Source organism: Schistocerca americana, chromosome 2 (genome assembly GCF_021461395.2).
Source record: "Schistocerca americana isolate TAMUIC-IGC-003095 chromosome 2, iqSchAmer2.1, whole genome shotgun sequence".
NCBI classification, from domain to species: domain Eukaryota; kingdom Metazoa; phylum Arthropoda; class Insecta; order Orthoptera; family Acrididae; genus Schistocerca; species Schistocerca americana.
Window position 1 is genome coordinate 703,723,132 of NC_060120.1, and position 63,548 is coordinate 703,786,679.

The window sequence follows — 63,548 nt, forward strand, 5'->3', positions numbered from 1 at the left end:
TCACATTTTACTTTCTTAGTCAAAATAGCCCATTTCGTTTCCTGTCAATTCCACTTATTTCATTAGAGGAGCACATCTTTGAACTCTGTTAGTTAACATATAAAATTTCTTACAGTTCAGTTATCTAACTAATCTTCTTTTAATTTCCCATGACGCACAGAAATATGATAACATTGATAACACAATTTATCTGCAGATTACGTCAAAGAAGCTCTCTGAAGCACATGAGTGTCCGATTTATTTTTCACGTGATATAATCTGTATAAATATCAAGTAATATCCCTTATTGTCGTTACAAATTGTGACCTAGATATAGGTTGTTCTCCTTTATTTTTTTCCTGGTAACAGGTCATTAGTGACAGTACTATATATCTGCGAGAACTGAGACAAAGATACTCACTTCGGTCACCAGCAGCTGTCGTTGAAGTAAAGGAGCTCTCTATGACGATGGCGACACTTTGCTTATTCGTTCTTTTACACCTCTTTTTAATACCAGTCGCTATATCAGTGAGTATTCATTTCCTCAGCACACTTAATTACTTTTCGCTCTAGGCATTCTATTCTCAGTGATATAATATATGAATGTGTCAAAACAACGAAATCACACATCACCAGTGACTAATATTAGTGACGATTTGTTCTACAGTATTAGCTTCAGATTCAGAAAAAAGTCTAGAATTTTAATTCGCCGTGATAGCTGTCTCCAACATTAGATATTTAGACGTTCTAAAATGTAGAAATGATTCCTTGGACGCCAAAGAGAAACATAAAATTCTCAACAGAATCAGTTCATTTTTGTTTTTTGTAAGCCATCGGGACTTCCTTCACAGCCCACTAAAAGTTTACCTGCAGACAGGAAGTTTCGTTGCGTGACAGTACTCCTGTGACAGTCAAATAACCTTTGCACCTCTTGTATTTTTTTAATGTCAACTCATCTTCCATAACGTCTGATGATCGTGTATACACACACTGTCCTCTCTTATGTCTTGCAGACAGTTCGCTATTGGTTTTTCCGTGTACTGCACAGGTAACATGTTACAAGTTTTAGAGCAGCTTTTTGAGACGTGAAATGGGTCCCCAGTTCTTAATCTGGTATGTAAACATTTCTTATTATTATATCATTTTAAATGTTTTACTTCAATCTTCCGCAGGCTGTTGAGTATCTTACAGTCGACACAGAAGAAGGTACACTGCGAGGTCAGATGGGTGAAACGTATACAGGGAAACCCATGTACAGGTTTGAAGGAATTCCCTATGCGGAGCCACCAGTTGGAGACCTCCGATTCCAGGTAAGCAGCTATCACCATCCACTTAATGTTCCTGGGCCAGGTAAAACTAATATAGAAATCACTACCAATGTATCTTTTTCTCAGGCGATTTAAAAAGTATAGAAATAGCAGATTCAAATTTTATGATCATAGCTCCAGACAGGCTATTTATTGAAATGCTAAACATTTTAATATCACAAGCACCACTAGGCAGTACGAAGAGTGAAGAACTATCCGACACAAAAACTTTTACTTGCTCCGACTATACTGATTATAAATGTCTACACGTTACTAAAGGCCGGAACACAGTACAACGCAAGTACAGCCACACACATATAGAGTTCCTCTGTCAGTCATCGTACATAACGACCACAGCAGAATAATTGTATAACAATCAGCCGTGTGAAAATCACAAAAAACTGTCTAAACTAGTCGAAATTTTATGAACGTTTGGTAGTTTCAAATGTTACAATTAACAACAAAGTGTACTGTAAATGTCATCTACCGTATTTGCTCTGAAATTAACGAATAACGGCTCTAGGTTCTTAAGAGCAAAATTATTCGTTGAGTTTGGTAAATAGGCAGGTTATGTAATTGAATGGCTTCAGAGTATACTGTCAGGTGGAATCATATTTATCTGACGCAGCGCCGGTGTTGGGTTGGCGCCCAACTAACAGTGATGATCCCGTACAAGGCAAACTTAAAACTTCATCATCTTGTTTTCTTGTTTCTTAGTCCATCACTCAGTGAAACCCATGCAAGTGTTCACCTAGTTCCCAGCAAGCCTAAACCACTAAAACCACTTCAAGTTAATCACTTTCTTAAGGCCATCTTTTTACGTCAATGTTTAGGAAAACTATTGCCACCGGAACTCATCACTCACTGTAAAGTGAGATGAGTTATGTTTATAGATTAGAACAGATGACATCACACAGTATTTATTTCCGTTGTATTGAACAAATTTGTAATGGGTCTCAGCTACTTGTCACTCCATCTCCTACATATCTCTATGTTTCCAGATCGTTAAAAAAAGCTCGTTCCATGTTTTAAAAGTTAAGGTACATCTATTTCAAGCAGGAATTTTTAAATTTCACCTTCAGTATCTCTGGAATACAGAAATAAATTTAAGTAAATTAAGACACCATGGTAAATTTTTAATGGACTCTGTGAGTATTCAAATCGCCAATCCTAGCACGTGAAATCGAAAATTCGGTCTACATATTCAGTTTTTCAGCTAAGATCGATGATGTCCTTTTTCCCCACGCTAAGACAGCTATCTTAATAAAAGTTCATCTCAGAACCTGGAGTCGTGGGACATACATTTGAAATGAAATTACAAATCGGAAACAGTACTGAGGTAAGGTTATAAAATGTTAATGAAAAATCTTTCGTATAGTTCCTTCATAATTTAAAACGCTATAAACGCTTGTTACCAGTTTTATCAGGCAATAATACTTAGGATGAGCGAAATTACATTAGCATATATTGACACTGCCAGTATGGTAATGCATCACTTTAGAATACACATAGAATGAGATTTACCCTTCACATCAGAACGAATATTGAATGAGATACAGACTTTACTCTAATTACTAAGAATATGAGGCCGCTCAACTAATTCAATAATTAGCCACTCGCATGTGTGCACGCCCCGCACAGCTGCTGAACTATCCCTAGTTTAATCCAGTACCAGTGTGTCGATTACACGACGGCAGCGACAAAACACGCCAGTGAGAATGCAATGGGCTTTCTGGATCAGTACACCGAGTTCAGGTGCCCTCTTCTTGGGGCCGCTACTGTGTGTCGCTACCACAGCGAGTTGAGGCGGCCTCCGCTTGGTGACACTGCAGTCGGTATCAGTTTTGTTCTCCTATATCGCTCTCTGTACCCAGCAGCCGTTACCTTCGACTTGTACTTCGATCTCTGCAGCCCTGATCTGCATCTCCCTGTCATAGTTCGATCTCTGACAATCCCCCCCCCCCCACACCCCCACCGCCGTCCGATCTCGACTGTCTTACGCTGCTGGCTCGATTGCTGATTCATGGTCTGCCATCTTTGTTCTCTTAGTTAGCACGCCCTGCTCTGTAATCTCGCTCTGCACAGTTTGATATGTGATCCCTCTCCCAAAGGTGTTACAATTGTAGTTCAATCACTCACCCTCTTTTTCCCTATCTTTGTTTTCATAAATCAATCTAGGTTTTTCAGATCCACTGACTTGCTCTCAAAGTTAAATACATGAATCTAGCGAATTTACACTGCATAAACTTTCGAACGGATGTCGTCCAGGTATCGAGGCTCATGCAGGCTCTCAACCTCACGTTGCACTGCTCACTTTATCATCGAGTGTGAAAGGTTAGTTTACATTGCTTCATAATGGAAACTGTATGTTACTTGGGTCGAATTACCCACTGAATAGTTGATTTATCAACATTATTTCGTTCTTAGACTAAGAGCTAAATGGCACAACGACCTTCTCAGACTTCTTATCAAGCTAGCTCCTAACTTATAGACCTTTTTTTTTCGGCTAAACATCCATCAGGAGAAACTCGTATTTACTACGAATGGAAATATACAGGAAAGTTATCGCTCAACGTTCCAATGATGTGAACTCCACTGGCGGCAGAATTTCAGTTCAGAGAACGGGGATGGGGAAGGAATATGCTTATAGTCATACGGATATAACTGTTCCTGTATTTGTTTTGCAATGGTTTTCCATAAGCGTCTAACATAGTAAAAGGAGACGAAAATTTAGAATCTTTATTTCCAAAAAGAGAATATATCAACATCCATAATTTTACTGTACAGTTAACATTTAAGTGCCTAGGAGAGGGTTCATCACAACACTTGTAGACTATAGCTGTAACCTTCCACTCCAGAATATCACACACAAAAAGCCAACACTCAGATCTTGGTGGTCGTGCTGTAATTTCTCTTATATTACTACAATAATCAATTCTCCCTATGTAGGTTGGTGTCAGTAAAATATTTTGGTATACAGAGGAGATAATTTGTGATCGAAATTTCGTGAAGAGATTGCGTTGAAATGACTGTGACACCAAATTGTTTATCAAATCTGCGACACTGTCTCCTCTAGCTCGTGGTAACACTAGACGAGCTGACCTTCTTTGAACTTTTTCGATGCGCTCCTTCAATCGTACTTCGTAGGATACAACACCGTGCAACAGTGTTCCAGAAGAGGACGGACAAACATAGTATAGATACTCTCTTTAGTAGACCTATTATATTTCCAAAGCGTTCTGCCAATAAAACGCAGTCTTTGGATCATCATCCCCACAACGCTTCCTGTGTGAGCGTTTTAGTTTAAGTTCTTTGTGATTGTAATAACTAGTTATTAATTTGAATTGTGTGGTTTACCGTGCTACCAAAATTTAACGGATTCCTTTTAGTAGTCATGTGGATGACCTCACATTTTTGGCTATTCAGAGTTCGTTTTTACTTTTCGCACCGGACATATATCTTACCTAAAACATTCTCCAACACGTTTTGGTCTTCTGGTGACTTTACTAGAGGTAAATTACAGTGTCGTTCGCAAAATATCCAAGAAGGCCGTTCATATTGTCCACTAAATCGTTTATATTGCTTATGAACAGCAGATGGCCTATAACACTTCCTTGGAGAACACCAGATATCACATTTGTTTGATTTGATGAATTTCCGTCGATTACTATGAAAATGTGACCTTACTGAGAGGAAAACAGAAATCCAGTCGCACAACTGAAACGATAATCTACTGGCATACAATTCGTTTAGAAGTCACTTCTGAGGAACGGTGTCAAAAGTCTTCTGGAAATCTAGGAATATGGAATCAATCAGAGATCTCCTGTCGACAGCACTTATTACTGCCTGTGTGTAAACAGCTTTCTGTTTACAGGAACTCTATGGAAACGGTTAATGGGGAACGAGATTAATACACTATACGGAATTGTGTACTGTAGACAATAGGGAAACAATTCGGAGAAGATGACTGAATGAACATGACAATGCATCTGTGAGACCTTGTGGAAGAGTGGTCTGCCACTGAAACTACCTGGCAGATTAAAACTGTGTGCCGGACCGAGACACAAACTCGGACCTTTGCCTTTCGCGGGCAAGTGCTCTACCAACTGAGCTACCTAAGCACGACCCACAACCCGTCCTCATACCTTCAATTCTGCCAGTACCTCGTCTCCTACCTTCCAAACATTACAGAAGCTCTTCTGCGTGGTTCTCAGAAGAGCTTCTGTGAAGTTTTAAATGAAGGAGACGAGGCTGTGAGGACGGGTCGTGGGTCGTGCTTGGGTAGATCAGTTGGTAGAGCACTTGTCAGCGAAAGGCAAAGGTCCCGAGTTCGAGTCTCGGTTCGGCACACAGTTTTAATCTGCCAGGAAGTTTCATATCAACGCACACTCCTCGGCAGAGTGAAAAATCTCATTCTGGGCTGCCACACATTCACAAACAGTCAAGCATCTCATTGGAAGTCTCCCCAGCAGAGTCGAGCCGTCATGAAGGCGAAGTCTGGACACGCATCATATTAATCTTCAATAATAGTGGCTACTTTTGATCAGATAGTACAGCTGGAGAGAAATTTGTCTAAAATCACAGCCACCGTAATTCAGACTTGAAGTCTTGGTATCTGAGCTATTCCTGTCATTAGAGGCAGGTAACTGTCGACATACAGTGACTATTATTACACTGCTGTTTGTAATTAATCTCAAATTCGCAAATTTACTCTTGTGCTGAAGTCTGCGTTGCTTTTAACAGCAGCCTGTACGCTAAAAATCGAGAAATAAATTGTTTTACTGTCATTTAATAATTTAATCCTTTCTGATTATATGTGTAATTCATCCAAAAACTAGTTATAGAAACCCGTTTTATCAGATTTTTATGTAAAGAGTTCACAGCTAAATGCTGATCAGTTCTTTTACGCATTAACTAAGATTTAATGTAATTTCGAAACGAAATGATTTAAAAGACTTTAGCTTGTAGCTACCTGTGAAGGAAGTGTTCTTCTTTGCCGTGCTAGCACCTCCGTTGCAATTCAGGCTTTTGTTTGAGCTGTGGTGTTAATGCGATCACTTTTTTGGAATTGGAATTGTTTTCGACGTCGATGCCTGGCCATCTAAAGATAATGTGTATTTTACTGAGTTACAAAGCCACACGTTTCGCCGTCGAGAAGCGCTGGTCCCCAAACACAAAAGGAAACGCTTCTGGCCAGCCGGAGTGGCCAAGCGGTTCTAGGCGCTAGAGTTTGGAACCGCGCGACCGCTACGGTCGTAGGTTTGAATCCTCCCTAGGGCATGGATGTGTGTGATGTTCTTAGGTTAGTTGGGTTTAAGTAGTTCTAAGTTCTAGGGTACTGATGACCTCAGAAGTTACATCCCATAGTGCTCAGTGCCATTTGAACCACTTGAAACGCTACTGCGTTTACTGGTGGGGCCCAGCTTCTCCGGGCCTGGGAGGCGGACAGTACAGACGAAACGCCAAGAATCTTAAAGCCCGCTTGTCTTTGTTTTCAATGACTCACAGCTGGCACAAGAAACTCGCTCACCATCGTCTCTTTGGCACGAGAAAAGCAGACAGGGTCGCTGGACCCGCTGCCCACAGGAAACAAGCGTAACGGAAGCACCGTCCTCTGCTGTTTCGAGACCAGTCCGAAATTTCTCCGAAAAAGTGAAGTTGTTAATAAACACTTCTTGCGGGAGCGTGAGAGTTTCCTAGGTGTGCGCACAGCGTCGGAAATTTATCTTCCTGGAACTCGGAATCGAGAGGAGAAGGGCAACCAAGTAAGCATTTTCTATTGGCCGCCACTAATATTTCGCCAATCAGTGACAAGAAGTGACACATAATTTCAGCTCTTTCATCTTCTGTTGGCTAACACTAACTTGGAACTAGGCGTCTTGAAGCCTGGAGACATTATACCCGTTTTATCATCTTCATCTACTGCTTCTTGAGATGTTATCGGCTTGTTATTAGTTCTTGGCTTCTGAAATTGGTGCTCTTAGATTCTGACTGATTTCCTGACTTCGCTAATGGCCCTGATGACACTTAACTGCTTGTCTCTGTGACTACACGCATACATCCTGACTACCCTCAGATTCCTTGTTAGTTCCCACGTGCCCATTACAATTAGAATCCCCTTCAAAGCGATAGTTCGATTTCGCTTACAGCCCAATGCTTACGTTACTAGCATTTGGCTTTTATATTTTGTGCATTTTCGGAAGTCGATATTCATTTTTTAGTCTGGCGCTACTGTTGCAGTTTAATTCCCAAAGCCAACTCGAGTGTTACTCATATTCATGAAACGCCGCCTGTATTATGCGGCCGCACATATCTCGGTCAGAGAATGAATCCCTCGCAGTAAATTACCTGTTGTGCACATGTAGACTAGTGGCGACCTCCAGAAGACAGCCGCTCTTATCCTTCCAGTGGTATGCGAAGGAGCGAGGCCCATTCACCACAGACCACTGTGAACACCACACGCAACAACAGGGTGACGTACATTTGTCCGTGGCGCAACTCAGCCATTTCGAGAGTTGCAAGGCCAAGATGCCGCCTCAGCCACGCGCATCTAAAGATCAACGTCCATTACCTAGAACCTGCCTAGCTTCAAAGCCAGTCGCCGCCGTCGTGTAAAGCTGATATAAAACGTCGATAAATTTGCCGACTCATACATACCCTGAGACCATTTATTAACGACGTTCTTGTTTTCCTTAATTTTTTTTAGCAAATTACTATATATGACAACTTCTGTTTTCTCCTCTCAGTCAATTCGAAGGTCAGTGTATTTACCCTTCAGAGCTAACTTGGGGTTTAATCGGCAATGATCAGACCTGGCGCCGCAGCTACAAGAACTTCATTAAATTTTATCAGTTTTGCATATTTCATTTTTCGCACCAGCGTGAGACGTATTTGTATGTTACCATATTTTTGACGCCTAACGTGGGGCTCAAAGTCACGAGAGTTACCTCAGCATTAGGTAAACCTTTGACATCGCTTGTTAGTGCATTTCTCTTAAGAAGAAGTGGATTTCAAGGATTGTCTCACAAAGTCACAGTCTTAATGTGAATCTTCGATTTGTGATTGTAATGGATGTGGAAATACTTTTGTTTCTTGTTAGTGTGAAACATTCCAGACAGAAACCCATTAATGCCTCAATAAGGAAGGTAAACCACTTTGATGGAGTTAGAAATACAGAGACAATTTCTGACTCTGGATATACACTTGAAACGTCCCCTTCGAAAAATTAATGAATTACTGTGATGATAAACCTCTTACATTATTTGCTTTTCAGAGAGCTGAGCAAAACTGAACGTACTCAGACATTTCGCTCTATACCTATTCTGGTCAACACTAAACTAACACACAATATTTTTTAGCGCAACGCAATCTGACTTTCAATAATCCCTACAAGAGAATGGCCCTGACTAAATTAACCTATACGTTTCACAAATCACTTACCTAACAAAAATCTTCGTTACTCAAACTACTGCAATACGGCGTGCGCCAATACTGCTAGCTAAATAAAAGATTCAACTACTCAAGGCACTAACTACTGACAGGCAGAGTTAGCAATTGAAAGATTTTGATAGAGAACAAACAATGTATTTACCTTAAAAGTGTTCAAAAGTCATAATATATATAGCAGTTCATGACATCCATTCTTACAAATGTACTGTTTCTGATAGACACACGTCCAGATCATGTTGCAAATGTAACATAATTCGAAAACAATTACGTTCACATTCAACGTACTGCAGCACAACATACGGGTTACACATACAAATTCTGGCCATGTGTGATGACCTCCAGATCAGCTGAAAGCGAAAGAAATTTCATGTAAGCAATAAAGAACTACAATATGATGCTTTTGTTAATAAAGCAAGATACAGCAGAAATGGTCACATGGTTCCCTTCTTCCGGAAATTAATTTTTACATTCATAAGTTCATTTGTTTCATAGAATAGTGAAAACAGTTTGCTAGGCTACTACGTGTCTATGAAGAGTTATGTAGAAAATTAAATACGGCATAGTACTTCCGTATATTTAGGAAAACTTAAATAGATGTGATGCTGTTCACCTATGGCTAATACTGGCAATTGGAATGAGGATATGTTGCAATCCGTGTATGTGGTTGTAACTGCTCTCAAATAAAATATCCTGTTGTTGTTTGTCTCATTGACCGCACACCTACAGTATCTCACATCTTGGAAGAACTTCCTTTTTACTCTGAATGAGAGTTTATTTGCAATTTTGCTGTTATTTTGTATTTACATTCCGTTCAAATCTCTCTAAAGATCTTGTATAGAGTAACCTTAAGAAATATTAAGTATCATACAAATAGAAACTGTCTTTCTCCAGCCGCCAGTACAGAAGTCAGCGTGGACTGGCGTGAAAGACGTCCTGAAGAAAGGCAACAGTTGTCTGCAGTATAGCAACGGGAAAGCGTCCGGTAGCGAGGACTGCTTGTATCTCAGCGTTTTTGGTCCTGGGGTACGTATTGTATTGTAGAAAACGGCGTAGATTAATATTTGAATGAACGTGCTTTTAATGTTTTGGACTAGGATGTAAACAGCCACAAAGTGAAAAAAGATTGTACATTTTTGTTTGTAAATTTGTAAATCACATTGTGATTGTGCTGTGTGTTACTACAGACCCCGTCGCGTAATGGAACACTGAAAAATGTTATGGTTTTCATCCACGGAGGATGTTTCACATCTGGATCTGGCAACGCGAGGCCGCAGTACTTTGTGGACCTGGATGTCATCGTCATTCACCTAAATTACCGACTGGGCCTTCTGGGTAACTATCTGTAATATGCTCACTATTACCTGATGAGTTACATGAATTGCTAAAACATTACAAAATTAGGTCGTTGTAACATTTAAATTGGTGATGAATATATCTATTAACAGAATAAATCAAATTTCTCTCAGAAATGACTGAAGGTTACTCTGTCTTTCTATAGTAAGTATGGCAGCTGATAAGTGAGCTGTAATCTGACATGTACTAGAAGCAGATGGAGAACGTTTTCTAGAACATGTGAAGATAAAAACGAAGATGATGTTAGTACGTAGATCAGAAAGACAATGATGATTAAGAAACTCTGTTCCTTCGTCATTCACACTTCTACTTCTTACGAGTTAATTTAACACCAATCATTCATTAAGTACATAACTAGCTTCGAACAAGTCGCTGTAGTAACGACATGTTGGTGCACGAGCTTGAGTATTTCGGAGCACTAGGGTATTTCGGAGCACTACTGTGCTTCAGTATGGTGGAGCATCGCTGCGGTGTCTGGTGCAGCTAGAAGATATGAGCGTTGCCGACGTGAACACCTCTGTCCCATAGAAAGTTTAGGCTCAATGCTTCCGGTAAACCCAAGATCTGTAATATCGAATGGGTTGAAAGTATTAACAGTAGAAATAAAATATCAAAACACAGTTACAATTGCAGAATTATATGCTCAGGATTTAAATGTTAGAAATGTTTCAGTTTCATGCAGAATAAGTACTTGCTATACAGAGAGTACCTTGAGCAGGAGAGCACCTCTTAGTACACCTAAGGCAGATAATCCTGTAAATGATGCCGAGAGCTCCATTACCTAGAATTCACAGTGGACATAAATATCTCTAAAACATCCTTCTATTCGAATGTACTTATAGGGCAGTTCTTAAATATGTGTACTCTGGTGCTGCCCTTTCATATGTTTTGCGTACATACACACAATACAGTTCAAGGTCAAATACAAAATCAAATAAAGATAACATTGGTTCGAAGTTCCGCGACATACAGTATGTGCATCTACCTGTTTAGTATTTCCCTACTGTGTCTGAAAGACCCTTGTGATAGGATCACTTCAAAATCGTTCAGTCCATCTCTTTAAGGGATGTCGAGAGTTCTTCTTGCAAGTCGAGTTGTATTGTGTTGTAGCTTTAGTTGTTCTATAATTAGACATACGTTGCACTTGGTCTTTCCACCCAGTCAGTATTTTTCAGTTATATTTGTAACTGATTCAACATTTAGATCTTATCTAATACTGGTATTTCTTTTATGGTCGAACAATGAATATCTCGTTACAAAGCGGAGGAACTTCATCTCTGATGATTCTATTCGTCGTAGTTTATCGTATGTTAGGGTCCAACATTCACCACCATACAGGAGCAAAGATAATTTGTAAGAATTTAATTAATGTTTCTGTCCGCACGCTACGCTTTAATGAAAGTAGTATAGTTTGACAAAAATGTCTGAATCTGACCAGATTTAACTCTACATCATCTGACTTGGGAAATTTAAAATTGCATCATAATATTTAAACTCTCTAACTTATTCAATTATTTGTCCATCGATAATCCATCTATAGCGTTTTGGATCTTGTAGGTATAAGGTGACGTAAAGTGCGAATTACAATTGTCATATAGACACTGCTGAGAGATATCCCTGTTGCTCTTGTATTAAGTAACAAGACTTTGCTCTGCCCTTTTACTTTCTTCCTCGGAAAAAAAAGGTTCTACAGCGATATGCTCATGTCTGCAGAGGTTTTGAAAAAGATAGTACTATTCACCACAATTCCGTAGACATAGTCGACAGTAGATACCAATGAGGTACCATGATGTAGCCTAATCGGATTAGGTGCAAGGTGAAGTGGTCGTTGCCATGTTGCGATCAAAGCTTCCGACTCGCACAATCGATTGCGCTGTACTACACAAAACTTCACCTGGTTAGGTCTCATTTGTTCCAGTTTGGGCACTTCTCTGCCTACAGAGTTGCGTGTGCGTAGTGGTATCGAATGGGTTCTCCAGTATCAGACCAAACGTGAAGTCAGGAGGGCCTATCCAGCAGAGATATTCTTCTCCACTTGTTGCCTCCCCTACCGTACGTTGATTTCAGCAACTAAATCTAACAGCAGAGAGTAAAGTACCCAGCGGAATGCTGCGGCCGCGCAATTGCAGCTGGCTGCGTCGCGCCCTTACTGACCCCATCTTGCGTCAGCTGTCGCACCGCAACGAGGCTAGGTGCCTGGCCGTACATCGCCCTCAAACCCGTGCCCGCTGGCACAAAGCAAACAGGCCCCACGTCGAGCCCAGGACATTCTCGAGTCAGGCTGGAGTGTCAGACAATGGCACTCACTAGGCAGTCTCTGCTCGGCGGATCGAACTCGGAAGCCCAGAATCATCAGGGCTAGCTGATGGCCCATACAACAGCGGGTTCTCTGAGTTGTTGATGCAGTTTGGTGATTCAGGAGTAGCTTAACGTACATTCGATAGATGCCTGCCGCGGAGACTATGTAGGTCAAATGTACAACCCTGAAGGAATAGTGCAATGGGCTGAGCTAGGGGCCGGGTGTGTTATGACGGGATCTAGGCTCCCGTCCCGTAGGCAGCTTTGGAGATGCTGCTTTGTGCTACACCGTGCAGCAGTCCAGTCGCCCACTGCTGGCAGAACGCCACATTTGCAGGATGCTGCAACTGCACTATTACGGAACTCAGCTGTAGAACTTCGGCCATGGTTGCCCACAAATTCCTTGGGTAGTTGCGAAGGATTGCCAGAAGCGGAAACTAGAACACGTTGGGAAATAGCGAGCCCCTAGCAATCGTTGTTGTTTGGAATTCGTGGACTGATTTCTGCTCTCAGTTACTTAGGCCTATTAAAGACTATTAAATAAGCGTATAGCTGCGATCGCGATCAATCATCACTGATTCAAAACTGTGGCGTTGAAACACACGTGCATCATGCAGAAAATATACTGCTTGTGGTTGTTACTTCACTCGCTCTTCCCAAGACTCCTTAGACTCCACTTCAAGCACCTCTGACCTGTGGTTACCTGTATTCTTCTTTCTGTTGATTACTTTAAATCATCCGTTTCCCAAGAGCTTCATCCTGTGCCGCAGGATGTACTCGCTAATGCAGCGTGTTCGACCACTTCGTCGTTGGAAGGCAGTGGACCGGCTTGTTCAGTAAGTGGATCACTCAGTTGGCCGATTTCAGCAACATGTCATACAAAACCAGCTCGCTGTAGATCTGAATCGACCCTGTAGCATGGCGACCTGAGCGACTTCCTCATGTTCCCGAGCCAGCAACAGAGGAGGCTGCCGGCCGTTGTGGCCGAGCGGTTCTAGGCGCTTCAGTCTGGAACCGCGCGACCGCTACGGTCGCAGGTTCGAATCCTCCCTCGGGCATGGATGTGTGTGATGTCCTTAGGTTAATTAAGTTTAAGTAGTTCTAAGTTATAGGGACTGATGACCTCAGATGTTGAGTCCCATAGTGATCAGAGCCATTTGAACAGAGAAGGCGCATACATCGTGTGATGGGGACGAAGTTGGACCTCTCCAGCCTGGCTCCTCTCCACGGCTTCTTTGGGTTAAGCTTCACTTTTTCATACTCCGTGGATAAATTCTCGCCAACTGGCTATGATGTCAACTGTATCGGTAGGATTACAAGTGGCTACAGCTCCAACATTTATCTAGCACCATTTTTTTTCTCTTTTTTACAATCACAATCTACAACTCATACATACTATCTATTCAGAATTTTCTTGTAGCTAGTAGAAGAATCTATCAGGCAGACGTCATTCCATTTTCTATTCAAAACTTTCAGTTTACAAGGCACGAGGTAAAAAGTTTTTTTTTTTTTTTTGTTGCTACTTCCTTCCTTTCAGGGCAAGAATAAAGCTAAATTGTTGATTGTGCATGCTGTTTTTGTTCCTAGTACAAAATTTATGGAGGCTACTATTATTTTAAAATTGTGTCTCATTCTTCGGAACAAAAGCAGATGTATTGTGAGGCTGTCGTTGGTTTGCGAAAGATTTTGAACAGTTGACGAGTCGTTCCAGAATAGACACCTGATGTCATGTTTGCTGAAGGTTTAATTCATCGTGTAAATACAAGAAAGGGCGTTTCGGTTTCTTCATCTAAAATAACATCAGTGGTGTGCAATGGAACATATGTACAATCTGATTATGTTTCCAGACCTAAAAGTAGTTCGTTACAAAGGATGTTCATTTTATTTAAGGTAAATTTACATCCGATTTTCGCTCACGTCATTAGGTGTCGAACGCCTGCACATTTCTGAGATATTGTCTCGTTAGTAACGTCTATGGGTTTTGCTTAATCCTGCGTTGCTTAGCAGCACTACACATTTCTTGATGTAAAACATGTATCAATGCACTAACACTATTGTTTGTTCTGCGTACCTTTGGGTAAAGGTGTGTCTGTGTCTTTTTGTGTGAGAAATGTTGCCACCTTAAGAACTACTTTTGGTTTTCACTTGATCTAGAAATGTTCTCCCCGTGGCAATGCTACTCACACAAAAAAGGCAGAGACACGCTTACGCAGAATTACGTTGAAATCCGTAGTGGTGCTACATTGTCTCGTGTTTCACCTCAAGAAATGGGTAGTGCTGCAAATCAGTGCGGTATTATGCAAAAACAACACCAATGCCAAAGGGAAGACTACATCAAAAATGGGCAAGCAGACGACAATTCCTAATGAGAGTGAAAATCAATTTACCGAAACTAAAAACAATTTATTTTGTAACGAAGGTATAGAAAACAAGACAATCACAATTATGTTTCATTACAGACTACTAATGATGTTTTATATCAATAACACGAAACGCGTTCACCATAAGAACACATACTTTGTTGTCGTTGCACAGACGGATTTAAAATACATTAGTAGTTACAAAGAATCTTGGACACTGTGACCACACGAATGAAGAATTCATATCATTCTCATTCTGTACAATGAACACTTGCGTCTATATGAGAAACTGTCCCAGAAAATTATTCAGTTCCAAATCAGTGTATAATGTTTGCAAAGGAGCCACAGATTTCATCACCGCAATCAGCAATGATATCCTGAGGAAATGCTGCTGTACTCAAGCGTTTGAAAAGACCTATAACATGAGGCCTGCAATTCAACTTCTGTGTAATATGCAATCGGCGGCTTATTCGAGCAGCGGACAATGTAATGCCAAATACATCGCGACGCTGTTCTTTGACTGCAGTGTCCCGGTAGATTCTGCGGGTTCGCCCCAGCGCCCTACCACCGGAACTGTTCCATTCACAACAGTGCAAAATCTTTTAGCTCCAGCACTTAAAGAAAGCCAGCTAGTCACTGCGTTATCAATCTCTGTCGCGAGCTGCCTTTCCTGCGCTCGGAAACAGCCTTCAACTACCGTCGAGTATCATACGTTACATACAGGGCGTGGACATAAATGTGGAAACACCATGAGCATAACACACTACCAGACCTAACATGGTGTAGCAATCCCACTGGCACTCAAAGCCTCCAGTCGACCTGGAATAGATAAACACAGGTTCTGTGTTGTTTTCGATGGAATCTTGTACCATTGTTCATGCAAAATAATGGCAAGTTCATGTAAAGATGATGGACGTGGATAGTTATCATGCACCCTTGTTTCCAATGTTGGCGACGGAGGCTTTATAATATTGGGATCTGGTGACTATGTAGGTCAGAGGATAGGCGACAGTGCTTCCTCGTGCTCACGAAACCAGTCCTAGGCGAGGCGAGCTGTGTGAGCAAGGACCTTTTCTCCTAGGCAAACTGCATCACCGTTGGGGAAAAGTCATTGTGCCATGGGACGGACCTCATCAGTCAAAATGGCCACATAATCATTGTGCCTTGTAGAGTAACCAAGGGGCCCATGTAATACCACGACAAGGCTGCCCAAATCAGCAACAAATCTCAGCCATGTTCCACCCTTGACGGCAAGGAGCCTGCATCGTAGACTTGGGACGGCGTATGCCAGTCGTAAACTTGGCCAGTAGATTGGTATGGTTCGAAACAAAACTCACGCGACAAAAAACTTTCTTGAAAAACATTGTGGTAACTTCCTATGGGAACAAACTGCTGAGGTCATCGATCCCTTGGCGCACACACTACTTAATCCAACTTAAACTAACTTACGCTAAGGACAACACACACATACCCGTGCCCCAGGGAGTAATCGAGCCTCCGACGGGGGCAGCCACGCGAACCGTAACAAAGTGCCTCAGATCGCGCTGCTACCCCGTGCAGCAAATAAGTTTCTTCCTTTGTTCCGTACTCCAGGTTTTATGGCTTCGGCAGCATGCTTTATTGTTACATATCGCATGCGTGTGGTTTAGAAATTCAAGCTCGCCCTACAATTTTGTGGTGTTTTGGTGTTGCCAGAGTTGGTGAGGGAAATATTCAGTTCTGCAGCAACTATTTCAGCTATTGTCCTCATATTTTTCGTCCTAATCCTCTTCAGTGATCGTCTATCGCCATCACTCATCACCCAGCTTTGTGACACAGTGGGTGATGTCCTTCCACTCTCCCAGTGTGCGGTATAGAGCTTCGATACGGCACCTCTTGAAACACGAAACACTTCGACTACCTTGGTTACGGAAGCACCCACAATACGAGCACCAACTACGTTCCGACGGCATTTTACAAGCCCCGCTCGTTGTCAGATACAACAGTGCCATTTGTAGGATGGGCTAGAGTCTGCGTTTATTAGTTTCTCCGTATCTGGAAGATGCTGATCCCACAAGTTTGCGCAATTAAGCAAAACCCGCTCCAATTTATCAATTCGAAATTTATGACGTCCACAGACGATCAGTTTCGCGCTTTATATCATGCCATTATCAAGTGTATCTGAAAGTTATGCTTCTGAACAGATTTACTTTCAGATAACTTGATAATTGTCTACTATATAGGCAGAAATCGGTTGATTGTGTACTTAATAAAGTTCCAATTAAGCAACTGGAGCGGCTCTTCATTAATCCACATTTATGTTCAAGCATGCATTTCCCGCGCTGTCCCAACACTTTTGTGCAACACCTGTGCAAGATATCGGATCACAACAGCTGATGAACATTTTTTGCAGATATAAGGCTTGCCTCAGTTTCCCGACTGTCTCAAGGCTCTTGCCGTAATAGCCTTCACGTCATTATGCCTTTCCATAATGTGTACATGGATTTATGCGGTGCATCGTTGAGGAGGCTTCGAGTGAAATGCTCATTGTAGGCATGCTAATTTTCAGTTTCAGTTTCACTTTCATTTCTACACACAGGACAGATTATCCTGAGCTGCTATAAACCTCAGTGAAATTTTTCCACATTATTGTCGCAAAACATGACATTAAAAGTTGACTCCTGGTACAAACATACGTTGTCTTTTTCTTGTCAGCAATACTTTTCATATGGAACAGGAAAAACAGATTTAAATGTAACAAAAAGAAAAAAATTATTAAAGGTAAAGCTAAATTAATATAATACGGAGTCACAAATTCAATGGAAAATTACAATGTAGTTGCTAAGCTCGTGTGTATGTATTGAGTGTTGTGGAGAAACAGATGTCAATTTTTACCACTCCATTTCAGAATCTTAATAGTTTGTTTCTGTATCTATTGCATAAGTGCTGTCGGCTAGTTAAAATGGAATTATGTCTCCAGCTTCAGAAGAATTTTAATGTTTGTAGAGTGAAAAAAAAATGTAACTTCCTTTGTATATTGTAAACATGTGGCCGGCCGAAGTGGCCGCGCGGTTCTGGCGCTGCAGTCTGGAACCGCGAGACCGCTACGGTCGCAGGTTCGAATCCTGCCTCGGGCATGGATGTGTGTGATGTCCTTAGGTTAGTTAGGTTTAACTAGTTCTAAGTTCTAGGGGACTAATGACCTCAGCAGTTGAGTCCCATAGTGCTCAGAGCCATTTGTAAACATGTAGCTTAATTTTATTTCGATGCATCGCTATATGAAAACATAACACACTTTAAATTCCAAAATGTGATTTTCACTCTGCAGCGGGGTGTGCACTGATATGAAACTTCCTGACAGATTAAAACCATGTGCCGGACCGAGACTCGAACTCGGGACCTTTGAGTTTCGCAAACAAGTGGTCTAAAATTTTTTTTTCTTTTTGGATTTTGTTCGTTATTGTTCCTTGTATTTGGTAGTAGCGTCCGTCACATGACATCCAGTGAAGTTCGTTGTTGACGTCTTCACTCAATTTTTTGAGCTGCCCAAGCACGACTCACGCCCCGTCCTCACAGCAGAGCGAAAATCTCATTCTGGAAATATCCTCCAGGCTGTGGCTAAGCCATGTCTCCGCAATATCCTTTCTTTCAGGAATGCTAGTTGTGCAAGGTCACAGGAGAGCTTCTGTGAAATTTGGCAGGTAGGAGACGTGATACTGGTAGAAGTAAAGCTGTGAGAACGGGGCGTGAGTCGTGCTTACGTAGATCAGTTGGTAGATCACCTGCCGGAAAAAGGCAAAGATCCCGATTTTGAGTCTCGGTCTGAAACACAGTTTAAATCTGCCAGAAAGTTTCACGCTTTAAATTCCCTGTAAATCGGCTAGCAGAAATGCATTTATTACAGAATTCGAACTGTTGTTACAAATCTTTACGTTATTTTTGTTAATGTGTGTTCAAGTGTGCTGTTTATCTCACAAGAATAAATTATCGTAGGTTTCCTAAGCACCGGCGATGAGGTGGTCCCTGGGAACATGGGCCTTAAAGACCAGGCAGAGGCACTTCGATGGGTGCAGAGGAACATAGAGGCGTTTGGAGGTGATCCACAAAAGGTAACCATCTACGGGCAAAGCGCTGGAAGTGCATCCGTTCATTATCACGTTCTGTCTCCACTAAGCAAAGGTAACTGGTCTATATTTTTGAAACTAAATGTATCGTTCATCTTCATGTCTTCTTTATAATAAACTTCAGTTTATATTTTGTGCATGTTCGTGTGTGTGTGTGTGTGTGTGTGTGTGTGTGTGTGTGTGTGTGTGTGTGTATGTGTGCGTGTGTGTGTGTCACAGAGAGTGAGGCGGACAGGCGCCACCGTTTTAGTACTTGGTTATCGTGCTACCTTGGAGAGAAAGTTCTCAGCACAAAGTAAATTTCAGAAGAATATAAGAAACGAGATTGATGAAGAATGTATTCAACATTAACAGAAATAAACAATATTTCAGGAATGTGGATGCATAAATTTGGCACAAAACAGTCGAAGCAAATGATGTAGGATGTTCTCGTGGGGATCTTTCTGACAATCTGTTACCTCGTCTCGGTTTATGTGATTACATTCGAACAACGCCAGTGAAAAAAGATTAAGGATATTGCTGGTGTCGTATACATGCAGTGAGCTATGTCAGGTTAAGGAAGTATTTAACACACGTTAACAGCAACAAACGAAAAATAGGGTTGAAAAATTACTCTTATTACAGAGGCAATATGGGCCACACATCTTAATATGCGAAGTCATCTATTGTTCATTTCTCTTTGCTGACGGAATTACGGTATCCCAGGTAGGAATTGCTACTAAATGAGAGTTTCTTCTTCTTATTCTTCTGCGGCTCTACAACTCATGACGACTCTTATCCTCTTCAAGTATCTTCTTCCATTTATCCAATCTCATGCTAGAATATTCCAATACCTGTAATTCCTCTTCCGAAGGTGTTCTACGACTCCCCCCTGCAGTCTAGTTTCCGGTCGACCATATCCGCTCTGTCCATCTGGGTTTCCTTGTGAAATGGTTTTTGGTACTTCTGTGTCATTCATCCGTGGCACGTGTCCAGCCCATCTCTGTCTAAATGACTTCACAATTCTTCCAACGCCGCGAGGAATGGTCACGCGGTTTAAGGCGCCATGCACGGATTGCGCGGCAGCTCCCGCCAGAGGTTCGGGTCCTCCCTCGGGAATGGGTGTGCGTGTTGTTCTTAGCACGAGGTAGTTTAAGTAGTGTGTAAGTCTAAGGACAGCAATTTGGTCCCTTAGGAATTCACATACATTTGAACAATTCTTCCAACAGGCTGATCTTTGTAGACGGCGTAAACTAACCCTTATATTACCGCCTCTATCTTGACCTTTCAGAAACTGGGCCATGATTCTCCCGAGTATTCTTCTCTCGAATGCATCCAGTGATTCAGCATCCTTTGCTATCAGAGCCCAGGTTTCAGAGGCGTATGTAAGCACTGTTCAGATCAGTGTTTTATAGACGGTTAGTTTTGTAGTTCTAGTCAGCAACCTTGAAGACAGAAGCTTTCTTTCTATGAAATAAGCTTTAATGGCTGCAATTAGTCTCTGGTTTATTTCATAGGAGCTATACTTAGGCTGCTTATAATCAATCTCAGGTACTTTAAATGATAGACTCTTCCAAAGGTATAACTAGCCATTGTTACTTCAGGTGGGACCTTCTCCCTGTGCGCTTTCCCAGTTCGTTGATACTTAGTCCAATATTCCTGCCGGCCTGTTCAAGTACGGTGAATGTCTCTTCCATTGCCATCAGAGTTCTTGCTACTATATCAATATCATGCGCATAGAGCAGTATCTACACAGATTTATGAAAAATCGTTCCCCTATTCAAGACATTTCCTTCTCTCATCACATCCTCCAAGGCGGCGTTTAATAGAAGGCATGCCAGCACGTCACCTTGGCGTACTCCATTTTTAATTCCCCAAGCGCTGGACAAATTTCCACCGGTTTCTATGCTATCCTGCGTTCCTCTCATTGCCATTCTTACTATCCCTATCAGATCTTTTGGAGTACCCAATTCACCTAAAGCTTGAGATAGTTGCTCTCTGTTTATACTATCGTGCTGTGCTTCAAAATTAATAAGATACGTTACGACCCCATATTCCTTTGCTTTTTCCAGAATTAGCCTTAGGGGAAATATCTGGTCAATAGTTGACTTACCGAGGATAAAAACACATTGGTACAGCCCCTTTTCCCTCTGTATTATTGGAAGGAGTCGTTCATACAGTATGTTAGAGGGGATTTTATGTCCCAGATTAAGCAGTGTGATCTCTCTATAGTTACCGCATTCCATCTGGTGTCTTTTCTTATATATACGGCACATAATTTCCTCTTTCTACATTTGAGGTACGTCCCCTTTTCCCGTATTAGATTGACCAGTTTCATGGTGTTCTACTAAACGTGCACTAAATGAGATTTTAGCACAATAAATCTTACTTGAAAGGGACAGAACTCGATTTCACTTCATACGGCGACGAAATAGCTTCTTATGCTTTGTTTTCAAGCATTTAGGATAGCCGGAGCTTTCATACTTGGAAACAAGTCGCAGCTACTCGCCATTTACACTGGTGTCGCTGCGGAGGAAAATTCTGTTTTCGTCTGCTTTTATATTTTACTGCTGGTACATTTTCCTCCCTGTTTTAATGGCAAGTTTTCCCTGTCAGCAGTAAAATGACTTACGCCCTTCGGAAGAGAAATTTAACATGACTAAACGTTGGTGTAATACATATGACCACATGAAAAACATTACACATATCACCGCTTCACATATTAAAAGTCGAGTGGTGTCTGCTAATTCGTTGCAATTTTGTAGCTCTGCGCTTGAGGGAATTTGACACTAATTTTAATAATCAACAATGAGAAAACGCTAGTCGAACTGGTAATATCCGCAAATCCTTTCTCATGGCAAAGAAATCTGGTAAGTTTGTCGCTGGAAGATAGGGGGCTAATATTATTCAACGTGGTGCTAGATGTCAAACGTACCAATTCATTGCCTGGATTATGATTTTTGCAATATTCCCGGTTAAAAGCACGTAAGGAAACAACGTTAGTAGTCGAAGACTTAACGTCGGATGCAAGTGTTATTTTTTATATGAAACGTGGAGAGTATATATTGTTATAAGATATGCTCTAATTGTAAGTGTGATGCGTGCATTAGCTTCCAGGCCGACAACCACCCTTTAGCCCAGCACTGTAATTACTCTCGCTTAACTGCTATATAGATTAGACTAATAAATGATACATGGGTTCACCTAGTTTTTTAATTCTCACAGCCTTAATTTTATTTGTGTTATCTGGTACATACTTCACGTGAAAGTGATGTGCAACCAACAAAGCGGGCCCTCCGAAATATTATCCATTGTTTTGCTCGATCTAATGTCAATATCTACATAATGCAACAGACGTAATCGAATACACTGAAGGAAAAAAAATTGCAACACCAAAAAGGAATTAGAGTCGACAGTTCAATTTCGGGAATACAAAAAAAATGTTAAAATATATGTGAAATCTTATGAAACTTAACTGCTAAAGTCATCAGTCCCTAAGCTTACACACTACTTTAACCTAAATCATTCTAAGGACAAACACACACACCCAGGCCCGAGGGAGGACTCGAACCTTCTCCGGGACCAGTCCATGACTGCAGCGCCCTAGACCTCTTGGCTAATACCGCGCGGCCTCGGGAATACATTTGTCTGGGTAACAAAGTGATCAGCATTGCAAGATCACAGGTTAAAGTAAGCTCGAGATAAACCATTGCAAGTGTTATATGCTGGTGCGTTAATAACAGGTGTAACCGTCAAACTGTTAAATACAAGAAAGCAAAAGTACATGCACCGTGTTATACAAGTACCGGACGTCAGTTTGTGGGATAGAGTTCCATGCCCGTTGCACTTGACCGATGGATAAAGAAACAGTTAATGCTGTTTCTTGAAGAGGCTGGAGCTCTCGTTCGGTGACATTCCATATGTACGCGACTGGAGATACCAGATTGGTCACAGATCTGGTGATCGAGCAAGCCAAGGCAACATGTCGACACTCCGTAGAGCATGTTGAGTTACGACAGCAGTATGTGGGCAATCGTTGTTGTGATGTTAGACTCCCCCTGAAATGCTGTTCATGAATGGCTGTACAACAGGTCGAACCACCAAAGCACAACAGGTCGAATCACCAGACTGACGTACAAATCTGCAGTCGCGGGGCGTGGGATAATCACGAGAGTGCTCCTGCTGTTATTGGAAGTCGCACCCCAGACCATAGCTCTAGGCGTACGGCCAGTTTGTTTAGCACGCAGACAAGGTGGTTGCAGGCCCTCAACAGGCCTTCTACTAACCAACACACGGGCACCACTGGCACCGAGGCAAAACCAGCTTTCATCAGAAAACACAACAGACCTCTACCCTGCCCTCCAATGAGCTGTGAGCTGTCGTTTGACACCACTAAAATCGCATATGGAGGTGGTTTGCGGTCAGTGCAACGGACGCTACAGGGCGTCTAGCTTGGAGCTGTCTGAAGTACGTGACTTGGAACAGTTCTTTGTGTCACTGTGGAGCCAACTGTTGCTCAGACTGCTGCTGTAGATGCAGTGGGATGCGCAAAAGCCGTACGCCAACATGATGGTCATCCCTCTCAGTAGTGCCACGTCACCGTCCAGAGGCTGGTCTTCTTTCGACCGCACATTCTGGTAACCCCCCGCTGCCAGCAATTATTTACATTCCTGCCAAGTTTTTCTGCAGTATCGTAGAAGAAACATTCAGATTCTCGCAACCCTATTACACGACTTCCTTCAAGTCCAGATAATGGCGTCCTTGTCGCCTTATAGGCATTCTTAACTAACATCAAGTCACCACTAACAATCGTAAGGGTAACTAACGCTCACGACCGTTACAGCTTCTATTTAAAGCAAACATCATTCGCATGGTCTCAGTGCGCTACTGGCATCACTGTTATTCGACTGCGGTGAAATTCGAACAGATACCAACTCTCAAATGTAAACACATGCTTACCAATGTTTATTATGTCGCACAACTCCTTGTTGGTGCTGCGATTACTTTCTTTCCGTCAATGTCTATTGAACGTCACATATTTAGATCATGTTAGTCTCTAGAATGACAGTTAATTATCACACATAATGTCTGTATGAGTACTAAATTAAGGATGCCAAGGTCTCCCGTTTCTTAAACTATTGTCTTTATGTCGTCAAGTGTAACACAGATGTGTGGAGGAACATATTGGTTTTGAAGGAGAGTATTACAACATCATAATTTGCAGAAAGAGTTGCCTCCTGCCGCTCATACGGAGGCAGACCTCGTGCTTTCGGGTATGTCTTTTCTGAATTAGTCACACGTGCGCAACCATTGTTTTGTTTTGTCGAACTCTGACAGAAAGAAATCTAACGGCATCTAGTTTAACGATCTAGATAGCTATGGCGTACGTCCAACACTCCCTATTCACCCATGAGGGATGGTCCAATATAGAAACGAAAGGATATACTTTGGAGATGTATCATCCAATTAAAGAATGCTTCGCTGTAGCAACTGTGAAACAGTGGAAAATTTCCGGATTATCTTGATCAACTAAAATACACAAATAATCATTATCATACACTTTTATTCAGCTTTCAGCTATGCATTTCTGAGGATTTAACACCATCTAAATTAGGAAAACTCATACACACATGCATATACGATTTTCCTGTGTTACCATATAATGTCAGTATTTGCCGAGGAATTAAGTTATTGTGTATTTCAGTTTATGTTTATGACACCGTTTGCATTTAAAGTATGTAGCTGTGTTTAAATGACATAGTGATTGCCAAAGACAGGCGAGCCAATGATGCCAATCTTTATTAAGTACCACGACATAGCGACCTTCGGACTACGTTGATTGTACTTATTAATATGAGAGTTTTCGTTCCCGGAATCATAAATCCTTGATTTTTAAATATGGTGATCAGAAGCAGTCTGAAAGCTTGTAATGGTGTTGCATGGTTGGTTGTGCTGAGAAAGAACTGTTAAAAAGAAAATTCGATGCTTTGCCCCGTTTCGGATTTAATTAGCACTGAAGTTAGCCAATCAAGTCGTTGAGAGCAATAATTTAAGCAGCCTGTCAGAGACAGTGTGCCCAAACCTGTTCTTTGTTTGGTTTCCTCAAACCGAACAAACGTAGCTTTTGCTCGCATAGCTTAAATCTGCCAGCGCCAAAAAAGGTATATTTTAACTGGTAATGAGCATTTGAATAAGTAGTTACTCACAGAACCACAGACGTTTGTGCATTATCAAATTTTTATCGCGTGCAAGTGCTTTAATTTGCGCACGCAACGATCCGATTTGTTAATGTCCATGCTAGTTAAGTCGTAACGACGCGACGTATCGAACGTTTCTTCTGAACATTTATTTCTCAGTGGAACCTACCTTGCAACACCCTTACAAGCGTTTCAGACTGTTTCTGAACATCCTGCATATAGCACTGACATGAATTTTGATATCGTCAGGAAAGACGTGGAGGCAAAATGATTAAACTGTACTCGCATTCAGAATGACTGTGTTTGTATGTAATTCCAGTTCGACTATCCAAATTCAGTTACTCTGTAATCTCACTAAATCGGCTGCGGAATACGCAGAAGGGGTTCCTTTTTTACTCCCTACCAGGTTGAAGTGTGCAGATGGATTTCTTCGGTCCTTTTACTGAAGACTGTACATGACTAATTACGTTTACTTTTTTGTGAACGAGCAATTTCATTCTGCGAAGTCATTAGCTCTAATGCAGGAGATATAGATCTTGATGAATCTAGAAATGATACAAAAAATGCACACCGTATCTCTCTTCTAAGAACCGGAGGACAACCTTTGCTTCTCTTGAACTGAAAACTTTATCTTTCCTCCTTGTCCCCTCTCAACTTAAGAGAACGGTTTAAAGCCTGAGTGGTTTAGCATTAAAGTGCTACAGCATCTGTATATATGCATTGTCTGGTTACTGTTATTAATTGAAATTTTCATTCCTTATTAGGTCTTTTCAAGAGCGCCATAGCGATGAGTGGATCAGCTTCAAACGCTTGGGCGTTCACAAAGAATGCTACAGACAGGGCATTACGGTTTGCCAAATATCTGGGATATACTGGTAAAACTTCCACTGATCTCCTGAATTTCTTAAAAACCGTAAACGCGAGTACATTAGTGAAGAACATTACTGTTGCCCTATCGGAAGAGGTATGTACTGTCTTTTAAATACCGTCTTCAATCTATCAGCCGTTCGGAGTAGCCGAGCGGTCTGTGGCGCCTTGTCACGGTCCGCGCGGCTCCCACCGTCGGAGGTTCGAGTCCTCCCTCGGGCATGTGTGTGTGTGTGTGTGTGTGTGTGTGTGTGTGTGTGTGTGTGTGTTGTCCTTGACGAAAGTTAATTTAAGTTAGATTAAGTAGTGTTTAAGCTTAGGGACCGAAGACCTCAGCAGCCGGCCAGTGTGGCCGAGCGGTTGTAGGCGCTTCAGTTTGGAACCGCGCGACCGCTTCGGCCGCAGGCTAGAATCCTGCCTCGGGCATGGATGTGTGTGATGTCCTTAGGTTAGTTAGGTTTAAGTAGTTCTAAGTTCTAGGGGACTGATGACCTCAGATGTTAAGTCCCATAGTGCTCAGAGCCATTTTGAAGACCTCAGCAGTTTGGTCCCACAAGACCTCACCACAAATTTCCAAAATTTAATTTATCAAAAGTTGTTGTACCTTAAGAGCTAAAAGGAAATTACGTCCTCGGCATTTACGAATTTCTACTGAAAAATGTGTTGATGAAATTAATTTCCGTAAACAATATACAAGAGGAAGTGTGGTAATTGCGGTTGAAACTTTTTATGTCTGTATTCATAGTGGTTGCTGGATCAGAAAGATGTCCCTTCTTTCGGACATGTCCGAAAGAACAGAAATGACATACATAGAAATAAATTTTATCTATAGTTTCCGACTTACTCCTTCAAATTCACGTCATCAGGATGTCTCATTGCTGTTCCTGATCACTGTCAGGCGCATTTTATCGGGAACAGACGGTAACTTTTTTGCAGCTAGCAATGTGTCTTTATCAATTTCGCTATGAAGACAGGTAAATATGTAAGAAATTTTGAATATTTAGAATACTACAATAAACAGACTTAAGTGTGAGTCAATTCTAGTGGTGAAGTAAGGTAACATTTTTATGCTTCTACTATATTTTATTCTGTAACTATCATTTCATTCAGTAATCTCGGCCTATTTGGAATGAATTTTTACTAAGCCGACTATGTTTGTTTTCGTAATGTTGAAATTATCGCACATCTCTAAAATTAATAATTTATTCAACACTATTTATCGAAAATTAACTGAAAGACGGGAGAGATAGGTTTAAACCCTGAACATTATATCGAGGTAGTATTCAGCGTTACCTAGTAATTGACAGATCCAACTTTTTGATTGGGATGTCGCAGGAGAATGTCAACAAAGGCTGTTATAACAATAATGGTTGCAACTATTAACCAAAAAGAATGTTAAGAAAGTTAGGAAAATATTTCTGCTTAGTAGGGGTGGCAGAAATAGCCTGCAGAGTATCTCAGTTGTTAGCATTAAACATTAATCTCTGAGATCGATGAGGTGGAACGCAAAGAGAGCCCACTGACAAGTCTTCACGAACTTTCAGATGTTTCCGTTATTTATTTCATACCGGATTAATAATGGAGCTCACATGAAATACCATATCCACCAGTGTACACATTCGCCTTACGCCCAAAGATCGTGAACGCACCACTATCCGCCATACAGCCTCGAGTACAAACCAACTAGCCACACCATGTGCATCAAAATGTGCAACACTCAGGCGATTCCACAGGCACTAGATGTGCTACAGCCCTCACTCCAAGTGCTGCATCTCTCCCCAGCCCAGGCTATTAGACTAAGTACTGACTGTGTCCAATTACGCTGCAGGTGGCGAAAAGCTGCACTAGAAAAATAATGAAATATGAACGACGGAAATAAGAAAATATAATCATGCTCCCCTGTCCTTCAGATGGTAATAATACTAATTTAATAAATTACTCGGTAATCGTTGGCATTTCCACATCGAGAGGTTTTGCTGAGAAGCATGGTAATGAGTCAGATTAAATGAATTTCTGTATGCCAATTAAGTGGCAAAATCAGCTATTTTCAATCTGATAACTCTAATAACAAACTGATGCCGAGAGCCTTGACTGACCATTCTGTGTATCACATTACTCTCGAAAGTTCTCAAGTTATGAACACGTAGTGATGCCGTCACCACAGAGCATACGAGCCAGTCACGAGCACCTACGCGATTGCAAACGACGTGATAGTACGGTTCATGATCCGCTCGCCTCATTAGTTCATACGACACCTTCACCAAGCTTGCCCAACCGAACCAGTTCTTAGTCTCTGAAACGATATCTGTCGACTATTTTGTTTCTCCTCTGGAGGCAACTGCAGGTCTGATTTTGGGAAGAATCCGTACATACTATATAAATATATCTATGTATGTAAGTATGTTTCACATCTCTTCCTAAACCGATCGACCGATTTCAGGGAACTTGATACACATATCACTTACAGTCTGGAAAGAATCGCTATGGCGGTACGAACCATCTACCTATCGAAGGTGAAACAGAAGTGTAGCCCGTGACGCACGAACACCCAGACTTCATTCATCCGGTTTTTGAGAATAAGAGCACTACGTGACTTGTAACAAGTTTTACGTTTAATTTCAAACAATTACGAAACTTTTTCTCGCTGACGACCCCCACACCCGTACCGCCAAAAAAAGAAATAATGGAAGGAAAGAAGTTCATCGTTTATTACATTTTGGCTGTTCATGCTGTAAAACTGACGCTTCTCCATCAGGCATGACATTTTAATTGATTACTTCTTTGCGATTGACTATATTCACAAACATTTTCCACATAGTATTTACACATACCACTGAATCTACCTGCAAAATTATATCAGTGTACGACACAAAGATCCGTCACAAACAGCCAGATCATAAGTGACGCTTAAAATTATTAATTCGTTGTTATTAACTTATTTAGCCACACATTCCATAGGCAGTATTCACATATTACGCTGACTAAATCTAAAAAATATTATCATTGTATCCCGCGTAGACCAGGAGATATGACGTCATAAACACTGAGCTGTGTGAAAATGAAACTTGGGCGGAATTTGCCAAGGATAAAGGTGAACTAAGTGCACAGATATGTGTGAAATATATTAAATGTATGTGAATTATTCACTGAGGTGACGAAAGTTACGGGATAGCGACATTCATATGCACAGAAAGCGTTAGTATCACATACACATAGTATAACAGGGCAGTGCATTGGCGGAGCTGTCATTTGTACTCGAGTGATTTATGTAAAAATATTTACGACCGGATTGTGGCCGAACAACGGGAATTAACACAGTGATCGCCGAATTAACACTAAATGGCTGGGACATTCCATTTCGGAAATAATTAACGAATATAGTATTACGACGTGCGCAGTGTGAAGAATGTGCCGAGAATGCCATACTTCAGTGATTACCTCTCACCCAGGACAACTCAGTGGCCGATGGTCTTCACTTAACGACCGACATCAGCGAGGTTTGCGTAGATTTGTCAGAGGTAACAGACAAGCAACACTGCGTGAAATAACCACATAAATTATTTTGGGACGTACCACGAACTTATCCGTTAAGACAGTGAGGCGAAATATGTCATTAATGGGTTATGCCAGCAGATGACCGACACTAGTGCCTTTGTTAACAGCACAACATTCTCTCTCCTGGCCTCGTGACCGTTTCTGTTGGACCCTAGACTTCTGAAAAACCTCGGCTGTTCGTATGGCTGCCGATCGCAGTTGGTAAAATCTGTCGGGCAGACCATACGAAGGCACGGACGAAAGTTGTCAACATGGCACTGTGCAAGCCGATGGTGGCGCCATAATATACCTCATTCGCGTGGAATGGACTGGGTTCTCTGGCCCAACTGAACGGATCATGGACTGGAAATTGTTATGTTTTGCTACTTGGAGACCATTTGCAGCCGGTCAAGGACTTTATGTTCCCAAGAAACTGTGAAATTTTTGTAGATGATAATGCGCCATGTCACCGGGCCATAATTGTTCGCATTTGATTTGAAGAACATTGTGAACAATTCGAGCGAATGATTTTGACTTCTAGATCGCCCAGCATCAATGCCAAACAACATTTATGGGATATAATCGAGTGGTCGGTTTGTGTACAACATCCTGCACCGCGAACACTTTCGCACTTATGGATGGTTATAGAGGCAGCATGGCTCAATATTTATGCAGTGGACTTCCAACGGCTTGTTGAGTCCATGTCACGACGACCTGCTATACTGCGCCGGGCAAAATCAGTCCGACAAAATATTAGGATGTGTCCCATGACTTTCTGTCATCTCGGTGTATGTGGTATGTGTGTACACGGGTGAAATCACGCGTACAAACTCCTCCTAAAACCCTGGATCGAAGTCAGTCGATCTCGGTGCACATACTACTTACTATCTGGAAAGAAATACTGTGGACGTAAGAACCGGCAGCTGCCGTTTGGGTTACGGGTGATAATGTGGTGAGAGAAGGAGGTAGAAGGAGATGAATAGACAGACACAGGGAAGAATGAAATGGACATAAATAGGGAATAGGAGGGGATGGACAGAGCCTAGGTAAGAGGGAATTGGACAGAAAGGGAAGATGAAGACATGAATATAGAGAGGGGAGAGGAACAGATAGAAACAGAAAGGAAAGATGGAAAGACAGACAGAGAGAGGGAGAAAGAAGAGGTGTACAAAGAGGTGAGAAGACGATGGATGGAGAGAGGGGAGGAGGAAATTGCCAAAGAAAGGGAAAAGGAGGAAATGGGCAGAGAGAGACGAGTGAGGAGATGGTTAGAGAAAGGAAAGAGTGGGAGAAGGACAGAGAGGGAGGAAGGTAGGAAATGGACAAGGAAGAGGTAGGAGGAGATGAACAGAGAGAAAGGGAAGGAGGAGATGGGCTTGGATGGGCTGAGGAGGAAATGAAGGGTGGAGGAGGGCGTGTACAGAGGGGAAAGGAGCAGTTGGCTCAAGGGGGGTGGGAGGAACAGATGGACAGAGAAAGGAAAGAGGAGACGGACAGAGACAGGAAGGACGAAGTGATGAACAGAGAGAGTGAGGTGGAAGAGAGAGGGGGGAAGAAAATGGAGTGGGGAAGGGAAAAAGGAGGAAATGTACAGAGGGAGGCAATGATACAGATGGACAGAGAAAGAAAGGAGGAGGAGATGGACAGAGAGAGACAGAGACAGAGGTGAGGAGGAGATGGACTAAAAGCAGATTGAAATAAAAACCCACCTGGGCAACATCAGGTATTCAGCCAGTGATGGTATAAAGTAAAGTGTATCAATAATTATGATGATGTATATCTCTATAACCTCTAATATGGACATCCGTAATCAGTGCGTCTATCCCCAGAGTACATCGTCTCACTGTCTTTTCTATTGATTTCCTATACTAATTAAGAGATATAATGATTCGTTTTGTCATTGTCATAAATGATTTAATTAACACAGTGAATATTATCAAAGGTAATCATAATAACAGTACTATATTAGGATGTGCAGTTATATACGAATAAATTGTGTTTGGAAGTCTCTGTTGTTGGCTAAATGTGGAATTCATAACTTATAGTTAAGAAAAGAGCTATAATCCACGAATTTATTGTGACAGGATAGCCTAAGTTTGTTCTCTTGTGTCTGGACACCCACTGCCGAACCGGAACACGATGGCGCGTTTTTGACGGAACAACCGTGGACCCTCGTCGCCGAAGGCCGCTACAATCTGGTTCCTTTCATGGCTGGTGATACTGACCTCGAAAGACTGAAGCAAACGCAGAGTAAGATAACATTTACTCTTGAATCTCACGTAATATATTTCGATTTTTAAATTTTTTACATATTATTTGTGCTTGAAAGACACCATAAGTAAAAGTAACTATGCCGGATTTATGAGCAAAATAACCATGCAGGTATTTATAATACCTAACACTGGTATATAGACCTTTTAAGTATTTTCGTTAAGTTAAGCATAAGACATCAAAATAGATTTGGTTGATATTATTTATCTGAGAAACACGTATTTTTTCTGTGTGTAAACGTAATTGCTTATAATCGCCATTTAAATAAAGTTGTTCCATTGTTCAGTTTAAAAGTACTACTCCTCCTACAGAAAGTTGGATAACCGATTTTACAATAGCTTCTGAGAAATTTTCCTACTCTCGAAACAATACTGCGTGTTTTCATCTCCAGAGCATACCATGCTAATGACTGTTCCTGTGTCCAGCAGATACGCAGTTAACCAATTGTCCAGAAAACCCGTTGAATCAGAAGTGTATCCTAAGATGGCATACCTCTTTGAACGACACACCAGAATGATGTGTAATTCGTAGCAGGCCTACATTATTAAGTGTATGTAATACGTGACATTCATGTGTAGCATGGGAATAGCTACCGCCATCAAGTACAAATCTAAGTGAGTGCGTTTGTTGGATGCACATTTTTGACAGTATTTCATTTTCAACTGTTCAGACCATTCTCATCAGGATTCAGTTTTTCGTTTGACAGCTGGACACAGTCGTAATGTGTATAACACTGAAGAAAATAATCATATCCGTTGGTGCATTTTTCAAAAATACGCTAAAACAGATGCACTTTAAGTACATTAACTGAAGCGCATCGCCCTCCGATTCACGCGTAAAAAGTACCACCTCTGAAAGAGGAACGTTCTATCCATGGTAATTACGTAATTGGTCAAACTGGGTATTTGAAGTGAATGAAAAATTTATTATATTAACGTAACAGCTTGTCAGGACAGTTATTCATACACATCTTCAGTTCTAATCCTATTAACTCGTATTTCACATAACAGCAAAATCATCCACCAGCTTATATTATAAAGCAAAATCGAATAAAATAAAACAGTGAATTTCTCATCCTCGTCTCATGAAAATGTTAAATTTGTGAGGCGGCACACGAATTAAAAAGATATTTGTGGAACATGTAAGGAGTCTTTTAAGTAGATAATTGAATCCGTTCTGCATCATCCACATAAGAAACTGATTATACAGCGTATTTAAGAAGTTCTTTGACGAGTATCGAGGGACAGTCTACACTACTTCTGCGTGTAGATTGTGCGAGGCACACACACACACACACACACACACACACATACGGTATTTTATTCTCTTTCTTGAGAATATACTCATTTTATTTTCTCGTGTGTGAGTTATGCACATGAGATGCTGGTTAAGGTTGTGAAAATGAATAACAATATTTGTACACACCTTTTATTTAGACGCATATACGACTCAGGTTACAACAAGTGCTGCTCGATCTATTCAATGTTCCCTAAAGTTGCAGTTTAACCGTGCTTGTGTGTCAACCCTGTTTCATGTTGGAGCCAGCCCTTTTTGCAGACAGCAGTCGGTACTTTGCCCAACAGTTCCCAAACTGTTGTCTGCTCTTACGGAAATTGCATGTGGGTTCGAACAGCCTTTTCTTCTCGATGAGGTGCAGGGGGTACGGGTTGCTCATCAGTCCTCTGGTCTGATGCGGCCCGCCACGCCTCCATCTCTTGTGCCATCTTCTTCATCTCAGATCAGTGCTTATTCATAACGTTCTCAGTCATTTGTTGCATTTCATCCAATCTCTTATTACTCCTGCTGTTTTTACCCTCTTCATTCCCGCTTCTACCATAGAAGTTATTCCATGATGTCTTAACACATCTCCTATCATCCTGTCCTTTCTTCGTTTCAGTGTTTTCCACATATTTCTCTCCTCTCAGATTCTGGGAAGATCTTCCTCATCCTTATCAATCCACCTAATTTTCAACATTCTTTAATAGCACTGCGTCTCAAATGTTTCGATTTCCTTCTTTTCCGGTTTCCCCTATTCCATGATTAACTTCCATACCATGCTGGGCTCCATTTGTACATTATCAATACCTTCTTCCTCAAATTAAGTCCGATGTTTTATACAAGTAGACTTCTTTCCCCCGGGAATACTCCCTTTCTCAGTGCTAGCGTGCTTTCTATGTCATACTTGGTTCATCCGTTGTGCGTTTGTTTGCTTCCAATGTAACGGGTTCCTTCATTTCCTCCACTGCGTGTTCTCCAATTTTGATGCTAAGCTTCTCACTGATCTCATTTCTGCTACTCCTAATTACTTTCACCTTCCATTTCCGTTTCCTCTCAATCCAATAATTAGACTGTGCATTCCATTCGAAATATCTTACAATTCTTCCCCACTTGCATTAAGAGTAGCAATGTCGTCAGTGAATCATATCGCTGATATTCCTTGACACTATCCTGTTATTTCCATCGTTGGTTCTTTGAAACACAGATTGAACATCGAGGGAGAAAGGCTGCATTCCTGTCATACACTTTTTGCAATAATAGAACTTCATTCTCGCTCTTCATTTCCTAGCCCTAAACGTACTCCGTCCCTTAAATTAACTAGCATCTTAAAATTGATCATCATCTGTGAATATTTATGTGGGAGACAGAATAATTAGCATTCTGAAGTCTAAATCGCTGCATTAACTCCATATGAGGTGTGGAATAGGGGAGACCTAGTTCTTACACATTCTGAAAATGGCGTTCCTGAAGGTTGTCCACCTATCATAGTGTCCACTGTGCAAGCACGTGTGAGCTCGCCTCCCAAAATACACACCACATTTATATGTATAAGTACACACACTGCATCTCCTCCATGATTGTTTCCCAGTTGATAGCTTACTACAGGGTGGGGCAAATAAAATTGGCCTTAAGAACAGAGTCCCACGATACAAAGAAACACAGAAGAAGAAAGGAGTTAGAGAACTATCCTGACAATAGCAGGTGTTGAATTTGATCACCATTCATCTCTTGGCACTTTTGGGTCCTGGTCAGGAAGTTGCTGCAGGCGGATCAAAGCTGGACTCCTGGAATTGCTGCAATCTCATCTCAAAATGTTCTGTTGCAGTTCTTAAAGACTATGAGGGTTGTTGCGATACACCTTAGAGTTGAGAACTCCCTACAGAAAGCAATCGCACACTGACAGATCAGGTGACCTGGGTGGCCAGCTAGGGCCGCAATCAGACTCGAGAAAAATCCAGAAACCAGCATATAATGGGAATTTGTGTCATGTATTGGTATTTGTTGGAATCTACACATGGTGATCTGCCTTTCGTGCTACACATTTTTACAACACCAAGCATCTTATGAGCTCACAGGGATGCTAAGTCTCAACTGGTATCAAAGTAATCATAAAGACAACTATCAGGAAATATTCTAAAATCAAGAGACAAAAACCACAAGCATTGTTTTTAAAACGGAGGAATGAATAATCGACTACAATTCCACTGGCACTACAATACACTGCTCAGAATCAGACATTACCTTAAGGCTATCGCCGAAAAAACGGAGGCCTTCAAGAATTCACTTCCACACACGAAATAACACATTTTGGTAAAATTTGCAGATAAGAATAAAATCACGGAGGCGCTACCCTGTCATCTTAAATGAAACATAAGCATTAGTGATCCACTATGACCAATTATATTCCTTTCCACCACTGGACGGCAGAAGCTGGCACATATACAGTATGAGCATCCAGGTCACAGTGATCGCTAGGCAGGCTACCTACAGCAATCCAGCATTGTGTAACATCATCTCCGGATCTAGTCTCTCTGGCGGGGTTGATTCAATTTGTGTTTCCAGGATTCAGCCTAGTTATGTTTCCATTTTATGCACAATATTTCGAAGACGGGTTCAGCGCCTTCTTGAGATGTTGCGAGTATTGTTCTTAATTTGCACCCACTGCGTGGTTGGAGCCCATGCGAGACATCCAGTACAGATAACATCGCAACTCTTAGCTTCTGAAGTAGGCGAATGGGTAGACTGTCGAAATCTTGTGCAGAAGATGGAAACAGCAACTCAGCTGAACACCCGTAAGCACGCCATTAACTTTGGTCGTATGTCATTCATTACCTGTCAAATTCTGTCTGTGAAAATCTCTTCAAATCATTCACTTCTGTAACCCATTTATTAATTTCAAAGTAGTTTGTTTTGGTGTAAAAACTGGAAATTGATTCTAAACCCTTAAATGTCTTTTGTGCAGAGGGTGGTGCATTATACACTGAAGAACAAGTAAGCAACCTGAACGAGAACTTTGACGAGATTGTGGGGTGTGACCTGCGACTTCCGACAAGGGAAGAGCAGTTGAAAGCAGCTGCGTCCATCAAAGAGTTCTACTACAATGGCAGCGACATCACAGTGCAGGACAACTACACCACATGTCTGGTAGGTCCGAGGAAACAGAGTTACCATGTACAAATCCCTACTGATAAACGATTATAGAAATACTTTGACCTATTATGTTACATGCAATAAAAGAAGGTAAATCCAGAGGTAGTAGTATCAAAGAAATGTACAGAAAATTGATTTGAGACTCAAAAGACTACTAAAATGGCAATACAGTGAACATAATTATTTTAGAAAATGAATGCTATATCAATTACAATGATGTCTCACTGTTTCGTTTTTACAATGCTGTCCTATCGGTTATGTAGGGTCTGTGCCCATCTAGTCACTTCTGAAAAATTTCAAACATTCAAGTAAGAATATCAGCACTGCATTCCCGTGATCTTTTTTGGAACATCAATGATAACGTAGCTCTGTTGGGAACTGGTGGATAAAACAGTCAATTTACTTGAAGGCAATTTTTGTCAATGTTTTTGTTTGGTCCAAACACAACTGAAACTTAATCTAAGCACGTATCACCCTCTTCAGGAATATTTTACATTGTAGAGAAGTTTCAGTCTTTGTGACGCTTAATAGCGGACAGGGTAGCGATGGATAATGATCTAGCAATTAGCTAATAAAACGTCCTCTTCACGTAAGACAAAAGTTTTCGTACATTACTTCCACACTCATTCCCTTGGGAGTGAAAGAAAAAAATTGACCATAGAGGATTATTTTATGCGATGCGATTTACGTATTAATTCGACCAACTGAAACTCAATAGTATGCCGCATGATAAATTTATCACTGGCAGTTGCTTTTACAAATACGGTCAATCAATAGTAATCGTCCAAGCACGTGCTAACACATTTTGATCTTCTGACGCGGTTTACGATGATGGCATCCGACACATAACTTCAACGAATGTCGTAAGTTTTAGCGCGGTTTTCATGGACCAGTGACAAGTCTCTTATTATTGCCTTGATGCCGACTTTTCATTTATTCAAATATGTTACCTAATGTTTACAATCATTAATGGGGGCAGTATAGTTCAATACTGATGTTTTGTGCAGATTTCAAGTTCCCAAACTACTGTAGATTTTCATGATGTGTTTATCACATTTCAGTTGGAATCACATCGCTTTTTTGTGGAAGGAGTGGACGCTGCCATCCGGAGCATGGCTCGTTATTCCTCCAACCCTGTTTACTACTACCAGTTCTCCTTCGTTGGTACTCGCAGTACATTTCCTCATGGCCCAGGTAGGATTAAAATTAATTAAAATAGTATAATAGGCATATGACACTATTGATGCTACGATATTGCTCATTTATTCAGACATCAACGTATTTTACTATACAAATGTAACTCACTTCTAAAATAATTCAAACGTATCTCTAATTATAATTTTTTTCTAAGAAAAAATTTGTACAGATCATTTGCTGTAGAACTGCAGAGGATACTTGAACGCACATTAATTACTACTAAATGACTTGTACTAAACGTGAACCTCTTAGTGTCATGCATGGATTCTGGAAACGCTGTCGATATAAAACCCTACATGTTGTCCGAAAACTAGATGGTCCAAGGTGAAATTGTGGATTCAAGCTGTGTCGTCTTTCAGGAAGCTTTAACTTCTCCTTCAGCCCGAAGCAATGTACAGTAGGTCTACATATTTGACAAAGTGGCAAATGGTGGTAATAATAATAGTAATAATAATAATAATAATAATAATAATGAAATAATAATAATAACAGTAATAATAATGTGAATGACCTCGTCCAATGTCGTGTAGACTTGCAAGCATCGACCTTGTGATTGACGCAAGATGGCTTACATGTAGAAAGCGTGGGATTTCTGCCAGCAACACAAGGTAAGACACTGCGACGACGAAGTGAGGAAATTACATCCTGATGGAACAAGAAATTTATTTTAGGCGCAGGAAGTGTTGAGATCAGAAGGGAACCATATTCTGCCAGCCAAACTAATCTGAATAGGTATGAAGGGCACTTGCACTCCTTGTTGTTTTGCGTGACACTGTTACAGCACAGCCTAAAACTGATGTTTTAAGCACCTTCTTGCTTCGCCCCTTTGAAGAGCAATTCGGGGATGGCGATTGCATCTTTGAACACAATCTACAAGCTGTTAATAATGCACGGCCTGTGGCGAAGTGGTTACACGACAATAACATCCCTGTAATGGACTAGACTGCACAGAGACCTGACCTGAATCCCATAGAAAACGTTTGGGATGTTTTGGAACGCAGACTTCGTGCCAGCCCTCGCCAACTGACATCGATACTTCTCCTCGGTGCAGCACTCCGTGAAGAATGGACTTCCATTCCCCAAGAAACCTTCCAGCACCTGATTGAACGTATGCCTGTGAGAGTGGAAACTGTCATCAAGGAAGGCTAAGGTGGGCAAACACCATACTGAATTCCACCACAATCGATGGAGGGCGCCACGAATTTGTAAGTCATTTTTAGCCAGGTGTCCGGAAATTTTTGATCACATAGTGTACCTGTATCTGTCAAACAGGCACAGTTCGGCTCAGTTCCCAGTCAGATTAGTGCAGTTGTTGCTGCTAGATATGGCAGTTACGTGCACTGCATTTCCCAACGTGTATACACCAAAGTTCAAAATGTGTTCTTGCTACTGTACTAAGTGTGCAGAATAAATAACAGATTTTTATTTGTTATTCTTCCTGATGTTGCACGTTAAATAGTCAGCAGTGTAAATCCAGCTCGCACTTCCAGTTTATCGTACATCCTGTCCTTGTAGTAAGCAGTCATTTCGCAGAGTGGTGATGATTACTCATAAATTCAGAAATGGAGACGTCTGTGACCTAGAAAGCTAAGAGGGCCACAAGCCGAATGTTGTCTTATGTTTCATGACATTCAAGGAATTCACAAATTGAGATGGACGTTTTCGCCACGCTGTTCAATCTTCCTCGTGGTTTTCTGATTGGCGCCACTGATACTCCACTAATCACGTGTTATGTGTATGCGGAATCTGCAGCTGTGATAGTTATTATGCAAACTGAAAGTGGAGCGAGGAGAAAGGAAAGGAAAGGGAAATAATTATTGATATCAGCTGCATCGGCACTTCAGCGACGACAGATTTCACATAAAGTCCTCATGCAGCTGACATCAATAATTCGTTTCCTTTCCTTTTCTTTCTGCCCCCTCCACCTTCACTTTACTCCAATAACCCGTAAGGTGCATCGTTGTCTCCAAACGAACTTTCACATTCACGTTCAAACGAATCAACTGGAGAACTGAAATCTTAAAACGCTAGCTATACGTGTAACGAAACATTTGTTGCTGTCTTACTCTGAAACAAGCTGTGAATACTATAACCAGAAACCGCAAGAGGACAGTAGCGCCGGTGGTTTACAATCGGTAGGTTCTAGCAGCGCAATATATTCGGCTTACGTGCCTTTTTTGTTTTTACCCAGCTAATTGCTACACGCGGCATTTTTTTCTAATGTAAGCAAATTTTTGAAAGTAACAAATTCCATATATAAAGTTCGAGATGACTAATTTTAGAAGGATGTGTAAATAGTGTACAGGCAATATATGTTGATGAGTGTAGAAAGCTGATGTACGAATGGATCCACCTGTCTTCTTTAATCTGAACGTTTCGTGTTAAATCATGCTTCATTAGTCGAAAGGATGTGACGTGGCAGTTTTAAAGCAAGAGACGGTAACTATTGTCCACGCCAAAGAGCGCATTATCAGCAGGTGAGTGAGACTTAATGGAGTTGAGTAAACGGTGCCCAGAGAAAGGTCCATTATAAAGATGAAGGTGAGCTTGTACAGTAAAGGTCGCGACAAAAGTGATGGTTGTAGAACAATGGGGTAGAAGACAGAATAATGCCTTACAGAATGAACAGCGGCTACAGGACCAAACAATACGAGCGTAGTACAAAAAAGAAAAAAAACCTGCTCTTTAACTTCTCGGCGTCAACGTCATTAGAGAGAGAGAAAGAGGTTGGAGTAGGGAAAGACGGGTAAGGAAAGTAGCCATTTCCTTTACTAATAAATCATACTGGAAATTACATTAACAGATTTAGGTAAAGCATGGAAACCTACATCTTCATGACAGGGCGGCCGTATGAACCACCGCGCTCCATAGCGAAGGAGTCACGAAGGTACCACTTGCCTCTGTTACTACAGCTCAGAGTGATAATAACCAGATTGAATACCGAGAAAACGGTCGTGCGAAACGGAATACGAGTTTCTCTCGCCGGCCGAGGTGGCCGAGCGGTTCTAGGCGCTGCAATCTGGAATCGCTTCACCGCTACGGTCGCAGGTTCGAATCCTACCTCGGACATGGATGTGTGTGATGTCCTTAGGTTAGTTAGGTTTAAGTAGTTCTAAGTTCTAGGGGACTGATGATCTCGGAAGTTAAGTCCCATAGTGCTCAGAGCCAATTGAACCATTTTCTCTCACATTGCAACCTGAAAGCAATGGGTGAAGGCTATCATGTACTCTTAATATTTTGCGGGTACTGAAAATCATGTGAGTTATTATCACACCACATCTTATAGTTCGATCAAACTATAGTTATGGCTAGACTGAGGATTTCTTGGTAGTATACAGCAACTTATCGCGGATGGAGAGTCATCCAAAGATATAGAAATAATATCAGGTATGCCTCAATAATTGAGTGGGAAACCTTAGTGTTCAAAACATGTCAGAAAATCTTAATAATAGCCTCAGACGTTTTGCAAATGATACATTTATCTACATGATGTAAATTTTAAGTTGACAAACCAGAATAAATCGATAAATAAGCTTCAAGGGAAAAAATGTGTAGACTCAAAAGTTGATTATTTTTGATGGGGACATCAGCTGGTGCTAAAATTATCCGTCCACCCCAGCCACCTGGGGGGTGGGGCGGGAGGCAACTTTAAAATTTCAAACGGGAACCACCATTTTTTATTGCAGAATCAGATTCTACATAAAAAAATTAGTACATTTTGTCTTAAATATTTGTTTTGATTCTTTATAGTTGGCGCTGTAATTCAAGATAATCCATATTCTCATTTTTGCGTGGAAAATGGTTACGGATAAATAAAAAATACTTATTTAATTCGTAAATTTTGATTCGCTAAAACTAAAACTCTCCCTCTCTCCCCATAGGGTGAGGTTTGAGAGAGAGGAATTAGAATTTTACAAATGTTGACCGAAATATTAATTTTTCCCGCAGATTCGATAAGTTTTGCTTATTTCGTGGTCAACATTTGTAAAATGTTCTGCAATAAAAAACCGTGGTTCCCATTTGAAATTTAAAAGTTGCCTCCCGCACCACCCCCAGGGGGCTGGGGTAAAGGTCTGCACCAGCAGATGTCCCCCTCGAAAATAATTAACTTTTGATTCTACACGTTTTTTCGTGTGAAGCTTATTTTCCTGGTTTGTCAACTTAAAAAGGCAGGGACCCAACCATCATCGGGATAGATAATTCTGTTTGCTGGGGACTGGTGTGGTGTAGTGCTAACAAATAATTCTCATAAGACGCAATGTATCGGAGCAGCGTAGTACCAAAATCTCCTGACGAGGTTGCCGAAGATTGCCAAGTGTTGGGGAAGCTGTCCAAGGGGGTAATGTGTTCTCAGCCCATTCTGCACAAGACACAGTCCTATACGCCACTTCTTTACAAAATTTTGCCCTTCCTCACCTGGTACCCAGAGACATTTTCTGAAGAAACCGTTTCATGGAAGACATTTCCAGAACGACGAGGAGACAACTCTCGAGGTGTAAATCAGTGCCTGCACCAAGAGATCGATAATTAGAAAAAATGTGTCGCATTGAAGGGTGACTACATACGGAAGGACAAACTCCAAGTTTCATACTCAGCACCTGATGTTTAAAAGTTATAATTAAAACCTTATATCTAAACCTCTTATCTTCATGAAATGGCTGCATACTTGTTTGACATTACCGTGCTGATACCATACGTTTGCTTTTACTTTGGTACAGAAAATCGGATGATATCCAAGTGCAATGGCGTGGGTCACTATTTCATACAGACATGATCACAACTCACACGTACTGACTGGCCTTAACAGGATCCAATACATAACGAATTGTTTGTAGTGCAGGGTACTTACAAACCATCTTTTAATCAACACCATATGCAACTAGAATTGATAACCCCCTTGCAAAGAACGACGAGTGCTGATAACTTTCCCACCCTGCATGTTCGCCTTGATTGTGAACTATCAAACACTTTGACGCAGGTGGTCGACATCATCTTCGTCATAAATCTGTAGTGATTCTTATTAATTCTGTGTGGTCTTGCATACAGACTAATTGTAACAAGATCACCACATTGAATTGCAGGCCTCTTCTAAATCCATGCCACCACGGTTAGAATCTCTGGCTACAGTACGTATAGGCTGCATACTGTATGGAATTTTCGAAGTTAGGATTCTTTAATGTTAATGACTCTTCTATTTTCATTTACTTATTATGGAAAGACAAGAGGGTGGGGGAACGATGCGGGAAACCTGGACCGCCATACTAGGCAAGGTCCTATTGGAGGTGGTTTGCCGTTGTCTTCCTCCGACCGTAATGGGGATGAATGGTGATGATGAAGACGACACAACAACACCCTGTCATCTCGGGGCAGGTGAAAATCCCTGACTCCGCCGGGAATCGAACCCGGGACACCATGCTCGGGAAACAAGAACGCTACCGCGAGACCACGAGCTGTCGACTTACTTATTATACTGTACTGTATATAAGTCATTTAAATTCCATGATGCTTTCTCAGTTTCGCAATTTCCTCTGTATACGTGGCTCATTAACCATTCATTAATGTGTGACTAGCAATTGGAAAAGCATTCCACAAAGATTATATATTCCATGCATTTTGTGTAGCTGAGAGCAAACATAACTGATAGGTACACCCAAGGATGAGTTTGCCTCTATGGAAAATACACTACTTTTTTTCACTTACTTTCAGGTGCAGCTCACAATGATGATGTGAAATACATGCATGCAACAGACAGTCTGGACCCTGATTCCTCTGGAGGTATCATCCGGTCCCAGATGATATCAATGTGGACCAACTTCGCAAAATATGAGTAAGTAATCATCTTGCTAGAAATCCAAATTTTTTCACTAGGTGTCTCTTACGAAGAAGATAAAATGTGTAATATAGTAATGATGTTCCACATGGATCATCATTCATGGTTTACTGTACCTTTTACAATGGAAATGATGTAAATGTTTGCGATGATTTCATAAGTTTCTTGTGACTTAAGAGGAGTTCTGCGACAACTGATATAACTGTTATTGTTTCAGCAATCCAACGCCAGAAGAAACGTCTATACTGACAGAGACGTGGAAGGAGTATGACGAATCATCCCCATACTATCTGGAGATAAACAGACCTCTTCAGCTCAAAACTAACTTGTACGAGCCCTACATGACATTTTGGCACAATCTGCTGCCGTAAATACTTTTTATGTGTCACTAACAGTCACCTTAGGCAATTAAGAGAGTGTTGCAAAATGTTGAAATGGAAATGGTTACGCTATTACACATAATAATGGATATTACCTGAGGATCCAGGTGGCGGAATCTGTTTATTATGAAGTACTGTACGCTCAGTCTGCTATGTGATGAACTACTTAGCAATGTTAGCACTGCAGTTCTCACAGACAGAAATGTTGTACTGAATTGCTGTACCCTAACTTTTCTTAACAAGAATTCTGAAGGAGATAATTTTTTCACAAGAATTCTGTTTTCTGAAACATATGGTTTAGTGTCTAAACGCTTCTGTAAGAAATATGAAATTGATACCTTCTGGTATACCGTAAGGACTTTTTTAATTTTCTTAAGACTTCCGTTTTGTCTTTTCTTACCACACTGTATCAAAATAACAATTATCTTAGCTATAATTTATTTTGAATGCTTTGTTATTGTGTTACATGAAGTTAACTGTTCACATGTAGAATGAAATAAAAAGAATACAAAAACTAACACTTTAGCTTCGATGTTTTGGTGATAACTGGAATGCTTCAAATCACCAGAGTCATGATTTTTCACATAAAATATAACGTCTGACCGGTTGTGGCGTGCAGGTTTCACTTCCATGTTTTACGAAGGAGATTTATGTGCAGCCGAAATACTAAATACAATATTTGATAAAAATTTTAATTATATGAAATACACAATTATTTTTGGACAGTCAACTGGAGTCAGTGGGTTCCTCGTAACACAAGAAAATGTGACAAGACTTGTGATACATTAGTTTTCTTGTATTTCATTTTACTTCGAAGTTTAATGCGCTTTGGTTATTTTCCTACCTACTATGGCAGACCCATGTAAATGGACTTTCACAACACAAGTGACTAACCAGAGCATATTTAGTTACATGATAATTGAAAGTGTGTGTTTAGAATAGTGTATGAGTAGATCGTACCATGTCATGCGGTTTTTATACAGGGTTTCTTCATCATTTATAACTATGGTCCTACACTTATTATTTTACTGTAACCCTCGTTACGAAAACGGTAGCTGTAATTGACCCTTGCATATACACTGAAGAGCCTATGAAACTGGTATAGGCATGCGTATTCAAATACGGAGATATGTAAACAGCAGAACACGACGCTGCGGCCAGCAATACCTATATAAAGCAACAAGTGTCTGGCACAGTTGTTAGATCAGTTATTGCTACTACAATGGCGGGTTATCAAGATTTAAGTGAGTTGGAATGCGGCGTTCTAGTCGGCGTACAAGCGATGGGACACAGCATCTCCGAGGTAATGGTGAAGTGGGGATTTTCCCGTACGACCGTTTGACGAGTGTATCGTGTATACCAGGAATGCGGTAAAACATCAAATCTCCGACGCCTCTGTGGCCAGAAAACATCATGCAAGAATGGGACCAACGACGACTGAAGAGAATCGTTCAAGGTGACAGAAATGCAACCCTTCCGCAAATTGCTGCAAATTTCAATGTTGGGCCATCAACATGTGTCAGCGTGCGAACCATTCAACGAAACATCATCGATATGGGCTTTCGGAGCCGAAGGCCTACTTGTGTACACTTGATGACAGCACGACACATAGATTTACGCTTTGCCTGGGCCAATCAACACCGGCATTGGACTGTTGATGACTGGAAACATGTTGCCTGGTCGTACAAGTCTCATTTCAAATTGTATCGAACGGATGGACGTGTACGGGTATGGAGACAAGGTCATGAATCCATGGACCCTGCATGTCAGCATGGAACTGTTGAAGCTGATGGAGGCTATGTAATGGATTGGGGCGTGTGCAGGTGGAGTGATATGGGATCTCTGATACGTGTAGATACGACGCTGACAGGTGACACGTACGTAAGCATCCTGTCTGATCACCCTCGTCCCTTTGTTTCCACTGTGGATTCCGAAGGACCTGGGCAATTCCAGAGGGGTAACATGCCACCCCACATGTCCAGAATTGCTACAGAGTGGCTCTAGGAACACACTTCTTAATTTAGACACTTCCGCTGGCCACCAAACTCCCCAGACATGACCATTGTTGAGTATATCTTGGATGCCTTGCAACGTGCTGTTCAGAAGAGATCTCCACCCCCTGGTACTCTTACGGATTTATGGACAACCCTGCAGGATTCATGGTGTCACTTCCCTCCAGCACTACTTCAGACATCATTGGAGTCCATGTCACGTCGTGTTGCGGCACTTCTGCGTGCTCGCGGAGGCCCTTCACGATATTAGGCAAGTGTACCAGTTTCTTTGGTTCTTCATTGTATGTGCACTACTGTTTTGGGTACTGTGAACAGACGAGTGGTATCACAAAATGCGTCTTTATCAACCGAAACAATACGTCCTCCAACGTCGACTAAATATGTTCTACTACTCACAATGACAACACATCGATCCTTCTCCCCTAAATTTACCTCGCAGAGAAATTTTAAGACATCGGAAACGACAATTACTCTACTTTTACTCAATTTGGCTGGACGTCACACTCACCCAAGCAAGTAATTACCAACAACTATAACATTACGAATGATTATCTGTTGACCCAAATGAAACGGATTACCCGTGATAAAAAATATTCTCCTAAACAAACTGAGCACCTCGTGACGTGCTTCTGCGCAGCACGGAAACTTCAGTAGCACATCACAATAAATCGTATGAGATTAAATGCAGAACTATAAAATATGTAAATGCAGGTAAAGAATTACAAACTACATATGAAAAGAAAAATTGGCAAATAAAAACGGATGTAAGAAACAAACTGTTTGACTTTTCTCTCATTCTTATTCGTAGCAACTGTTTGCAATAGTAACTGTGTTGGAAATTACTGGGTTTGCTATATTATTATGATTATGGAAAGAAATATTTCAACGAATGAAAACAAGTTTTAACACTTGTTGGAAGTGTCAGTGGAAATAAATATGAATAGCATTATTATTATTATTATTATTATTATTTACATTTTATGGTCTTCATTTGACGATTCTAGCCAACTTTATGCAAGGAATTTTTCAGTATCCTGTCAGCCCAGTACTTCTTCATTCTCTCAGATCTCATCCTTCTTTCTTAATCGGAAATCACCCTTCATATTGTCTGTCTGTTGATTCTCTTTTCCAGTCTGGTTTATTTGTCTGTGAGTTGCCTGATTTTGTGAATTTCGTTTCTTAGGTCTTACAATGTAATCTTCAGCTCATCCATATCTTCCGTGATGTAATCCACTTAATGTTGCACTTACTATTCCACAATTTTTCTGTGAATAGCATTACTATACGACAATTTACAATTACCTAAAATTGAAGACCAAGAAAAGTTTACATCACTGATTACAAAATATAGTTCGCGCTGTCTCTTAGTCAATGTTCCTTAAAAACAGCCTCCACTTAGCTGATGCTGCCGGCGAGTTGTCGATGTCGGCGTCGTTTGGCCATTATCCTTGAGCGCGTATTCCAATAATGGGTGTTGTCTTGCTGATACCCCTGATCGTGGGCGCCTGATGTGAATCTAACAGGAACTCATACTGTTTACAGAATTAATTTCAGTTTTCAAACCTCCATTCAACGACGAACATAAAACAATCGTTTTTTCGATAACGCGTGACGTTACTTGACGTCATAAAGCTTATTAGGCACCTTAGCCGTAGTTTTCAAATGTATGCTTAACTATCAGATAGCGGAGCGGCACTTTTCACAGTACATCCGTCCGCTGTACGAAAGTATATCAAGTTAATTGTTTATGAGTCATTAGTCCCTGGTTTGAACCGAGCAATCCGTGTCGTGTACAATTGTCTACATAATCTCTTCAATGACGCGGCGGGCAGCGCACCGTACGACCACAGTTTGAGTTCTTAGTATCAATATATGACAAGAAATGGTATTACCAAATTTTTTGTTGGAATTCATAGTCCGTTGTGGGCATTAAACAATCTGTGCTGTCTACAGCCAGAAACGGGATCCTTCTGGCGTGCGTTAAGATTATCGGTCTGGACACGAAAAGGTTTATGCTTAATCAGTCAGACAGTTCAGGATAATGCGTCACGTAAAGTCGCTAGTTCTCGAAAGACTGTACGTAGGAAGATCACAAATGTAGCACTGTTAAAAAATGGATATTTTTTACCGGTCATGGACACAATGCATAGCGGCACACGCGCCGCATGGCAATAACTTCCACAATCCAGACTGTTTGTTGACGCTTGCTTTGCCGAGCATCTCGCTGCATCTAACACTTTCAAAGATTCCGATTGCACCGATTAGATTTTCCTGCAAATCTACAATTTCGTATTACTCTTTCCGTAGAAAATGTATTCCCATAATGTGTCAACAAATAAGAAAGCGTATGACAACAGAATAACTGCAAATGGAAGTCATATTCTTAATAACTACATTATGCAAACAGAAACATAACTGAAACGAGTATTAGACGTAGGAAACTTATTCTGAGATAATCTTTCCAATGTATGGTGAAAACAAAGCAGGAATTAAGTAAAAGAAGAATAGGAAAAAATCTATACTGGTCTGTAGGGTTATCTTCACAGCACATGCTTGAAATTGCGCTCAGTGCTCGCAGTCTGTCTTTTAAAAGAGAACGATAAAGGACCATAAAACAGTTGTGGTAAAATTATTTACTTGTTTCGAACATTTCATTTCCGTTAGGACAATCCAAAAATGGTCCAAATGGCTCTGAGCACTATGGGACTTAACATCAATGGTCATCAGTCCCCTAGAACTGAGAACTACTTAAATCTAACTAACCTAAGGACATCACACAACACCCAGCCATCACGAGGCAGAGAAAATCCCTGACTCCGCCGGGAATCGAACCCGTGAACCCGGGCGTGGGAAGCGAGAACGCTACCGCACGACCATGAGCTGCGGGCTTAGGACAATCATCTGACTTTAATGTTGCAGAACGACCGTGCCAATTGAGTCGTTCCGTAACACCGTGTTGTGATCGGTGATACCGAGATCTTACAGTACACTAATGTCTTCAATGGCTAGGGCATTAAAACGCAGGTAGGTAATCGTCGTGCTAAATGCTGTGTGATGTGAACGGAATATCTGCATGTGCGGCAAAGGCTTGTGATGTATATCCCTTACGAACATACTAGGGCATGCTGAAAAGTATAGCCTCCGAATGTTCTACCGGAAAACTTTTAAAGCTTTTTAAATAAAACAAACATCACTAGTATTCTACATCTTTACTCTTCATGTCTACACGTTTGTAGCCTTCTGTCGCAAGAGGACTCCGAATTGTAGCATGCAACATGACGGTGTATATGATAACTATGTTGATGCGTGATAAACAGCGCGCTGTAACCGAATTTCGAATTCGAAGAGCTCGTCCACACACGGAGCATCCTCTCCTTCACCATGACACTGTCAGACCACACACGAGGGCTGGGGTTCACAGTCATCGATCATGTTACATGCAGTCTCGACTTTGCACCTTTTGATTTTCATCTCTTTCCAGAACTTGCCCAGTAACATCCTGACACACACACACACACACACATACATACAAGGTCGGGTGGAGTGGCTGCAAGCAAGCGCAGTATTATCACAGGTTCACCTTCGAGGACTTCACTTTCACAGCGTTGAAAGCAGAAGTGAAATTGTGGCTCCGTCGACAAGTCAAACATTCTGCAGTAATGCTTTCAACTAACTGGTCCCTCATTGGGAGAAATGTGATCGTCGCCAGCGTGACCATGTTGAGAAATAAATATGTAGGCATAAAGAATAAATTGTAGAATGTTAGTGACGGTTTTTTTATTTAAAAATCTTTAAGAGTTTTCACGTAAAGAATTCGGAAGCATTGTCTTACAGCACGCCCTCGTATATCCTTAAAACTTTCCTGATATTTTCTGACACGGATGCAACAAATAAACTCGTTATGAAGCAGCAGAAGATTCTGACACGTTCTCCGTTGGTAGCGGGGGCTGCAGTTAGCACCACTGAATCCTTAACAGTTGCTCAGTAACATCCTGACACACACACACATATACAGACAAGGTCGTGTGGAGTCGCTGCAAGCAAGCACAGTATTATCACAGGTTCACAAGCAGGACGGAAAGCCGAAGTCTACATGAACCAGCTACAATAGTCTGACAGCAACCAACGCAAGTCCATATGTAACTGTCTTTTCGACTATCGATGACACGTCATTAGCACCGAAAATAGTCGTACTTAGAGAGCGATTTATTTTCTTTTTTTATCGTTTCTTTCCCGTATTGGCGAGGGGAGGGAAGGAATGAGGGTAGTTTAGTAGCAACCATGCTGCTGCTCCACAGACAATTCTATCAAAAATTGGACATACGGCATTGTGCAGATGAAACGAACAAAGTAATGAGATTAAAATACAACAAAATTACTCTTTCTGTTGGTTCTCTAACAACAATCACAGTCAGTGGTGTTGTAGCGGTGTTATGATGTAGATAGCAATGCTGCTTGTGGATACTCCGTGATGATCATCTTGTTGTAACGGCAGGAAGGAACAACGAGGGGCTGTGTGGAAGCTGTTGTGGACTGGCAAGGAAGTTATAGTAGCAAAGAACGTACGTAGCTGCGGAATACTTAACTTTAATCCATAATTGGTGAACATCGGTCTGACGATACATGCATCACAAGATAAATAGCAAATGATAATGGCGCCTTGCTAGGTCGTAGCAAATGACGTAGCTGAAGGCTATGCTAACTATCGTCTCGGCAAATGAGAGCGTAATTTGTCAGTGAACCATCGCTAGCAAAGTCGGCTGTACAACTGGGGCGAGTGCTAGGAAGTCTCTCTAGACCTGCCGTGTGGCGGCGCTCGGTCTGCAATCACTGACAGTGGCGACACGCGGGTCCGACGTATACTAACGGACCGCGGCCGATTTAAAGGCTACCACCTAGCAAGTGTGGTGTCTGGCGGTGACACCACAGAAGCATCTGTGTCTGAGAGCGGGCGCTTAATGTTCGACTGGTATTTGCCTGATTGATATGTGGAGGGTGAAAATGAGGGGAGTTCGGGAGGATTTATGATGCTGAGGAGGCTGAGAAGGGTATTGGAGCCTTCATATAAGGATATTTGGGCCAGTGTTACAGCTGATAGAGTGGGTAAATTTTGTTTCGGAGTTCTGAATTAGGAAGATGGACTCCTAGGCTGGAATACGGAGGTCGTGGCACTGGAAAGAGACTGGAGGATTGCCATCGGCGCATCACAAGCTTGCGATTGCGGAGACCTAAGGAAACATAGGAGTTTAGGTTTCAAATTTACAAGATGTATGAGATTTTCGTAAGAGTTTGTTCAATTTGAAGGAAGGATGAGAATTTAATCAACTGTTAGACTACACGTGTGCAGCAGGTGCGGCGGCGCGGTTCTTTCCGTCCATTACCTCCATCTACCTGTCAACTCGTTGCAGCAGATCGCCGGTAGGAAAGCCGAGCAGAAACCTACCGTACTGCAACTCGCACCAGGATACTTACAACATAACTATTTTGGAAAAGATCTTAATTTTGAATGAAAAGTGGAAATACTAGCAAAACTTCGTTATATTCTGAACCTTGATAAGTTACTCGTTCACTGCCAAGCTGTGCTAAAATTAACACAGCCATACACAAACCCTTTCATTCACGTTAGCAAGTTTATGGTAACATACCCGAAATCTGAACAGCTACTAAGCAAGTACTGTTCTTAAAGGAAAATGCTCGCCATACTATCAAGTTTATCGGTGCCTAATGCACTCAGGTTTTTAGTCATCGATCTGATCAATATGCCACGCGGAATTACTGTTTTTTCTCATACACAAAAATACTTGAAAAAATTCGTACTTTATTAAAAAAACCGCCGCGATAAATATGCCTTCACTTTAAAGCACTTTTGAAGCATATAGCACAATTAAAACCGGCAAACGATAACATCCTTCGGAGCTCATACTACACACAATTGTACGATTGAAAGGCTTGGCTCCGACTACTTATACTGCTGTATGCATTCTATATCCCAAGGCAAAAGACGCGCGAAGAATACTCCGTCCTGATTGGTCAGTTTTCTTTAAGGCCAATAGAAAAACATTATTCTACCGCGTTCGTCCGCGCTTTTCATGACTGACCAACCAACAAATAACACACCTTCGAACTTTACTAAATGGCTCTGATCACTATGGGACTTAACATCTGAGGTCATCAGTCCCTTAGAACTACGTAAACCTAACTAACCTAAGGACATTAGACATATCCATACCCGAGGCAGGAGTCGAACCTGAGACCGTAGAGGTCGCGCGGTTCCAGACTGAAGCGCCTAGAACCGCTCGGTCACGAACTTTACTTTTTCCCGAAATAAATGTTTGACATACTGATGTTTTGTTTATACTTTACGTATTTAACTAGTTTCATTTGCACTCGAATTAGCTTCCCTTTTACCATAAGCTTACTTTACATATTAAGATACTAAATTCCTCGTCGTCTGCATTGACTGTCTTAAAAATTTCTCACGCTAGTTCGACAGCTTTGGATATCTACATAACCTTAGACCACATTCACGCATAATTCACACTACTAAAAGCATACACAAAACTGCACAAACATAAATAAACAAAAAAGCCTTCAAGAAATAAACAGAACAATTCACAAAAACATTCTCTTGATCTGTTTCTTGAATCTCTGTGTTCGTTATTGTCTTCTATCAGATGCAAATTAGAACTACGTACTCGACTGATCCCGCTTCAGACCATCTGTTACTGTGTACGTACGAATCAGTTTCCCGATACACAGGCTCCAGACAGGAGCAATATAAGGCGCCACACCTCACACAGACGACTAATTAGAAGACGGAGCAAATTATACGGCGTTCTAGGCTATGTAAGATGTGGTAATATTCTGAGGAAGTAGAATACGAGCTTGGTAGTGGCTCTGAGCACTATGGGACTTAACATCTGACGTCATCAGTCTCCTAGAATTTAGAACTACTTAAACCTATCTAACCTAAGGACATCACACACATCCATGCCCAAGGCAGGATTCGAACCTGCGACCGTAGCGGTCGCGCAGATCCAGACTGAAGCGCCTTTAACCGCTTGGCCACACCGGCCGGCGAGCTTGGTAGCATCATAGAACAAGGAGAAAACCATTATTAAAAGGTAACTAATGAATTGATGACTGAAAGATTTGCAATGAAGCCAGTAGTTGGACTGCTACTTCAGCTATGGAACTTCAGTGCATCTTAGATATCTACAGTAGACGTATTCGTTACTGAAATCTGCGCCACGCTACCTGGAAACGTTATATTCTCAGTTAAATCCAACGAACACCTCCAAGTTTCGATGGGTGCCCTTTCCACAAATAATTCAAAACCATTGAAGTCAATGTTATCGCTGCAAAAATATCACAGATCCTGACCCAGATCCTGTTAGAAACAAGGATCAATGGATATTTATTCCCTTTTGAATGTACAGCAGACAGTATATTCAACGCTCACATATAGATATTTGACGACGAGGGGACCCCTAGCAATAATATCTCAGACCTCTCTCAAAACGTTAATAATAACTAAATGTAATCAAATGTATCTTTTTTAGGATAAAATGTCACATTCCTCAAGAATATAAGGAGAGATCTCTGCAGATGGGATCGAACTTTTGCAACCATCTGTATGGTGATGTAGATTAGGTTCTCAGGTAGGGTATCATATGCTACATTCATTCATCACATTGGGCCCTAGTTTGCGCGTTATCGATGGAAAAGCATTTCGTTTGATCGTCTATTCTATTTAGAATCTTACTTATCCATTGCAATATTTAAATGTTAGAAAAAGCCAATCTAGGGTTTAAATGTTCAAAATACGAAATAATTTATTTACATTGGCTGTTAAATGATGCATTAAATGTATTTTCCTTCACAGGATGTATCTTTCTTGGATGGTAAACTTCATACAAACAATTAAAACAAAAATTCTTGTTATACCATGCACAAAATTATACAGAAGAAGATTTACACAAAAACAAAGGATCACAAACAAAACGAAATTCAAGCAAAATGAGAAACACAAATGACATGGACCAAAATACAGTATGATAAAATCGAAGAAATTAAGTCAAAGTTAATGCATAACAGTAATTAAAATCCCATCCAGTAAGATTCCAAATGAAGGAGGAAAAACTAACACAAAAATAAAAAGTCAATACGATGATGAAAGTGAAGCGGTAAAGGGCTATAAAAATTTCATTTTAACTTATTAATTGAATAAAAATAACTATGTAAGTTATTTCTATCAAGATTTAATAATAAAACTTACCAATGCGCGTGATAAGATTCGAACCCTAAACCATCTACACATCTGGAGTTCATCTTAACCTCTGTGCTATACCACTGTTCTGTAATGCATCGTTATTTTTAAGGCTGTAAATAATGTAGAACTTCACACGAAATTCTTGAGGACCCACAGTAATGGACGGGTGCACATACACCAATGTGCAGATGGTTTCAAAAAGTCTATTTCGCGCTTGAAGACCTCTGCTTGCCAGTTAACTGCTTGCCATAATTTGGCAAATGCATCAATGAGAAGAGTGTTCCTGTAGCTGCTACATAAGAACTGTGTTTACAGATTCTACAACAAAATGCAGCGATTACGTATTTTTGCACTTCCGTTAAGACTCTGCATGTTTGTTGAAGTTAGCACCTGTTTATAGCAGTAACTGCTCATGTTGGAAGTATTTTCTCCTAAGCTAGAACAGAATTTTGGACAATATAAGTGAATTCACTGTGAAATTGTCAGGAAGTGATGACTGCAAGAGCTATTGAAGGAACTATGATTCGCCGAAGGATGAGCGTGACATACAAATTCGAGTGATTAAAGCTGAAGTGCTGGAAAAATGGCGGAAAGTGGCGGAACGTAAAATACAAAAACATGGCGTTGACCATGCGGATGAAGACACACAGGGAGACATGCACAATTAAAAAACATGGCGACAGTCTGGTTTCTGTTCACATGAGATAAAAACACAAATAGCGACAGTATGGTGGCTGTTCGCGACACTGACAGGGGACGCACAACACTGAACACTCACTTATCCAGCACTGTAGAGGCGACACAGCGGGAGATGGGGGTGGGGGGAGGACCCGGACCGATGAAGGGGAAAAGAGGGGGTGAAAGGAAAGGAGGGAGGGGACATAGAAAAAAAGGGGGCTGGGCAGATGCGATAAGGAGTGAGAAATGCAGTGGAGGGGAGAGCAAGAGGACTCGGGGGGAGAAGGGAGGTAGAGAGAGGTTGTTGTTGTTGTGGTCTTCAGTCCTGAGACTGGTTTGATGCAGCTCTCCATGCTACTCTATCCTGTGCAAGCTTCTTCATCTCCCAGTACCTACTGCAACCCACATCCTTCTGAATCTGCTTAGTGTATCATCTCTTGGTCTCCCTCTACGATTTTTACCCTCCACGCTGCCCTCCAATACTAAATTGGTGATCCCTTGATGCCTTAGAACAAGTCCTACCAACCGATCCCTTCTTCTGGTCAAGTTGTGCCACAAACTTCTCTTCTCTCCAATCCTATTCAATACTTCCTCATTAGTTATGTGGTCTACCCGTCTAATCTTCAGCATTCTTCTGTAGCACCACATTTCGAAAGCTTCTATTCTCTTCTTGTCCAAACTATCTATCATCCATGTTTCACTTCCATACATTGCTACACTCCATACAAATACTTTCAGAAATGACTTCCTGACACTTAAATCTATACTCGATGTTAACAAATTTCTCTTCTTCAGAAACACTTTCCTTGCCATTGCCAGTCTACATTTCATATACTCTCTACTTCGACCATCATCAGTTATTTTGCTCCCCAAACAGCAAAACTCCATTACTACTTTAAGTGTCTCATTTCCTAATCCAATTCCCTCAGCATCACCCGACTTAATTAGACTACATTCCATTATCCTCGTTTTGCTTTTGTTGATGTTCATCTTATATCCTCCTTTCAAGACACTGTCCATTCCATTCAACTGCTCTTCCAAGTCCTTTGCTGTCTCTGACAGAATTACAATGTCATCGGCAAACCTCAAAGTTTTTATTTCTTCTCCATGGTAGAGAGAGGTAGGCGGGGAAAAAACTGGATGGAATGGAGGGGGGGAGCCCAGGAAAAGGACAGAGGAAGGGAGGGGCAAATGAGGATCAGAGTTGATAGGGGGGATAAATGGAGGGAGAGAAGGCATCATCCAGGAGGGGGAGTCGACAGAAGCCACTTTGGGAAAGGAAATGGTGTAGAGGTGGAGGGGACACAACAGTGAAGGTGCGGCAGAGGGCGGGGGTTGGAGAGGAAAGGAGGAGCCAGGGGATGTGGGGGATCAAGGCAGCGGGAGGTGTAGAGGTCAGGGATATGTTCGAGGATGTTTACTTTTTATGCTTACAGGAAGGGAAAACTCTTATACTTTCGAGTGGCCTCCAGACAGAGATTTATCTCATATATTTCTAGATGGATGTTTCATTCGATTACGTACGCCATCAGTCAGGCACAAGTACAGACTATGAGGACATGCTGAAAAGTAATGACTCCGAACATTTTATGTGAAAACTTTTCAAGCTTTTTTACATAAAACAAACGTTATTAACATTCTGCATCTTCATCCTTCATGCCTACATATTTGTAGCCCTCTGCCTCCAGAGGGCTATGAAGTGTAGCTTGTAACATGGTGGTGTTTAACGTAACTATCTCCACGTGTGAGAAACAGTTTGCTGTAATCGAGTTTAGAATTAGAAGAGTGCGTCCACACATTGAGCACCCTCTCCTTCGAACTGACAGTGCCAGACTATGGCAGCAATCTGGCGCATTGGTTTCACTGTCATTACTCATTCTCCATACAGTTCTGACTTGACCAAACAGGCTTTCATCTGTTTGCAAAGTTTAAAGAACGCTTTCGAGCAGTTCAGTCTGATTGTCTCGATGGGGAGCAAGCAGAGGTGAATACGTGGCTCCATGAATAAAGTAATTCATTCTACAATGACGGTATCAACAAATTGGTCTCTCGTTGGGACAAATATGTGCTTCGCCAGGAAGTCAATGTTGGCAAATAAACGTGTGAAGGATGATGAATGAAATGTTTGCATTTGCATCACTATGCACACAGATACTGGTAAATGTGTTGCATATCTTAACCTTATGTTTTGTAAATGATCTAAAATTTGACGCTGTGTACCATGTTGAGCAACAGAACTTGATTTCTGAGTGTTAGCACTCAGAAATAACAAATATAATCAAATCCTATAGGCTACATTTCTAATGCTCAGTTCGTTTATGGTTTTTACCTGTCCTTTCTATGTTGAATGCTAATTAACATTTACACGTATCTCATGCTGTCTTCACATTAATTACATTAATTTCATTGCGTCTTCTGGAACGATACAAAGTAAAGTGAATGGCTTATGAACTTCAACGAATGTTTGGTACGAAGCGTTGCAACACCCAAACCGGTTGAAATCTACATTGCTGTTTCGGGATAGTGCAGTGAGGTACTAAGAGAAGCGAATGTAGCATCGTCATGTGCCCATAAAAATGCAAAGCTGTGCCGTCAGCAGGCAATGTGATGCTCACCGTCTTTTTCAAAGTACGAGGTCCGATACTCATGAATTCCTCGAGCACGGAAAAACCGCTAACAGTGACGTGTACTGCGAGACACTCGGTAGCCTATGCAAGTCCATCAAGAGCAAACGGCCTGGGCTGTTCACGGAGGGAGTGATTCTGCTACACCATTACGCTCGTCCACTCCTCTCCAACCAAGGTCACACAAAGTGAACGGCCAGGTTCAAGTGGGAGCAGCATGAGCACAGCCCTGCAACCCGGAGAAGGCATCCTGCGACTCCCACGTCTTTGCTCAAAAAAAAAAAAAAAAAAAAGAAGACTTCGGCTCGTGACACAGTGAGATACTTGTGCTCAGGCCCCAAGTGATTACTTTTGAATAAATACTGCAACTATACCCACACAGCGCTGTTTCGTTCCTTTTATGTCCCTTTTATGAGAACGCAGGCATTCTCTGCGAATTCTATAGATGAAACCTCTCACATTAGCAGCCGGCTGACAATGTTTCAACGAGTTTCCTAATACTCATGCTCAGAGGAAAGGCTGCATCTAAAAACGACGAGTAGGAAAGTCACAAACGTTTTTTCGTAACGACGTTGTCATCAAGCAGGCAACTCAAGAAGATTTCATCGTTTAAGTAATGTGTTGTTACAGGGTGTTTCAAAAATGACCGGTATATTTGAAACGGCAATAAAAACTAAACGAGCAGCGATAGAAATACACCGTTTGTTGCAATATGCTTGGGACAACAGTACATTTTCAGGCAGACAAACTTTCGAAATTACAGTAGTTACAATTTTCAACAACAGATGGCGCTGCGGTCTGGGAAACTCTATAGTACGATATGTTCCACATATCCACCATGCGTAGCAATAATATGGCGTAGTCTCTGAATGAAATTACCCGAAACCTTTGACAACGTGTCTGGCGGAATGGCTTCACATGCAGATGAGATGTACTGCTTCAGCTGTTCAATTGTTTCTGGATTCTGGCGGTACACCTGGTCTTTCAAGTGTCGCCACAGAAAGAAGTCACAGGGGTTCATGTCTGGCGAATAGGGAGACCAATCCACGCCGCCTCCTGTATGTTTCGGATAGCCCAAAGCAATCACACGATCATCGAAATATTCATTCAGGAAATTAAAGACGTCGGCCGTGCGGTGTGGCCGGGCACCATCTTGCATAAACCACGAGGTGTTCGCAGTGTCGTCTAAGGCAGTTTGTACCGCCACAAATTCACGAAGAATGTCCACATAGCGTGATGCAGTAATCGTTTCGGATCTGAAAAATGGGCCAATGATTCCTTTGGAAGAAATGGCGGCCCAGACCAGTACTTTTTGAGGATGCAGGGACAATGGGACTGCAACATGGGGCTTTTCGGTTCCCCATATGCGCCAGTTCTGTTTATTGACGAAGCCATCCAGGTAAAAATAAGCTTCGTCAGTAAACCAAATGCTGCCCACATGCATATCGCCGTCATCAATCCTGTGCACTATATCGTTAGCGAATGTCTCTCATGCAGCAATGGTAGTGGCACTGAGGGGTTGCCGCATTTAAATTTTGTATGGATAGAGGTGTAAACTCTGGCGCATGAGACGATACGTGGACGTTGGCGTCATTTGAACTGCAGCTGCAACACGGCGAACGGAAACCCGAGGTCGCTGTTGGATCACCTGCTGCACTAGCTGTGCGTTGCCCTCTGTGGTTGCCGTACGCGGTCGCCCTACCTTTCCAGCACATTCATCCGTCACGTTCCAAGTCCGTTGAAATTTTTCAAACAGATCCTTTATTGTATCGCTTTTCGGTCCTTTGGTTACATTAAACCTCCGTTGAAAACTTCGTCTTGTTGCAACAACACTGTGTTCTAGGCGGTGGAATTCCAACACCAGAAAAATCCTCTGTTCTAAGGAATAAACCATGTTGTCTACAGCACACTTGCACGTTGTGAACAGCACACGCTTACAGCAGAAAGACGATGTACAGAATGGCGCACCCACAGACTGCGTTGTCTTCTATATCTTTCACATCACTTGCAGCGCCATCTGTTGTTGTATATTGTAACTACTGTAATTTCGAAAGTTTGTCCGCCTGAAAATGTACTGTTGTCCCAAGCATATCGCAACAAACGGTGTATTTCTATCGCTGCTCGTTTAGTTTTTATTGCCGTTTCAAATATATCGGTCATTTTTTAAACACCCTGTAGGTCACCAACAGGGTCAGGATAGGCACAGAAGTGGAGTAATACTGGCCTGGAACATTGGACGAACAGCGTAAAATCGTTTGTAGTGCATCGTATTTCTCTCACTGTGCAGTGTTCAAGACACCAAGACCTGCATTAATGTATTTTAAGAGTTTCCTGTTGCATTGGCAAAATAAATAAGTTAAACTGAGCAGCTGCATTGTTTTAACGAGACACGAAAATGTGTTGGGCACAATAGAAATAGTTTCATGCCGGTCATTCATGTGAAATTAAATCGACACCATCCTCTTTGTAGATGAATACTGTGTAATGGACCGGGAGTCGAACCTGAACTCTTGCCTTTTGCAGGAAATCTCTTACCTACTTTGCCAACCACGGACGCGGAAAGCGATTACGAGACATGGATATATTGAACACAGACAGATCACATTAAGATATATACATGCAACATGGCTCATTATACAATTTCAAGTTTCATATACACTCCTGGAAATGGAAAAAAGAACACATTGACACCGGTGTGTCAGACCCACCATACTTGCTCCGGACACTGCGAGAGGGCTGTACAAGCAATGATCACACGCACGGCACAGCGGACACACCAGGAACCGCGGTGTTGGCCGTCGAATGGCGCTAGCTGCGCAGCATTTGTGCACCGCCGCCGTCAGTGTCAGCCAGTTTGCCGTGGCATACGGAGCTCCATCGCAGTCTTTAACACTGGTAGCATGCCGCGACAGCGTGGACGTGAACCGTATGTGCAGTTGACGGACTTTGAGCGAGGGCGTATAGTGGGCATGCGGGAGGCCGGGTGGACGTACCGCCGAATTGCTCAACACGTGGGGCGTGAGGTCTCCACAGTACATCGATGTTGTCGCCAGTGGTCGGCGGAAGGTGCACGTGCCCGTCGACCTGGGACCGGACCGCAGCGACGCACAGATGCACGCCAAGACCGTAGGATCCTACGCAGTGCCGTAGGGGACCGCACCGCCACTTCCCAGCAAATTAGGGACACTGTTGCTCCTGGGGTATCGGCGAGGACCATTCGCAACCGTCTCCATGAAGCTGGGCTACGGTCCCGCACACCGTTAGGCCGTCTTCCGCTCACGCCCCAACATCGTGCAGCCCGCCTCCAGTGGTGTCGCGACAGGCGTGAATGGAGGGACGAATGGAGACGTGTCGTCTTCAGCGATGAGAGTCGCTTCTGCCTTGGTGCCAATGATGGTCGTATGCGTGTTTGTCGCCGTGCAGGTGAGCGCCACAATCAGGACTGCATACGACCGAGGCACACAGAGCCAACACCCGGCATCATGGTGTGGGGAGCGATCTCCTACACTGGCCGTACACCACTGGTGATCGTCGAGGGGACACTGAATAGTGCACGGTACATCCAAACCGTCATCGAACCCATCGTTCTACCATTCCTAGACCGGCAAGGGAACTTGCTGCTCCAACAGGACAATGCACGTCCGCATGTATCCCGTGCCACCCAACGTGCTCTAGAAGGTGTAAGTCAACTACCCTGGCCAGCAAGATCTCCGGATCTGTCCCCCATTGAGCATGTTTGGGACTGGATGAAGCGTCGTCTCACGCGGTCTGCACGTCCAGCACGAACCCTGGTCCAACTGAGGCGCCAGGTGGAAATGGCATGGCAAGCCGTTCCACAGGACTACATCCAGCATCTCTACGATCGTCTCCATGGGAGAATAGCAGCCTGCATTGCTGCGAAAGGTGGATATACACTGTACTAGTGCCGACATTGTGCATGCTCTGTTACTTGTGTCTATGTGCCCGTGGTTCTGTCAGTGTGATCATGTGATGTATCTGACCCCAGGAATGTGTCAATAAAGTTTCCCCTTCCTGGGACAATGAATTCACGGTGTTCTTATTTTAATTTCCAGGAGTGTATAAATGAAAATTGTAAAACTTGCCATACCAGTTCCGGGGTTACATACCGCTTTTCCTTACTTAGAGCGTTGATGAAATGTCCAACCTGCTTTCGGTTTGTGTTCCATTTCCGCCCCCCCCCCTCCCCACCCACCCCCTCCCCCACTTTTCGATTTGTTTTGTTTCGTTTCGCGATATTACATACAGAACCAAGACATTTGCTTACGTACAGTTACATCCATTGCACACAGAAATTATAACACATTGTTCTGCTTTTATTATGTGAATTCTGTATAATGAATTGCAACGGGCATGTTTCATTTGCACCACCTCACTGCGCGGAACTATCTATTAGATCTGCTTTCAGTGGAAAACATTAACAGATTCACAACGTTTGCTATTACAGTTACAAACTGACTTAATTACGTAATTAATGGCTTTGCCTTAATCATTCCCTATAAAAACAATAAATATCCTCGATTTTATCCACACATCACTAAATGTAGAATAAACATGGGAAATGAAACAAGTCATATGTTTTTGTGAATACTACGGCGAAAAGCGTAAGAAGCAGAAAAGAACGAATATACATTACAGAGGGGCATGGCACAGCTTAGTATGAAGCAACTAGAGGCAGAAATAAAAAGGAATGCTTTTCGGTACTAATAATTAATGTGGTTGCGGATATGAGTGCAGATTCACTATTCAGATCAGTGCAGCAGCTGGAGGTTTATTTAATAATCCGTCATATGGTGTGTTTATAACTGATGGACGATTTAATCAGGCTATATTTTTACTAGGCCAAAACATTTTACATGCTATCACTTGAAGTCTCGAAAGATAAGTTTGACAAACTTTACAGCTGCTTTAGATTTTCTTTACGTGCGATACAGGTACTAACATGGTAATGCCATTATTGTTTACAATTTGGGAAACGGAGTGATACATACATCGAGCATGACTAGAGCTCATAGATTCCACACAGCAAACGGAGACTAGGAGACATGAGCACCATAACATTGTCAAAATGAGGAAACGGACAGAAAGGTTGACATCAATGGAAAATTATTCCAAAATTCCAGTTTAGGCTGTCTATTAGGTGTGCACTAAGTGCCCCAAAACACTGGGAGCAAAATTATACGGCTGCTCGATATATCTAAGCTGACTAATCTGAGTTACGAAAAGCCGGCCGGGGTGGTCTCGCGGTTATAGGCGCGCAGTCCGGAACCGTGCGACTGCTACGGTCGCAGGTTCGAATCCTGCCTCGGCATGGATGTGTGTGATGTCCTTAGGTTAGTTAGGTTTAAGTAGTTCTAAGTTCTAGGGGACTGATGACCACAGCAGTTGAGTCCCATAGCGCTCAGAGCCATTTGAACCATTTGAGTTACGAAACTAGTTGACAAAAATGAATATTTAGGTGGGACAACGTTTTGAATGAGCAAACGCGTGATGCACGTGACAGTACCTCTACATAGGGATATAATGAATGTGGCTTGTGAATACTGTAATGTCTCTTTAGCTCTTAAGGCCACATGATGTTCTGCTCTAACTTGACGCGGATATGAGATTGCTTCAAACTTTGGTGGATTCGAGTAACTTTCTCAGCTCGAGCTCTCTTACAGCTACGTGCTAAGTCACACTTATGTTCACGAGGTATATCGTAAACAAATAATATTAATAATATGTTTCTTAAGGCTTTCCCCCATGTAATAGTTTAAAAATGGTTCTCCGTCTTACCATGGGATTTTATTATATTATCTCCACAGTATTTCGCCGTAAAAGCCATCCAGGTTCTATAGGGAGCGTACAAAATCTTTTTAAAATTTTAGAATCAGTGCGCAAGAGTAATCATTTAAGTAGCAGTCATGGAATAACCTATAAACACTCCGAGTCTTTGACCTCCGCGCAAGCGTCGTCTGCATCCCAGTCACAGGCACCAAATTTAAAAATATTAATAATACTCAAGGAAATACTACGGCAGTCTAAAGTAGCCGACTCTGACACTATAATATCAGCTATGAAGGGTGAATCACCCGAAAAATGTAGCGCAAATGATGCGGTAAAGGAAAGTGCTATTCATGTGTCGTTTTCACAGAATGGATTGGTAGTGACGCGGTCGTATTGATAGCCAATCAACAGATTGTAATAATACTTAAATGGAACAATCCATATGACATTAACAAACTGAAATTAGAGTAAATCAGAATGTCAATAGTTTTTGTTGTAGGAGTCTAGTGCGAGTCGTTTATGAAGTATTTTATTTTGAAAAATGATCCCACACGAACACTTGTACCACATCTGTGGTGGCACACACTAAAGAACAACACACGTGCATACACTTGTTATGTGAATTCTGACCAATAACGAGACA

The 63,548-nt window shown here is 41.7% G+C and overlaps 1 protein-coding gene across 1 annotated transcript; it reads left to right on the plus strand.

Annotated features, from left to right (window-relative positions):
* The first annotated feature begins 382 nt into the window (after positions 1-382).
* LOC124595290 (esterase FE4-like) lies at positions 383-44,045 on the plus strand. The gene is made up of 11 exons (XM_047133973.1): positions 383-507; positions 1,152-1,289; positions 9,627-9,758; positions 9,920-10,067; positions 18,719-18,904; positions 25,790-25,989; positions 31,511-31,676; positions 35,938-36,119; positions 37,187-37,319; positions 43,029-43,149; positions 43,370-44,045. The coding sequence occupies exons 1-11, from the start codon at positions 442-444 to the stop codon at positions 43,521-43,523; spliced, it is 1,626 nt and encodes a 541-aa protein (XP_046989929.1). The 5' UTR covers positions 383-441; the 3' UTR covers positions 43,524-44,045.
* The last annotated feature ends 19,503 nt before the right edge of the window (positions 44,046-63,548 follow it).

Coding starts and splice junctions, on each gene's coding strand:
- LOC124595290 (XM_047133973.1), top strand. CDS start 442: ATGACGATGGCGACACTTTGCTTATTCGTTCTTTTACACCTCTTTTTA. Junction 9,759..9,919: donor TCAGCGTTTTTGGTCCTGGG/GTACGTATTGTA, acceptor GTGTTACTACAG/ACCCCGTCGCGTAATGGAAC. Junction 31,677..35,937: donor AAGACTGAAGCAAACGCAGA/GTAAGATAACAT, acceptor TCTTTTGTGCAG/AGGGTGGTGCATTATACACT.